We start from the raw sequence: 67,878 nt of genomic DNA, 5'->3' as shown, positions 1-67,878 counted from the left end.
TGCAACCTCGTGGACCGCAGCACGCCAGGCCTCCTTATCCATCCCAGAGCTTGCTCATAAAACACGGTGTCTATTGAGAAGTCAACTCCAGGCCCAGCACTGAGTACACAGCCCGGCAGAGTGCAGGGGGTGGAAGCACTAATAATGGAGATAAAACCCCCGTTCACGGGACTTCCTTGGTTGTCCAGTGGTTGGGAATCCACCCTCTGGTGCAGGGGATGCAGGTTTGATCCCTGGTTGGGGAACTAGATCCCAAATGCCATGGGGCAACTAAGCCCATACACCACAACAAAAGATCCTGCAAGCCAAAACTAAGACCCAATGCAGCCAAAAAATAAACATATGATGCTAAAAAAATTGCCTATCTGCATATAAATAAAAAACTTTACAAAATAATTCACTAAACTCCTTTGAACCACTGAGCAGTAAACAGCAGGTGATACTCAAGTAGAGGTAAACAAATAAAGTTTCTCAGTAGTATCCGACTCTTTGCCACCCCAAGAACTATACAGTCCATGGAATTCTGGAGTGAGTAGGCCAGAGTACTGGAGTGAGTAGCCTTTCCCTTCTCCAGGGGTTCTTCCCAACCCAGGGCTCAAACCCAGGCCTCCCACATTGCAGGCAGATTCTTTACCAGCTGAGCCACAAGTAGAGGTAGGAATGAAAAAATAAGAAAATAGGGAGTTGCCTGGTGGCCTAGTGGTGAGAGTTCTGTGTCTTCACTCTTGTGGCCTGGGTTCAGTCCCTGGTTGAGGAAGTGAGATCTCAAGAGCCGTCCAATGTGGCAAGAAAAAGAAAAAAAAGAAAATATCTGTGCTTCTCATTTTTCATCCATGTATTTGTTTCACCTTCATTCACGTCTTGCACTTGCTAAGATCTTTTTCCTTCCTGCGTGTTTGCACTGTAGACGTCACCTCGTGGAGCACAAAAGAATGATGACGACCCCCTTCTCCCTGGCCACTCCTCACACGACGCTTGTCCAGGTGCAGCATTTCCTGATGGAACCGCCACTTCTAATCACCTTGACCATGAGCAAAGTTCTCCACCCAATGGACAGCCTGCATGTTCTCGCCGCCCATGCGTGCACACTGTGAACGACACTCTCTGCCGCCTTCTCAAGGTTCTTATGCCAACAGCAGCATCTCTGTCTTGCTGTCAACTTCAGTTCTTCCCAGGACTGCGGTTTATCCGATCCAAGCCCAAACATCCAAACATTTCTTCTTCTTTTTTTTTTTTTTGACCATGCTGCATGGCTTGCGGGATCTTAATTCCCTGACCAGAGCCTTAACCTGTGCCCTCGACAGTGAAAGCATAGAGTCCTAACCACTGGACCACCAGGGAATTCCCCAAACCCAAACACTTCCTTGTAACTTTCATCTTAAAAATAACTACCCACAGCAGAATGATTTTTTTTTCAGTGTTCATGTCCAATTGGATGATTTTCTGATGGCTGCCTGACACCCACAGGCTAACGGCCAGACGCTTGCCCATCAAGTCCCCACAAGCTGGCCCCTGCTCACCTTTCCCGCCTCAGCCTGCACTATGCCCCCTCTTTGCGCTCTAGCTGCCTGCCTTTGTATGTCCCCGGCCACCACAGGGCCTTTGCATCTGCTGGTCCCGTTGTCTTGCTCTGTTTGCCTTGTTAATGCCTACCCATACTTTAGATCTCAGTCCCAGTGATTACATCCTCCAAGAAGCCTTCCCTGGAGACCAGGTCAACGCTAGTCTAAGCTCCCAAAACACCTATAATCAAGAAGCTCTTCTTCCTGTCATTGTGATTGACACTGATTTGTGTGATCCTTTGGTTGACTGGACTGGAGGATCCAGGAAGTCAAGGACCACCTGATTTTACTCACCACTGTCTCCCTGGAGCCTGGCACCTGGTGCATGCGTGTTAAGTCGCTTCAGTCATGTCTGACTCTTTACACCCCTATGGACTTTAGCCTGCCAGGCTCTTCTGTCCATGGGATTCTCCCGGCGAGAATATTGGAATGGGCTGCCACGCCCTCCTCCAGGGGACCTTCCCGACTCAGGGACTGACCCTGTGTCTCTTATGTCTCCTGCATTGGCAGGCGGGTTCTTTACCACTAGTGCCACCTGGGAAGCCCTTGGCACTGGTAGGTGTCCCATAAATATTTGCCTAATGAAGGAATACATGCAAGCGCCATGGTGGGCACAGCCAGAAGGACATCTAACCTACTGGGGCAGTGGGCCCAAGAAAGCCTATGACCCGAAGCACAATTAGGAATTAGCAAGATAAACTGTGGAGTGGGGAAGGGCATGCAGAGCAGAGGAAACAGCATGTGCAAAGGCCCAGAGACCTCGAAAAAAGGCTCGACAAGAGCTGACGTTACCAGCAGCCTGACAGGCGTAGGCAAAGACGATGATGTCGTCGAAGGGCCAGGTATAGTTGGGGTGAGGTGGGTCGAAGGCCAGCTGGGCCGTCTCTTCAGCCCGCAGGGATACCAGGAAGGTGGAGTGGACCATGGGGACGCGGAAGCAGCCCCGGCGCTGGCGGTTCTTGGTAGGAAAGTAGTCGGCGGTGCGGCGGTAGTAGCCCTGGGGAAGGGGTGGCCCTGGGCTGTGAGAGGACACCCCTCCATCCCCAGCACACCACTCCCCAGCCAGGGCTTGCTGCCCTCCACGTCCCTCCTCCCAGACCTCAAGCCTCCCGAGGCCTGTGTCCCCAGCCATACCTGGGGGGTGATTCCACACCAGAAATTGGAGTAGTAGGTCTGAGAGTCCAGCATCGGGGCCACCACGGGCAGCCCCTGCTCGATCAGAAGCTGCAGCGTCTGGTTGTTCGTCAGAATGTTGTCTGTGTCTGCAAACTGTGGGGAGGCGGATGTCACAGGCCCTAGCCTTGTCTGTGCCTCCCAGCAGCCTCCCAAGGATTCACTGAGTGGGATCCCTCCAGATATCCAGGGACCCAGGATATCTTCCACAATCCAATGTTCCCTCAGAGAGATCTAAGCTATAAACCAGGAGATCTGTTTCTGGACCAAGGATCTAGTCTGGAGCACTGGCTCAGAGACCTGGTCCAGAGATTTTACGCCTGAGTTGCTGATCTAAGAACTTTATCTGAAGCCTTAGGAAGGAAATTCAAAGACCTACTCTGATCTCCTCTGGACAGGGGAAGCCTGGCGTGCTGCAGTCCATGGGGTCGCAAAGAGTCAGGCATGACTTAGCCTGAGCAGACTGAACAGCAACAACCCTGCTCTCTGGTCCAGGGAACTAGGCTCAGATTATACTCTGGGCTCTATACTCTGAGACTGAGTTACACTCTATATTCTGGGACTGAGTCTCAGTGTACACCTTGAGCTCTGTCTCAGGGATCCAGGCTTAGTACAGAGTCTGAGCTCAAGCAAAGGGATCCCAGCTCAATACTTGATCTGGGTTCTGATCCAGGTTGCTAGCTGAAGGGTCCAGCCTACAGATGGTTAAATTGCACCCAGATTTCTGTCAAAGACAGGTGCCATCACCTGTGGGGAGCCCGATCGTAGGCCAGGCTTTCTTACCAGGATATAGTCTGCCCCCCAGTCCCTGGCAAAGGTCAGGGCTTCCTGTTTCAGCTCCATCAGGAACTGATGCCTTTCTTTGGTCCAGTGCTTAGGGCCTTCTTCATCTGGGTAGGACCTGAGGTGGTAAAGAGATGAAATGTTCCATGGGGTAGGCGCATGTGGTCAGAGCCCTGGCCTGCAGTCTGTGACTCAGAACTGTCCCTTTCCCTCTCTGGGCTGCACCTGTTGCCCATCTTCCCCAGGACCTTTGCCCTCAGGCCACACCTGGGCTCCCCCTCGGGCCTCCAGACCACAGCTGCATAGTCATCACCCACGGCAGCCAGCCACTCCTGTAGCATCGCTGTAGTGTTGTCCACATTGTGGTCCGTGGCACACCTGGGGACACAGGAGGAAGGAGGGCGGGGGAGGGGTGGCACAGCCACCAAAGGACCAAACCCTAAGGCAGTCTTGACCCCTGGAGCACCAACCCCTGCAGGACGGGTCTCTCCTGGAAGCAGAGGAGGTAGGTGTGCTACAGAGGAAGGCGGGCAGCCAGGTCCCAATCATAGGTCTGTGTTCCACTGTGTGACCCCAGGCAGGTCCAGACCCTCTCTGGGCTCACGTTCTCCCTCTGTAACTAAAAGCCATCCTGGCAAGCTCAGGGGCTGAGGTGACAGAACTCAAATGCAGCATTTTTTTTTTTTTGACAGGCAACTAGGATTTATTGGTGGGCATGAGTAAGGAGGGGACAGCGCCAAGGCTCTCATGAATGCAAGACCTGCCATTTGTCCAGAAGGAAGGATGTATTTGGCCCCAAAGCCATTGGGATGAGCTGTTTTTCTGCCACCATGCTTTCAAGTTCACTAGCCTTAAACTTAGTAAATCCCCACTTCTTAAAAGATGTGGATCGACTGGCAGCCAGGGAACTTGAACTTGGCCCTACAGAAGGCCTCAGTCACATGTTCCTTGTTCGGAAGCTTGGTACCGATGGGCATTACGACTTGGTCAGTGTGGACCCTGGCCACTGTGCCCTGGGGCTTTCTGCCACACTTACCAGTCTGAAGCCTAAATTTGGGGACAGCATGCCAGTCATGAATGTCCACTGGAAAGGGCTGTCTCCAGGGTTCCTTAGGGCAATCTGGATAGGCAACAGGCTGCATACGCTCCCCAGGAGGCTGTCTGCAGCCACTCAAATGCATTTTGAAAGATGAGAAGGCCCTCAACTTTGAGGAGCACACCTGCCATATTTCCTGGTTTTCTTCCTTCCCTGCTGTGTGACCTCAGGTTAGTCCCCTCCCCTCTCTGAGGCAGGACTGGACAGAGGAGCTGCTGCTTCCCTCCACCAGGAAGTTGTAATAAGGACCAAACCACACTCTGAGCATCCCTGAGAAGACCTGATGGGCCTGAGTTCCAAGGTCACCTCACACAGCCTCTCCGAAGGAGCTGTCATGACAGAGCGGGGCGAGGGGGCCTTAGCCAAGAGCCCAGGTTTTTGGTGATGCTGCCCCTTTAAGCCAAGTCTCCAGAACTGAAGACTAACTACGTGTCAAGTCTTTTGGGGGTGGGAACTAACTAAACTCCTGGACTGGTAATTGTGGGCAGCCTCCCCAGGCCACAGCTCCACCCCCAGCCCAACTCTGGTGAGTTGGGGAGGGTAGTTTGGTCACTTCTCTCAGTTTATCCCCAACCTCAGCTTGGGACTCCTCCCTGTTCTGGCTTCCACAGACTGTGGCCTCTAATTCCAGGGCCCTGGGGGGACACCTCGGGGGAGAGACACAGGAAGGGGCTTTGCCCTTGGCTGGCAGGACTCAGCCCCTCTTCTGAAAGAGGCTGGAACTAGCCTGGGGAAGGGGGAGCGGTTGTGACACCCCCATAGAGCAGCATGGAGCCCAGGGCTGACAGCACCCCTATGGGCTCCCCAGGAACTCCCAGGCCTGCTGAACTCTGCCACATCGGGCCCCAGGGGACGCCAGCTGCTCCTGTTGGCTCCACTCTGTCAGGCTGACCACAGGTCCCACGGCTTAAGTTTCAGCTCTGGTGGGCTGCAGCAAGAGCGGTTGGCCCCAACTTACACCTAGAGGAGGTCCCGAAGGAGGAGCAGGGGCCAGAATGAGGGATGGGTGTCCCTGTTCCAACCCAAGGCCTCCAAGGTCAGTCTGCAGGGCCAAGGGGACAAGGGGACCCGCCAGGAGGCTGGGGTTGCTGGAGGGCCTGTCTGCAAGGGGAGGGGCCTGTCTGGGTGGTGTCTGGGCAGGGAGCAGATGGGGCCAGCTGGAGCCCAGGCTGTTGGTGGTGGAGTTGTTGCGGGGGGGGGGGGGGGCGGTAGATGCCCAGTGGGTGCCAACGCCCGGGTCTATCTCACCAGAGGGCCAGCCTGGCCCTGGGGTAGTCCAGCCGCTCCAGCGCGCCCAGGTAGTGAGGCAGTGAGTGCTCGGCATTGCGGGCCAGGATGGCAAGGACCACGGTGGGCAGCGGCGGCTCCGCGACTCCCGCAGCCTCGGGCCGCGGCCCCAGCAGGAGCAGCAGCTGGAGCAGCGGGGCGGCGGGGGCGACGCGCATGGCGGGCGCTCGGGCGGAGGCAGCGGCGGCCCCCGGGGCTCCCGGGCGCGCCGAGGGGAGTGGGTGGTGCCGCCGGGCCCTGGGCGGGGACCAGGGCGGGGCCGAGGCGGGCCAGGAGTGGGGCAGGGGGATGTACTACTCCCTCCCAAGAATGGGCCCCCACTCCCCTCCGATCCCTATCCATAGATTCTCAGATGTCCTCTCCTCGGCCCAGGGCGTCGCAGGACCAGGGCCCGGACACCCGCTCCAGACGCGATCCGGGAGCAGCCTCTTCCCGGCTGGAGGCTCGTGGGGCGACGGCTTCCGAGCCCTCCGCGGCGTCTCAGAATACTCGACTACGACTCCCCTCCGGGGCGTGCAATCCCCGGAATCCGGCTTCACAGATTCCTTCAACGCCCCTGAATCCGTACTGCCTGGCCATCCGTCCGACCCTCGGACCCGAGCTGCGTGCGGACCGGGCGACACCGCCACGGCCCTTTCCTGGGTTCCGGGGCTCCCGGCCCCTCCGCCGCCCCGCCCCCGGGCGCCCTCTGGCGGGCCCAGACGGAACTTCGCAGAGCCAGACCCGAGAAGGGGTGCGGGGAGCGGGGGTAGTCCCCTGACCTGGACGCGCCATCCCGCCGCGGTCGGTCCGAGCCTGGCGTCTCCCGCGCGTCATCGTCGTCGCCTCCGTCGCCAGCACCAGCACCGCTCCGGGCCTTTAGGAGAGCAAAGCCTGCTCTTAGATTGAGTGTAGAACAAGGGCACCACACGGCCCCCTCACGGTGTCCCAGACCTCCCTCCAAAGCAGGGTGACTCCAGTGTCTGGTCAGAGTCGGGGTCCGGAGGCCCCTGCTGGGTCTCCAGCCTCTCTCAGGGAAAAGGAGGGCCCTGGAGGCACCAGTGGTGGGGTCTAGCTCCTATGCCACCGACCCGGTGGGCAGGTAGGTCACTTTTCTCCTGAGCCTCGGGGCCTCCTGGGTAGAATTGGGCTGTAACAGCGCCCATCTAGCAAGGATTCCTTGAGTGCGTGAATGCGCTTGAATTCTATGCATGGAGCCTGGCAAGGGAGAAGAATTCCTGGGGCTGGAAGACAGGACTGGAGAAGCCCGGCTCTCCTTCCATTCAGCCCCTCACTCAGGTGGCCCTACGATGGAAGGCCTGAGGTCCCTTTGCCAAAACATCATGGGGAAATGAGTCCCTCCCCTTGCATGGTTGCTTCTTTCTATCCCCCACCCCCAACTTGAGTGACTTCGAGGTGGCTTAGAAGTGAAGTGAAGTGGAAGTTGCTCAGTCGTGTCCGACTCTGCGACCCCATGGACTATACAGTCCATGGAATTCTGCAGGCCTTTCCCTTCTCCAGGGGATCTTCCCAACCCAGGGATCAAACCCAGGTCTCCCACATTGCCGGTGGATTCTTTACCAGCTGAGCCACAAGGGAAGCCCACTGCCAAACTGCGCTGCAAAGCATGTGGAATCTTAGTTCCCCAGCCAGGGACTGAACCCATACCGCCCCCTGCATTAGAAGCAAGGAGCCAACCACTGGAGTGTCAGGGGAAGTCCCTAGGATACTCTTCTAAAGCAAAGCAGCGTCCCCGGCTTCACCCATCCCAGGGTTATCCCAGAGCTTCTGCCCATGCTATTAGTCACGGGGGCTTCCAGATTCTTCCCTCACCTCGAGTCATCCGTCTTCTCCCAATGCAGTGACCCCTCCAACCTTCACCTCTCTCCCTCCTCAGTCTACAGTGGTCCAGCCAGTTGCTAACTCCCTTGTCCCAGGTTTCCCCCATCACTCCTGCCTGGAAAAACCCTATAGCCATCTTCCTTTGGGGGCACACTCCGGATCTCCACTCCCCACTGGCCTTGCACTGAGCCCAACAATTCAGTTTCCCTGGGCTCCTGCCCACCCTGCCCCTGCCGCCCCAGTGGTATTTCACCAGCTTGATCTTCTGACACCCTCACTCTCCTCTCCCTACCCCAGTGAAAATCTCCCTGCCCTTCTTGGAGAAAAGAGAAGCCATCACCTTGGACTTCCCTGGTGGTCCAATGGTTACCAGTCCGCCTTCCAATGCAGGGGACCTGGGCTTGATTCCTGGTGGGGGGACTAGGATCCCACGTGCCTCCAGGCAAAACTAGGTCTACAAAGAAAACTAACCACAACAAAGAGCCTGCGTGGCTGTTGCAGCTAAGGCCCCAGGCAGCCAAATAAATATTGTTCAGAGAGTGAGGCGAGGGCCTCCCTGGTGGCTCAGTGGTAAAGAATCCTCTTGCCTATGCAGGAGATACAGGTTCGATCCCTGATCTGGGAAGATCCCACATGTGGCAGAGCAACTAAGCCCTTACGCCACATCTGTGGAGTCTGTGCTCCAGAGCCTGGGAGCTACAACTACGGAGCCTACAAGCTGCAACTACCGAAGCCCGCATGTCCTAGAGCCCGTGCTCCGCAACGAGAGAAGCCACCGCAATGAGAAGCCCGTACACTGCAGCTCGAGAGGAGCCCCTGCTCACTGCAGTGAGAGAAAAAGCCCGCGCAGCAACAGTGATCCAAAAAAAAAAAATAATTGTTTTTAAATAAAAGAGAGAGAGAAGACATCACCTGTGAACTCTCACTTCCAGCTTCCAAACCTTCCACCCCTGCCGCCAAACCAGTCTCTTCTCTCAACACCTGTTATCACGGAAGAGCACCCCTTTCTCAGAACCATCCTTGGACTCCAAAAAAAAAAAAAAAAGCCATCCCTTTGCCCTTCCTGGATTACCAACACTCCTCTCTTCTGGATACTTCCTTCAACATTCCAAAGGACTTAAAACTCCCCCAACTTAAAATATGAATACAGTCAGCTGCCTGCTGGCCCCCAGCGGCAGCCCCATCTCTCTCCTTCCCTCCAAACCTCTGGAAAAGGGGATGTGACCTCTGCTTTGCTTCTGGTCTCACTTCCCCACCTTCATTCCTTGCTTGACACACACCAGGGCTTCTCCAGCCAAACTGCTGCTGCCAAGACCTGCATCCTCCTGGCCCCTCCCCCAGTGGAATTCCTCTTCATTCAAGCGGGTTCCCTGACACCTGACCTCATACACAACTCCTACTTTCTGCAAAACTGACACGTATCTCCGCTTCCTACCCAGACCCATCTGTCTAAAATAGAACCTCAGTCTTTCCTCCAAACCAGCTCCCACTCCAGTGGCCTCCCTCCAACTTGGGGACCTGATGATAAGTGCCTCTCTCTCTCCGCCCACTCCACACTCTCATCGTGGCCAGACCACTTCAGTGTCTCCTGCACGTGGTCACTCCTGTGGCTCGGAGCATCAGCACCACTCCCCAAGGCCACTGCACCTCCCAGTACTCACACCCCTACCCCAGGCCTTCTCCCTGGAAACCGTTCTGCATTGAGTGGTCCTTTCTTTTTCTTTTTTTTAAAATTTGGCCACACCGCACTGCATGAGAGGCTTCCCTGGTGGCTCATACAGTAAAGAATCTGCCTGCAATGCAGGAGAGCCAGGTTCAATCCCTGGGTTGGGAAGATCCCCTGGAGAAGGGAATGGCAACCCACTCCAGTATAATTGTCCAGTATAATTCAGACTCAAATTGAAGAAAGTAGGGAAAACCACTAGACCATTCAGGTATGACTTAAATCAAATCCCTTATGATTATACAGTGGAAGTGAGAAATAGATTTAAGGACCTAGATCTGATAGATAGAGTGCCTGATGAACTATGGAATGAGGTTCGTGACATTGTACAGGAGACAGGGATCAAGACCATCCCCATGGAAAAGAAATGCAAAAAAGCAAAATGGCTGTCTGGGGAGGCCTTACAAATAGCTGTGGAAAGAAGAGAGGCGAAAAGCAAAGGAGAAAAGGAAAGATATAAGCATCTGAATGCAAAGTTCCAAAGAATAGCAAGAAGAGATAAGAAAGACTTCTTCAGCGATCAATGCAAAGAAATAGAGGAAAACAATAGAATGGGAAAGACTAGAGATCTCTTCAAGTAAATTAGAGATACCAAGGAAACATTTCATGCAAAGATGGGCTCGATTTATGGACAAAAATGGTATGGACCTAACAGAAGCAGAAGATATTAAGAAGAGGTGGCAAGAATACACGGAAGAACTGTACAAGAAAGATCTTCACGACCCAGATAATCATGATGATGTGATCACTAATCTAGAGCCAGACATCTTGGAATGTGAAGTCAAGTGGGCCTTAGGAAGCATCACTACGAACAAAGCTAGTGGAGGTGATGGAATTCCAGTGGAGCTATTTCAAATCCTGAAAGATGATGCTGTGAAAGTGCTGCACTCAATATGCCAGCAAATTTGGAAAACTCAGCAGTGGCCACAGGACTGGAAAATGTCAGTTTTCATTCCAATTCCAAAGAAAAGGCAATACAAAAAATGCTCAAACTACTGCACAATTGCAGTCATCTCACATGCTAGTAAAGTAATGCTCAAAATTCTCCAAGCCAGGCTTCAGCAATACGTGAACTGTGAACTCCCTGATGTTCAAGCTGGTTTTAGAAAAGGCAGAGAAATCAGAGATCAAATTGCCAACATCTGCTGGATCATGGAAAAAGCAAGAGAGTTCCAGAAAAACATCTATTTCTGCTTTCTTGACTATGCCAAAGCCTTTGACTGTGTGGATCACAATAAACTGTGGAAGATTCTGAAAGAGATGGGAATACCAGACCACCTGACCTGCCTCTTGAGAAATCTGTATGCAGGTCAGGAAGCAACAGTTAGAACTGGACATGGAACAGCAGACTGGTTCCAAATAGGAAAAGGAGTACGTCCAGGCTGTATATTGTCACCCTGCTTATTTAACTTATAAGCAGAGTACATCATGAGAAACGCTGGACTGGAAGAAACACAAGCTGGAATCAAGATTGCTGGGAGAAATATCAATAACCTCAGATATGCAGATGATACCACCCTTATGGCAGAAAGTGAAGAGGAACTAAAAAGCCTCTTGATGAAAGTAAAAGAGGAGAGTAAAAAAGTTGGCTTAAAGCTCAACATTCAGAAAATGAAGATCATGGCATCCGGTCCCATCACTTCATGGGAAATAGATGGGGAAACAGTAGAAACAGTGTCAGACTTTATTTTTTTGGGCTCCAAAATCACTGCAGATGGTGACTGCAGCCATGAAATTAAAAGATGCTTACTCCTTGGAAGAAAAGTTATGACCAACCTAGATAGTATATTCAAAAGCAGAGACTGCCAACAAAGGTCCGTCTAGTCAAGGCTATGGTTTTTCCTGTGGTCATGTATGGATGTGAGAGTTGGACTGTGAAGAAGGCTGAGTGCCAAAGAATTGATGCTTTTGAACTGTGGTGTTTGAGAAGACTCTTGAGGGTCCCTTGGACTGCAAGGAGATCCAACCAGTCCATTCTGAAGGACATCAGCCCTGGGATTTCTTTGGAAGGAATGATGCTGAAGCTCAAGCTCCAGTACTTTGGCCACCTCATGGGAAGAGCTGACTCACTGGAAAAGACTCTGATGCTGCGAGGGATTGGGGGCAGGAGGAGAAGGGGACGACCGAGGATGAGATGGCTGGATGGAATCACGGCCTCGATGGACGTGAGTCTGAGTGAACTCCGGGAGATGGTAATGGACAGGGAGGCCTGGCGTGCTGTGATTCATGGGATCGCAAAGAGTCGGACACGACTGAGCGACTGAAATGAACTGAACTGAACTGAACTGAACTGAATCCCATAGACAGAGGAGCCTGGTGGGCACAGTCCGTGGGGTCACAAAGAGTCAGACACGACTGAGTGGCTTCACATGAGGGATCTTAGTTCCCCAACCAAGGATGGAACCTGGGCCCCTCGCTCTGCAGTGAAAGAGCCAAGTCCTAACCATTGGACCACCAAGGAATTCCCTCAGTGGTCCTTTCTAAACGGCATGATGTTACACCCATTGGGGATGCCAATGCCCTCAGCATAGAGCTCAGATTCCTCCAGGAACAAGGAGACCCTTCATGGACTGCCTAACGCTTCTCCATCTTCTCTGACTTCCTCTCTCCTATCTCCTGCCCCAGCCAAACTGGACTATGTACAGTTTCCAGAACACTCCATGCTTTAAGACCTTCCCATACTCTCTCTGTCTCTTTTTTTGATTCTCTGCTTGGACTGCTCTCTCACTTCCTGGTCGCCTCTTCCACGCCCTCTGGAAAGCCTTCCCCGATGTCATCTTGGGGGACCTACCCCTGAATTGCATCCTAAACAGACCCACTCGCTCAGCAAATATTGACCGAGTACAAGTCATATGCAGGTGGAATTCTAGGTCCTGGGGATACAGAGGTTCGGTCTCTGTTCCTAGGGATGGTCCCTCTGTCCCAGAGGATCCGTCTCTGTTCTGATGAGGGAAGACAGACAGGAAACAAGCAAACTGACAAATGAATAAATAACTTCAGAGAACAGTAAATGCTATGAACGAAGTAAGACAAGTTAACGAGAACAGAGAGTATCTGAGGGTGGAGGCAACACTGAACAGAGAGTTCGGTGAAGACGTTCCGGAGCATAAGGGGAGCCAGCCCCGAGGAAATCTTGGAGAAGTTGTTGCATATGGACATGGGGCCAAGGCCCTGTGGTGGGAACAAGCAAGGAGGCCAGGGCAGTCGGCGCAAAGTGAGCAGGGGAGTGTGGTAAGAGGTGAGGACCACTTAGGGTCCTAAAGCTATGGTGGGATTTTGGATTTTTTTTAGTGCAATAGGAAGACATTGGAGAGTGTAAGCAGAGGAGTAACATGGTTTGTCTTAAAAAGATCGCTTTGGCTGCAGCTCAGACGGTGGACTCTGGGGGCAAAGATGGAAGCCCGGGAAAGCATGTAACCAGGAGAGCAGATGATGGGCAAGGCTGAGATGTATAAGTGATTAGATGTGAGAAGTGGAGGGAGGAGTCAGGTGACTCACAGGGTGTGATGTGGTCTGGGACTGAATGAGGAAGATCTATGCAGGGGCAGTAGAATGTGAAACCAGGTTCTGCACCGGACCTTGTTGTGAGCTGCCTTTTATCAGACCTGCAGGTGGAAAGATCATATGCCAGACCTGCCTGGCTGGCTGTGAGTTCTGAAGCAAGGACCCATCTGCCTTCTTCACTTATCCCAGCCCTACGGCAGGGCTACCCAGCCACTGGGTGGGCTCTCAATAGAAATATGATGTTACTGACTAGGGTGGGCTGATCAAGCACCTGTACTCTTACGATACTCATATATATATATATATATGGCCTCATAATATAAAAATAAGACATACTCTGCAAAGGTAATATGACATCAAACTCAGAAACTCTAAAACAGTGATTCTCCAAGCATGGTCCTTGGACCAGCCAGCATCAGCTTCGCCTGGAAGTTGTTAGAAATGCAAATTTCTAGGCCCCTCCCCATACCTGTGGAGAAGGAAATGGCACCCCACTCCAGTACTCTTGCCTGGAAAATTCCATGGACAGAGGAGCCTGGTAGGCTACAGCCCATGGGGTCGCAAAGAGTCGGACACGACTGAGCGACTTCACTTCACTCACTTCATACTTCATCACTGGAGAAGGAAATGGCAACCCACTCGAGTATTCTTGCCTGGAGAATCCCATGGACAGAGGAGCCTGGTGGGCCATGGTCCATGGGGTTGCAGAGAGTCGGACACGACTGAAGTGATTGAACAGGTATGCACGCCCCATACCTGGGCTTCCCTGGTGGCTCAGCAGTAGAGAATGCAGGAGACTGGGGAGATGCCGGTGCCATCCTTGGGTCAGGAAGATCCCCTGGAGGAGGAAATGGCAACCCACTCCAGTATTCTTGCCAGGAAAATCTCATGAACAAAGGAGCCTGGCGGGCTACTACAGTCCGAGGGGTCTCAGAGTTGGACACGGCTGAGCAGCTGAGCAGCAGCCGCACCTCTCCATACCCGCTGAATCAGAGCCTCTGGGAGTGGAAGTTAAACCAACAAGCCTTTCAGGTGATTTTGGTACTGACTCAAGACTGAAGCTGCTATTCCATGGGGCCTAAGGTCTCATTCTTGGGGTAATGCCTAGAAAAAAATGTTTGGGTCCATCTGGCTGAATAGGACCCAGACCACGCTGGACCAACATCTAGCTGGGCTCTACATTCCTCCCCCACCAGCACCTTCACCCCCATCCCTCAGCCATGGTAGTTCTGGCCAAAGCCAGGCGGTGGCGCCAGTGCCTCAGGCTCCACTCTGGCTTCCAGAAATAGAGACCCTGGAAGGACTGTCCCCCTCCCCAGCACCCTCTTCTTCCCTCTGGGAGCCTCAGCTCCAAGGTCTGCCCACTGGCAAAGGCTCTGCAGAATGGCCTTCATCAGAGAGGGGGCCCTGAGGTTGGCACACCCAAGGTGAGGGCCAACCCCCTCTTCCTGGAGGTTAGGAGGGTGGGTGAGAGGAGACCCTTAGGTCAGAGAGAAATTAGGGGTCTCTGGCCTATGGGACTTGGGGGTCAGGAGCCCTGGCAGGTGGCTGTGGTCTGGTGGACCCTGGCCACACCTCCATTAACCCTCTGCCTTCCTCGCCCAACCTACCGCGAGGTCTCAGGTGCCGTTTCCCTTCCAAAGGGTGGGGGCAGCCTAGAGGTACCCCAAAACCTGGACAGGGCCCCAGGGCTGGGGGTCTTCACAGCCTGGCAGCCAAGTAGATGGGGAGGGGAAGCCCATGGCAGAGTGGGTGCACAGATGGAGCTCTTACCAGCTGCTAGCTTCACGTCTCCTGGGTTGGGGGCTCTCTGGGCCCCTGTCCTGCTTTGTGGCCAAGGAAGCCCAGGTTCCAAGCCGGAGGAGGGGCCCACACACAGCTCCTCGTCCTGGTATGCCGCTCGGCAGGTGGGGGTCCAGGAGCCCCCACCGGGCTCCCTCCCACCTCCAGTTCCAAGCTGGGTTTCAAGATGACCCAGGGCCGAGTGCAGTCTTGCCCCCCATCTGCTGCTGCCCCGCATCCTTCCTGTTTGAGGGGAGACTGTTTGAGACCCCTCAAATCCCAGCTGGAGTCACCACTCTGCTTAGACCTAGCATAGCTCCAGCCTTCGCTCCGGGAATCTACCCCTCATCTCCAAGGGTCCCACCCAACGCCCACCCCACCCCAAAGGACCACCCTCTTGCTCTTGGCCAGCCCTCCTCTCCCAGGAGCCCAGATGTGGAGCTGTCCTCTGAGGCTCTGCCCCGGTCTTCAGGAGGCTGGGCCCCAGCCAGCTGTTTTCCCCAGGCAGCCAGCTGTTTTGCCCATCACGAAGCCGCCTGGCTCCTCTGCTAAGATCGTTGCCTGCTGCGTTGCTGCGGCTGGACTGCAGCGTGGCAGCCCTGCTGGGCCAGGGCCTGGGAGCTGTTAACTCCTCTGGGCCCAGGCAGCCCCTGCCCCTCCCAGCCTGATCCCTCTGGCCTTCCTCCGACCTGCGACCTGCAGCAGTAGCCAGTTGCCACATTTCTAGAGACACCCAAGCAGGCCAAGCATTACTGTCCCCAGCCCCACTCAACAACTGCGAACCCAACCCGCAGCCCCTCCCCTCAACAGGGTCTTGTCCTCAGGTGACCCCAGGTGAGAGGAAGGTGCATTCAGAATAATAAGAGGAATAGCTCTCATTAACTGTGTGCTGTGTGTGCGAGGCATGCTTGAAATGCATCATCAAACTGAATTTTCACAACAACCCTGTAAAGTAGGGAATACCTTCATTTTATAGATGAGAACACCAGGGCATGGTGAAGCTAAGTCACTAGCTCAAGCCCACAACAGAACCGGGCTTTGAAACTCCAACCAGGCTGACTGCCTCTCTGGCTGGCCCCGGTGGGTTGCTGTTTAAGCTTCCCTGAGTGTCTCACCCCAGGCTTTCTTTCTCTGGTCTAAACCTCAGTTGCGCCGTCTGTGAAATGGGAAGCTGACGGGTGGAATCACACCACCACTGGCTCCGTGGGCTGTCGGGAGCAATGCCAGGCTCTGTGCTGAGCACCTTCCAAGTATTATTAGCAGATCATTCCTCTCGGTGGCAGCGGTCAGCCTGGGCTGAGATCCCAGCTTTCCTGCTTCCCGGCAGCCTGGGTTTGGGCAAGGGAGTTTACCTCTCAGAATCTCCGTATCCAAAGCTGGGAAATAAGAACAGTATCTACTGTTGATTTTTTGTGAAAAGGATGAGATAAAGTAGGTAAAGTGGTTTACAGACACAGACAGAGTGGGTGGGAAATGTTACTTCTTCCTATTATGACTATAAACCACAACCCGGGGACTTCCCTGGTGGTTCAGTGGCTAAGGTTCCACTTTCTCAATGCAGGGGGCACAGGTTTGATCCCTGGGCAGAGGACTAGATCCCACATGCTGCAGCTAAGACCCAGAGCAGCCAAATAAACAAGTAAATAAGGCCTTTCCTGGTGGCTCAGTGGTAAAGGATCTGCCCTGCCAATACAGGAGACATGAGTTCAGTCTCTGATTCGGGAAGATCCCACATGTCTTGGAGTAAACAATGAAGCCCCTGCAGCACAACCACTGAGCCTGAGCACCCTGGAGCCTGAGCTCCGCAATGAGAAAAACCACTGCAACGAGAAGTCCGCGCACCACAGCTGGAGAGCAGCCCCTGCTTTCTGCAACTAGTCAAAAGCTTGCACAGCAATGGAGACCCAGCGCAGCCAAAAATAGATTAATTTTTTTTAAGTCAATAAATAAATATTTTAAAAAATAAGATAGGGAACTTCCCTGGTGGTCCAGTGGCAAGGACTCCATGTTCCCAATGCAGGGGACCCAGGTTTGATCCCTGGTCAGGGAACTAGATCCCACATACTGCAACTAAAACCCAACACAGTCAAATAAATAAAAAAAAAAATATTAAAAAACAAATAAACAAACACAATCTGGAAGGATCTGAATGGTCCCCCCACCGTAGTGCACCCCCATGCCCAGCACGGAGCTGGCATGTTGAGGGCTCTGTTGGTGTGAATGCGTGCACCCTGGTCCAGTGATACTCATACCCACCCGGGCACAGCAGGCTTTGAAGGGGGCACCGTTGTCCCCATCACAGAGTTACGGGGGTAGAGCAGTGGGAATCCCCAGGTGCCCGGCTTTGAACTCATCCTGAGGCCGGAAACTGGCCTGTCGGGAAAGGCAGGAGAGACCAGGGAACAGGGACAATCCCAGGGCAGAGACAGCCCAGAAGGTGACTGGGCCATGGCTGGGTGGGATCCCAGGGTCTGGGAACGACCCCTCAGGATGCAGTGACCCGTGCTCTTCCCCTTTGTCCCCTCCCCCCTGCCCACCATGGGTCAGCTCCCTGGTCCCAGCCTAGACATCTGGAACTGGGACAGACAAAGGGCCGCGAGGAGGGACAATAACCTTCTGTCCATTTTCAGATGCCGGGCCAGGCCTGGCCAGGGCTGGGGGCCGGAGCCCCGGCAAGGCGGTGCCAGGCCCCCCGCGGGCAGCGGACAATGTTGGCAGTGATGGAGAGGAGGCATTTCAAAGCGTTTTGTTCCCGATGACCCCCTCCCCCCAACATCTCGCCCCAGCTCAGGGTGAGGCCCCAGCCCCACCCCCAGCCACCCAGGCCCCTGCTCCAGGCGGCTTGGGGACCGGCCACATTCTTGACCTCAGGGGAAAAGTTTAGACTCTCTGCGCCCTGGGCAACAATAACAGTGTCACAGACCTGATTTAGGAGCAGCGCTTACCATCACAAAGCGGCAGACAAAGAGCCTGGTCTGAGAACGCGCCGGGCCTCTGTGCCTACTTCTCCAACCTCTGTTCACTCCTCTCCCGGGCTCTGCCTGGGCAGGACTGGGTACCAGGGCCTGACCCTGGGCATAGAAAGCCAGAGCAGGACTCAGGAGTGAAGGAAAAGGGATGGGGGATCCAACTGGGAATGAGGGAGCCTGAGAGCTTTCCTGAGAGTACCTCTCCTCTCTGGGCCTCAGTTTCTCTCTCTGTAACCAGGTGGCTAAACTATAAGGCTCAAAGTAAGAGGCTCTGATCCTGCAGACAGGGAAGGTCTCTTTGATGATGATCATGAAAAGGATTTCTCACTTCATTCTGGGCGCTTCACAGAAGCCAGGCACTGAGATCACTGACTGACCCCTTGCTACCTTTAAGCCACCACTTCTTTTTCTTTTTTAAATGATGGAGACCACGCAGCAGCATCCTCTGCCTCTTACTCTCCCAAAGGAAGAGGAGAATTATCAACAGCCAATGGCAGTTGCAGAAACAACCCTCAGAGCAGGTTGCACACTCGAGAGAGAACGGTGAGCCTCTTCCTTGGGGTTTCTGGTGTTCGACAGGGTCAGAGAAACTTCTCTAGTAATGAACTGTAGACGGGATTCCTGAAAGGAGAGTTTTTTGTCTCCTTTGATCATTTAATCTTCACCAACCTCACAAAGCAGGTGTACCGTTAACCCTAGTTTGCAGTTGATAACTGCAATTGATAACTGAGGCTCAGAGAAGCTGAGTTGCTTGTCCCAGGCCACACAGCTTGGAGGTTACGGAGCCGACACACAAGGGAAGACTGGTTCCCATCTGATTATAGATTCTACTGTGGAGGGAAGGAGAGGACAACGAGGCAGCTGGACCCTGCTGAGTCCTGGGTGGGAGGGCCTCTCCTCCCAGCCAGAAGGCTATGAATAAATAAATGTCTGATTACCCCCAGGGGGAATTCCACCCTTGGAGCAGGTGCCTTTAAAAACTAGATTGATTCTTGTCTGTGAGCAGAGGTTGGCTTGGCCAAACACCCAGATGCAGGGGATTGGACCCAATGACCTCTAGTGGAGACTTCCTAGTAATTAGAGGTAGGATAGGGGGACATTTAAAGGCTTAGGATGCTGGAGCCAGCCTGTGAGTTTGAATCCCAGCTCTGACTTTTCCTAGCAGTGTGTCCATAGACAAGTGACTTCCACTTTCTGCGCCTCGGTTTTCCAGTCTGCAAAACTGCACCCACCTTCTAGGAGACCATTCAGCAAAGTACACACAAGGCCTTGGAATGGCACCTGACTCAGTGAGGGCTGTCTGCTACACAGGGCAGGACACCTGAAGGTGGGCACTTTGGGGACCCTGTGGCAGGCAGGCAGCTGTTGGCCTCACTTTCCAGGGAGTGGTTGGGCTTTGATTACAGCATGAGGCACTATGGTTACACCCTGAGCTCTAAGGGGGCCCTGTATTCTGGGATCTGAAAAGCCGAGGCCAACCATGGCTTCCGAGGGGCCATCAGAAGAGACTGTGACTTCTCTGACGCCTGGGCAGGGGCTCTTGGGCCCTGGGCATGGTGCCTGGAGAGAGGACAGAAAGCGAAGGATGCCCTGGGAGGTGCTGTCTGCAGTCTGCCCTCCCACTGCTGTCCCTGAAAAATCCAGAGGGACCAAACCGTATGTGGAGGGGTACGGCCAGGGACCTGTGCACGGTTGGCATCCACAGCATAAACGGTACTGCCCCTGGCATCCTCAGGGGGCCTGGTGGGCTTGAGTCCCAACTCCGCCACCAGGATGAGTTGCTACCCCTCTCTGAGCTCATCCCAAAGGTCGTTTAGGATCCAGAGTGTTCAGAGGAGGCCATCCCAGGAGATTCCACAGGTCTAATCAAAAAGTTGGCTTGGGATCCAAGAGTCCTGCTTGCCAGACTCCAGCCCCTTCTGCCTCCCTTCATCCGCAGACTTCAGCTCCAGCTCCTCTAATCACCCTTTGGCTCCTCTCACCAAACTACCAGTGCCACGCGCACCGCAGACAGAGGGCGAGACAGCCCGACAGAAACTGGTGCAGATTTCTGGGGATGCGTGGGGCTCCCGGGAGCCCCAACGAGGACAGCCTCCCACTCCCTCACTGCCTGCTTGTGAGGCCAGAGGAACACTCACCTGTGGGGCAGAGCATCTGTCTTGGGGTCCCCTCGGCCCTGGAGGTGGGTGGCACTGCTGGAGCCGCCATCTCTGGCACAGGTGACTTCCCTACCCAGTTCCTGCTGCTGAGAAGGGCCGGTCAGGCAGGCCTTCAGGTGCCAGCCCACCCTTCCTGGGCAAAGATTTTCCTGGCATCTGCCGGGCAGGGAGGGCACTGGCTGAGGGCGGGGCCATGGGGCTGGGCAGGATTGGGGCGAAGGTGTCTCCTAGGGGGCTTGTCTGCGGTCCCTGAACCCACTCCTTCTCTGGACACTGTGGCCCGGGGGTCCAGGAAGCCATGGGCCCTTGGGAACCCAGAGAGGGTGGATGGAGCAAGGCTGAGAGGAGCCCCAGGCCCCTGCCCCATCCTGCCCCCCCGCACCCGTCCACACCCCCCGCCCCAGCAGGCCAGCACGGGCTCAGGCTGAGGTGTTTGTTTTTCCTGTCTTCACACTGACTCCATTCAGAGCGGCCTTTCTCCACCCCCGGCCAGTGGCCAGGGAGCCAGGGCACCAGGGAGAGAGATCACTGCCCCCACCCTCCTCTGTTTGCAACCTCCTCCTGGCATCTTCCCCTTGGGAATGTCAGCCTCCTTGAGGGCTTCCTGGTTTGGGGGGGTACTGCAGAATTTGGGGGGAACTGAACTGTGGCTGGGGGGGGCCCACCCCAGAGAAGAGTAAAAGAGGGGTGGGGAGCCGAGGCGGTGGGGAAGAGGGGTGTGAGGGCAGGAAAGAAGAGAAGCGGGGCAGGGCTGTACGAGGGCCTGGCAGGGAGCAGGGCTCCTCACGCAGGAGGCCGGCGCTGAGGTGGGTAGGGCAGGGGGCGCACAGAGCTGGAGCGATGGAGCAGGGGATGGGCACTGGAGGCTGGGAGCACCTTGACAGGCTGACGCAGGGCCGCACACCTGGCTCTGGGCCCTCAAGGCTTGGGAGCTCCTGACTCCCACCTGAAGAGTAGCCTCTTCCTCATCCCTGGGCCCAGGGCCCCAGGCAGGGGTGGGCTGTGACCTGGTCTGGGGCCCCGGGGGAGGGAGGAGGGTGAAAAGTTTCCCCAAGTCAGAAGGCCACGGGGGAGGCTTCTCAGGGGGGTCCCGCTCTTTGCTCCCTCTGACTGTCAGGTTGGTACATAAAGGGGGTAGAAAGGTCAGATGCGGCCTTTCAGGCCCGTGGGAAAAACTCTGCCCATTTCCCTAATCCATATTTATTGGTGTGAGACACTGGGGTGGGAGGAAGCCCCCGCCCCCACCCGGCGCCCCGGCCAGGCCAGGTTAGCACTAAGAACAGGCTCCATGTCACCCAAATGCTACTCTTTGTCTCCAGATTGGCTCCAGAGTCCTCCCCCTTCCCTCCTCCCCTTTGCTACCCCCCCCACCCCCTTGGGGTTGCCAAGCAACCGTGGAAGGGTAGCTGAGATATTTTCTTTATTACAAGCAAAGGCAAGACAGCATCATGGCCCCAGGAGGGGAGTGGGCTGAGGGCTGTGCTCTGGGGGCACCTCTCTACCTCAGTCTGCTCCTGGGCGTGGGCAGTGGGGAGATGGAGCCTCAGAGCCCAAGAGAAAGGGGAAGGCGGAAGCGAGTGGTGGTGACTAGGTGGACAGGTGCACAAATGGGGACTCAGTCCACAGAACGCTGGAGGAAGCCTCGGAGCCGGGTGACCCAGGCCTGAGCCCTCACCTGTCACCCACCGGCTCTGCGTCCTGGGCCAAGTCACTTCCCTTCTCTGGGCCTAATTCTACCCCTTGATAAAATGAGAATAATAATGTGTATTATCTCATTTAATGCTCACATTAACCCCTTGAGACATTCATTCCCCACCCCCTTTTAACGGCTTAGGAACCTGAGGCTCAGAGAGAATGTGATGTGTTTCCCAGGGAAGTGGCAGAAAGTGAAGATTCTTGAGCCCCAGCTGTTTCCTTAACACCAGCTTTATTGTGATGTAACCCACATACCATACAATTTGCCCATTTAAAAATGTACAATTTGGGGACTTCCCTGGTGGTCCAGTGATTAAGAATCCATCTTCCAATGCGGGGGATGTAGGTTCAGTCCCTGGTCGGGGAAATAAGATCCCGCATGTCATGGGGCAACTAAGCCTGCACCCCAACTAGAGAGAAGCGCACACACCACAAATGAGGAAGCCTGGGCGTGCTCTGATGAGAGACGCTGCACGCCACGACTAAGACCCGATGCGGCCGAACAAATACGTATTTTTAAAACATGAAATGTGCAGTTTAATGGCTTTTTGTGTATTCAGAGTTGTGTGACCATCACCACAATCAACTTTCAAACCTTTACTTCACCCCAAGAAAGAAACCCCGCACCCATTAGTTTTCACTCCCTATTCCCCCCAAACTTCTCTTCTCTCCATCCCTAGGCAACTACTTTTTGCTTTCTGTCTCTATGGATCTGCCGATTCTGAATATTTCCTTAAATGTCCTCAGACAGTATGTCTGAGTCCCAACTTTTAACTTCCAGTGGCTCCAACATCACCAGGTGCTGGGCAAATAGGGGTGTCAGATGGTGGCTTGGCCAAGAACATGGCCTATGCTGACAGGCAGACTTGGTTCTAAACCTGGGCTCTGCACCTGGGGGCAGTCAGTTCCTTTGTCTGGACCTCGGGTTCCTGGTGTGTACAGTGGGAACACTAACAGTGTTCCTCACAAAGCCGTGAGCCTTGAGAAGTGCTTGGCCCAGGGGACTTCCTTGGTGGGCCAGTGGCTAAGAGTGCACTCCCAATGCAGGGCGCCTAGGTTCTATCCTTGGTCAGGGAACTAGATCCCGCAGGTGGCGACTAAGACCTGAAGCACCCAAATAAATAAATAAAAATAAATATTTTTTTAAAGTGTTTAGCCCAGCACCTGGAACTTAATATATGGTTGTTTTGAACTAGATTACAATAACCCATATATCTGCCGTTCTATTAATATTTATCCCTTTACCCCTGTAATTAATAAAAGTTAGCACCTTCTAAGAGTCAGGCATTCTTCTAGGAGTTGGAGACACAGCAATGAACAGGACATGATCCCTGTCCACATAGGGTTTACTTTCTAGGGGAGAGACAAATTCGACAGTGGGTAAACAGCAGGCTTTCGGGGAGGGCTACGTGTAATAAAGGGCTTCCCCTGGTGGCTCAGGGGTAAAGAATCCACCTGCCAACGCAGGAGATGTGGGTTCGATCCCTGATCCGGGAAGGCCCCTTGGAGAAGGAAATGGCGACCCACTCGAGTATTCTTGCCTGAGAAATCCCATGGGCAGAGGAGCCTGGTGGGCTGCAGCCCATGGGGTCGCCAAAGAGGCGACTGAGTGACTGAACGACAACGACAACGTGTAATAAAGACAGCAGCACAGCATGAGGGGATGAAGCAGGTGGGGGAGGTAGCTAAGTCAGTTTGAAAGGTTTCTCTCTGCTGCCTTTGCTCGTTTCATGGGGAAGAACGTCTTTCGTAAACTGCAATCTATTGAGCAGGGGCGAGGGGCCCTGAGGATGCCCTCTGCGTGGGCCCGTGGCCGGCCTGCGTCAGCTGCTGAGGCTAGGGATGTGTCAGGTTGCCCGTTCATTCCCAGGGCAGGCCGCTCAGCCTGTCGCCACTAAGAACACTGGCGGCTCTTAGAGAATTCTGCACGGATAGGGCAGTGGGAGCCCCCAGCCGACAAGGGCCTGGCCTGGGGAGACTCACTGAGTCATCGCTGGGCTCTTTCCTCTCTCCCAGACCACAGTGAAACCCGGACTGATGGGAGCATTCGGGGACAGGACTCGGGGGTGGACATATCTGGAACAGGGATGCAGCCTGACCTGTGGACCTGCCTGCCAAGCTCTGGTCTTGAGCCTGCCTCTGAAGCACAGAAGCGCGGCTGCAGCGTGAAGGAAGCCCCCTTAACTGAGCCCCCCACGGCAGTGCCTCCAGCTCCACACTTAAAACCTCAGCTGAGTGGCTATATTATGCACCCACAGTCAACTCCTTATTCACTTTATCTTCCATTCAGCTGTCCCAATGTCTGTTTTCTCATCCATCTATCTGTCGGTCCATCCACCCATTCACTGAAGTATGACTCATTCAACAATTCGATTACTTGAGCATATCCTTTGTGCTTGGGCAGTGTCTGGTCTAGTCCTTGGTCAGATGCCAGTCCTGGTAGGAAGGGCATGCCTAGCTGTCAGTGTGGGTGACTCTGCCACCTTCTTCCTGAGAGTTGGTCTTTCTTAATAAGGGAGTAGGGAGAGAGCAGAGACAGAAGATTTGCGTGCACATTTGAGCCTGAATGTGACTGTGCGTGTGTGTGTGTCGGAAGATAACGATAAAACCTGACTGCAAGCAAATGCAAGGTGTATACGGACTTTCTCAACACCGTGACCATCTAACCATCTCTAGGGAAGCAGAACAGGTATGATGGCCCCATTTCACAGAGGCAACAAGTAAGGTTCAGTTTGTCGGAATTCACTTGCCTGGAGGCACAAGGCGATGCTGCCTCTCCCAGACATTGGCTCACCTCCTCCCTATTGGGAGAATCAGTTAGTCCTGTACGGTCGCAGAGGATTTTGCTAAAACTCATCCTTTCACTGGGGCTGGTTCCTTTCTGTGTGCCTGTCTGTCTGTCCGTCCACTGGATGGAGATACTTCTGGACAGGTAATGTCAAACTCTGTTCATCTTCCCCTTCCCCCTCCTCCCAGGCACCAGCATAAACATAGTACAGGTGTTCCCTAAATGTGACTCATTGCCAAGTAACCTGAGGTCAACCGGACTGTTAGGAACTGGGGCGGGGGGGGGGGCGCGGGTGCTCTGCTCTGCCATTACCTAAGCTCAACCCCCCACCAGCTCTCACCTGCAAATCATCAGTAGCCTAACTGGTCTCTGTTGTAGGCCAGCTTGCCTCTATCTTCTGCCCCTCTCCCCCTTACTTGCTACACTCCAGCGCCAGCAAGCCTTTAAATATGTAAATCTGAACTTCTCAGACCTTCCAGGATCCCCACTGCGTTTAGGGTAAAATCACAGATCCTCCCAGCATCCTTGGGACCCTGCGGGGGTCAATCTGGGCTCTAACGCCACTTCCCCTTTGCACTCCAGCCATGCCAGAGCTCTTTCCCTCCCAGAACTCCCCAAGTTCTTTTTTTGCCTGTTGGCTTTGGAGGTGCCCTGCCCTCCTCCTCGGCGCCCGCCCACCTTCACTTTGCCAGCCCCTCCTCTCCTCCGGACGGCTCTCCTTTCCTGGCACTCTCCTCCGCTGGGCATCTTCTCTGGGGACATCTGCCCACGGCCGAGTCCCTGCCTAGCACACAGTAGGCAGGCTATAAATATCTCTTCAGTGACTGGCGGGAGGACCCTTCAAGGCGCCTTCGTTTCCCTGAGGATGAGGGGAACTGACCCTCCTCTGTCTGGGACTGACAGCTTTAAGTAGCTCTGACAGACACCCATGCAGAGACTCCTCTCGCTCTCTCCGTCAAGGTTGTGTTTCTGCCAGGCTGGTCTGGGGCTGGGCCTGGATTATAATTTATAAACAGACACAGGGTGCCTCCTGGGTTTCTGTTCTGAGTGTGCACTTCCGCAAGTCCTCTCCAAGTCTTCTGAGGTATCCATATTTTACATCAAGGGTGGGAACCTAGGGTGGGAGTTGGCTTCCAGCTCTGGCTCTGTCACCTGCTATGAGGGACTAGGAACTTAGCTACCAACCTCAGTTTCTTCATCTGTAAAATGGGGCTGACAACAGTGCCTACTTCCCAGGGTCGTTGTGAGGAGTCAACAGGCTCCTACCTTTAAGGCGCTTAATGCTTGGTACTTAAGGCACTTGTCACAGTTATTATTATCAGAGCATTCCCAGGGAATTAGGACCTGGTGAGCAGGGCTCCCTCTCTATAAAACCTCACCTACAAGTATTACTCATCAGAAGCCTTTTTTCTCAACTTCCGTAAGAAATTCCAAGAAATTCATGGGGTTCGTGTTGAAGTCAGCGATGGCTATTCAGTGATTGTCTGGGGACAGGGCACTGTACTAGGCTCTCAACGCAAAAAGATCAGGAAGACCTACTTCCTGATCCAGTGAGGAACACAGACCGACGGAGACTCTCAGTTGAGTGGTGGCTCACGGAGTGTGGGCAGAGGAGAGGATTTCAGCGGCAGGAGCGAGGCTGCTTTGGTGCCTGGGGAACACTGGGGTACATGGAGAGCGGAAAGGGAAAAATGGCTAGGCGTGAGCTCTGCGGGTCAGGAACTGGGTCTATGTCCCCCTGTAGACTGAGAGCCTTCTCTGCATCAGACCTGGCTGGGCTGGGCTGGGGTAGGCGCATATCAGACCTAGACGGAGCCCCTGCCCTCCTGGACCAGAGTGGCTGTCCAGTGGAAGAAACAATGACCAGACAAGAATGAATAGATTCCACGCCCCTCTCACACCCTCCTGCTCTCCCACCCCACCCCCACATCCCTGGCAGAGCTGAGATATCCAGGAGTCTGCCAGGAGGTATCCTGGGAGTAAGCCCTTGTCCTTGGCTGGGGAGGGCAGTCTCCAGACCCCTAGTGGGGGTGTGGTCTCTGGAGATGGTATCTTTGGCCAGGGGGGCTTGGGACTGCATCTCCCCTCCCTTATCCGGCAGCACAGCCTTTTAAGGGGGTGACCCTCTGACCTCTATACTGTTTCCCCTCACCCTCCAGCTCCAAGCCCCTGGGGCAGGAGCTTAAGGCAGGAGGGCTCCTGAGGGCTCCCGAGGCCTCAGGTTTAATGCAGATGTGTTTGTGGGGGAGGGGGGTGGCGCAGGATTGAGCCTTCAAAGATTCTGGGGTCCCCTGGGCACTCTTGGGGAGCTCAGTCAAGGTCAGGGGCCTAAGTTAGGTCCATGGGAGTGCAGGGCCGAGATGCGGGTGCCCGGAGGCGGCGGAGGGAGGGGGCGATGGGCAAAGGGTTCAGGCGAGGGAGCAGGCGGGGCACTGGAGTCTAGGATGCAGGATGGGGGTGGGAGGGCGAGGGGTCCTGCCGGTGCAGAGGCGGGGTGGCCCCCGGGGAGGGGCACGCTATGTCTTTAAGAGCTGCCTGAGCGCAGGTTGCAGCTGCCTGGCCAGCCCGAGAGACAGCGGAGATTCATTACCCGCCGACACAATGACCATTGATGGCCCCGTGGCGTTATTCAAATCCAGTACCAATTGCAGCCGAGCCCCTTTCTCCGCGCCAGGCCCGTATTGTTGGAGCGGCCCACTAAAAGCCCGCCCCGGCCCCGAGCCGCCAGAGGCGCCCGCTCGGGCTCAGCCCTGCGCCTCGCCAGCCCGCCGGCTCCCAGCCCGGCTCCCCGGGCGCTGCAGGTGACCCGGCGGCGCATTCCAGCGCTCCCCGCCGTCCCAGCCACCGCCGCCGCTGCCACCGCCAGCGCCCCGGCCGCGACTCAGCCACAGGGAGGGAGAGCGCCCGAGCCGGTGCGTGCGCGGGGCTGGGCGGGGGCGGGAGACCCACCGGTGCAGCAGCCCGGACCCCGGGTTCTGAAACGCGACCCCGCCTCGGGCCCCCGTTTTCCGGATTCCCAGCGAACCCGGGGAGCCCAGGCTGGGGGCGGGGAGAGGGGAGTCGGGGTTCCCCAGGCCTGACACAGGAGACTCCCCCAACCTGGGCGGCGCAGATACCCAGCGCGGGCTACTCTAGGGACCCCGGGCCGCGATCGAAGGAGACTCACGCCGGGGGCGACGGGGATCCCCACGCAGGGTCGGGATCCGCGTGCTTGCTAGTCCACCTTACCGCGGGATGGGCCGCGACCGCCGAGCGTCTGCGAGGTCCGCGCAGCTCCGGAGATCTGGTCCGGTGCTTTACAGGAGCGAAGCGGAACCCCGCAGGAGACCGGGGCCCTGAACTCAGGGGCTTCGCCACTGATTGTCCAAACGCAATTCTTGTACGAGTCTGCGGCCAACCGAGAATTGTGGCTGGACATCTGTGGCTGAGCTCTGGGAGCGACAGGGGTGGGAGCCGCAGGGAACCGAGCTCGGCGCGGGCAAGACCCCTCGTGTGGCGGCTGGCTGGCCCCAGCGCGAGCATCGCGGCCCCGGCTGGGCGCGCAAAGGAGGGACGCTGGTCCCTGTCACCAGCGCCGCCATCCTCCTCTCTTCGTCGTCGTCCTCATCCTCGTCCTCCTCCTCCTCTGCGGGTGACCAGTCCTGGCTGGCGGGGTCCTCCAGCCGACAGCGTCGTTTCCCCCTTTTTCAAATTTCGGCCGGGAACGAAGCTGGCATGCCACGGCGGGGCCCAATTGTGGTCCGGAGAGCTCGTCTTCGGCCGGAGCCGCAGGAAGTCGGGGGCGAAAGGAGATGCCGGCGGACTGCGCTTGCTAACTCGTTTTGAATTGATTCTAACCTAGCCTCCCCTGCCAATACCCCCAAAACAAGCCTAAATCGACCCCTAAATCTCCAATAAACCGACCCCTCCCGCCATCTCCTCCAGACCGACCGATGGGCTGAGCTTTCTCCAGCTGCTGCTGGAGTCGGAGAAGCGTCCAGAACGATGCGCTCCAGCCGGGCAATCGCCTCGGCTTGGGAAACAGAACTTGGAAAACGAATCCTTTTCATTAAAGACAAATCTTCTGAGATAGTGAGGTTTATTTGTTTATTTCCTCAAAAGTGGGTTCAGGAGTTGCCTTGGCAGGGGGGGGGCAGCTGGGTGGTGTTGGGTCTGAGCCCGGGTCATCCATCCCTGACCCTTAACGTGCTCAAGCTAGAAAATGACCCCAAATGCTGTGGAGTGTGGCCCTGGCGAGTTTCAGGGCACCTCTCCTTGCGTGGAGAACCTGCTTTTCCCAGCAGTATGTCTTCCTGCCCTATTCCTCAGCAGTAATGCACTAATTGGGGTACTGGGGAGGAAGGGGTAGCCCGTTTCTGCCCTACCTCTCCCCAGTGCAAGCAGGAAAGGAATCCTCTCACCCAGTTTCCAGGACTTGGAATGCTGTGGGGGGTGGGGTAGGGAGTGAATAATGGGGGCACCGCAAAGCGCAGCGGGGCTGAATCCTCCCTTCCAGGTTATAAGAAGTCGGACAGGCTGATCCTTAAAGTGAAGCTGTCCCTTGCCCTGCTGCCTAACATGGAGACCTTGACCTCAGCACCTAGAACAGCTGGTCACACAGCCTCTCTCTCGACAGGCACCTGCATGCACGCTGGCCTTCCCTTGCACCCATAACCTCAACATGGCTACCCCCCAACCCACACACACACCCAGAGGGCCTTCCCCCACCTGCAGCAGCGCAGGAGAGCAGCTCACCAGCCAGGATTATCTGTCCCCAAGGCCTTGAGAAGGAGCACAGCCCCCAGCACGGCTAGGACAACTGTTCTGCACTTCTGTCTCACTGCAGAATGAGGGCAGTTCCACCTTAAATTATTAACATTTAATGAAAAGCAATGTTTGGGGCGGGATGATGTTAATGACCTTTTTTTTTTTTTTTTTTTTTTGAGGTCTCCCTCCAGCAAACAAAGCTTTTTCTCCAGGTCATGGGAAGTGGGGCTCAGCAGTCTTAACTATTCCTCCCTTCTGTTCCGTTCGAGGCTGCTGGCTGCGGCTTGTGGGACAAAGCCTGGCCTCGGACAGACGGGTAGGGAAGTGTCCTGGGACCCAGACTGGTCAGCACAGACTGGCCCTGCCACCCCTTCTCCAGATGGCCCAACCACATCATCCCTTCTCAGTGTCTGGATAGGCTGGGTTTCAACTCCTGCTCTTTTTTGGGTGAAGGGCAGTTCTGAAAGCCCTGGGGTGAGGACAGGGAGGGTGGGACCAGAGAAGTGACTGCCAGCTGGGGGAACGTGGGGTCCCACTGGTTTCGGTTTCTAAGGATGAAGTTCCAGGCAAGGCCAGTAAACAACTTAGTCTTTTATTTGCCCAAGGCCAGCTGTTGCAGGCACTGAGGCCCCAAGACTTCCAGAAGGGATGAGGGTGGGGGGAGTCACCCTGCCTCCCAGGTGCTGCCTGCCCCATCGTGCTTCCTGCAGGAGATGGGAGTAGATAAAGTGTGCCCTTGCACCATCAAGTATCTCAATTTTGTGTGTCTGTCAATCGCTCAGTCGTATCCGACTCTTGAGACCCCATGGACTATAGACCACCAGGTTTCTCTGTCCAAGGGATTCTCCAGGCAAGAGTACTGGAGAGGGTTGCCATTTCCTTCTCCAGGGGATCTTCCCGACCCAAGGATCGAACCCACATTTCCTGCATTGCAGGTGGATTCTTTACTGTCTGAGCCACCAGGGAAGTCCCCTCAGTTTTCAGATATTATAAAAATTCCATTGTCATTAGGGAGGAAACTGAGGCACATTGATCCCCCACCCCAGGCCTCTATTTGCCAGTGCAAGGTCTAGCATACACCCTCCTGCTCTCCACCCCCAGTGGAATGAGCTGTACGTAGGCAGCCTTTTGCCTTGAGTAGGGGGGAGGGTCTCAGGAGCCCATCTGGTGGCCTGTGTTGGGGGAGGCTGGCCAGGGTCAAGGGCTGTGGGTGGGGGAGCAGGAGGAGGAGCAGGTTGGAGGAGCAGCTGCTGTGTGTGTGCGTAGGGGGCGGTCGGTGCTGAATAGGGGACCCCAGCTGGGGTTCCATAATGATATCAATGGGGGACAGGCAGAGCCCTCTGCTGTCCAGATGGGGAAACTGAGGCGAAGGCTCCTCCTGTCTTTGAGAGGGGAGGGGCCTGCCATCAGCTAGTGAGGTTCATTCCTCTTCCCCAGGAAGGCACTGCAGCCCAGGAGCAGCAGTGCCTTGTCAGCGGTCACTCAGGGAGACACAGGAGGGACAGCAGCTGGGTCACCTGGCCACACAGACCCCCTCCACTCCAGCCACGTGGAGGGGTACCCTCCCCCACCTCAGCTGCTGGGAGGAGGAGTGCCCGGCTCCGGCGCCTGCCTTCCCCTGCTCACGTGCCTGAGAAAGGCTCATTTTTAGCACCTGGCCTCTTTTCCCTGCCTGGAGGGAGCTCAAGGGACAGAGTAGGGAAGAAAGCAGCCAAGGGGGACAGAAGATCTGGAAGTAGGGCCCCAGGGGACTGTCTGATTCTTCTGCTCTCCCGACCCCAAGGGGGCCCAGGCACGGAGAGGGGCCCTTAGCCGCCATGCAGCGTGGAGATGAAGAGGACGCTGTCTTGGTCCTGAAGCTGGTAGTCCAGCTCACCCTGGTCCAGGAGAGAAAGAAGACGACCGTCAAGGGCACTTTTCCAGTTTTTCCCCGGGGTGTTGAGAGGGGAAGTGGGGTACGGGGGCTAGCTGCATTGAGAGGGGAAGACAAAATCTACCAGAAAGAAGTGGGTACCCTATCCGCTAACTAGCAAACCTCCAGGATGGAGGGCAGCTCGCCACTTCCCCAGCAACCCATGCCTTCCTCACTCAGGGTGGGAGGCTTGAGAAGCTGCCGTCTGGACGCCAGGTTTGGACAGAGGGTGACCCCACCACTCTGGGCCTGGTGAGAGGTCCAAGGCTTTCCTACCACAGTGGTGGGTTGGGGAGAGGTCGAGGGAGGGCTGCTCCCTGAGGTACTGACCAGCAGTTCCCAGTCGGCATCGTTAACCAGCACCAGAATCCCTGGCCGCCTGTGGGAAAGACGGTGGTGAGTAGCAGGGTGTGAATGGCAGGAGCTGGCGAGAGCAGGGGCAGAAGCTTAGATGTTTGGGCTGCAGAGTCTGTGGGGTGGAGGGGTGCCTTTGCTCTAGGGAGTTCCGTCAGAGAACACCCAGGGAGAGGAGGTGACAGGCAAGTCTGAGGGCCAGATAGAACACACGTGCAAACTCCATTGCCACCTCCCAGATCTGGGGCATTGTTTCCCTGAGCATCAGTTTCTTCATCTGAAAATAGGGTAAATCATAAGTGTCTTCCTCATAAGCTCCCCGGGGAGGATGAAGTGGGATGTCAAGTGGGAGCTGCCAGGGAACCACTGGCAGCAGCCTATCCTTCCAGGGGTCTAACCTCACTGTCCCAGGCCTCCCGCATGTGCGTCTTGGGGAGGAGGCCATCTTGGCTGCTTTGAATCAGGGAAGTCTGCCAGTGGCCCCCGAGCCCCTGACAGCCTGAGAGCTGCCCTGCCTGGAGTAGGGCAGGGTAGGCCGACATCTGGACAAGCACCTTACTTAACCTGGTTCCTGCTGGCAATGACCCAAAGAGCACTGCTGTCCTTGGGGGTGGCCGCCACAGCTGCTGGACCACGACCTGGGCTCCAGGCCGGATGGCAGCCTGAGCCCCCAGGGCCTGCTGTTGAACCTCTGCTTCCAGGCAGAGGAACAAGTGCCACAGGTGCCCTGCCCACTTCTGTGACATATGAGAATAGCCTTGTTGTAGGGGTAAAATGACTTCTTGGCATACGGAACCTGGATCTTTTCCCAGGAGGCTGAGCTGGGCCTGAGACAGACACAGAAGCTTTGGGCCAGGCGAGGAGTGTCCTCAAGTGAGCACAAACATGCATGTGTGTGCACATGCGTGCAGTGACCCCCTGTAACCTGAGACCTGCATCGTACAGCCCGGTATCTATGAGGCACACTTCAATTTAAATTCCATTCAAGTGAAACTGAACACTTGGTTCCTCAGTCACACTACCAACATTTCGAGGTTTCAATATCCTCAACGCCTAGCAGCTACCACACTGGATAGCACAAAGAGAGAACATTTCCATCACTGGGAGGGCGCTGTCTGTCCCAGGCTGTCAAAGGAAGAGAGAGACCTTGGGGAGCATCTTTTCTCAGTGCTGCCTGTGCAGAGAGAACAGTTGAGCCCAGAGAAGGGAAGTCATTTGAGCAAGGTTCTTTGGCAAGTTTGTGGCATCCAGAAGGAAGGATCTAAGTTTTTTGTGGTTTTTTTTTTTTTTTGGTAAATTTACTAATCTCCTGACCTGGACTTTTGGGGGAAAAAAAAAAAAAAAACCCACAGTCCAATGTAGTAACAAGAAATCTGAAACAAACTTCCACAGAGTTGGGCAGCAGCAACCCTTCCTTGGAGGGCAAAGAAGAGGATCCGAGGGGAGAGGGCCTGGAGGAGGCGGAGTCTGAAGCAAGGCCAGGGCTTCAGGCCTCCTTCCCGCAGCCCGCCCTCCTTGGGGAAGGGAGAAAGGGACTCACACGCTGTCTCCTTGGATGAACAGCTCTGGCCGCTCTTTCAGCAAATTCTTCTTGATCCAGACAAGGAGGCTGCGGATGTCCCCTGGAGAGGAAGGCACAGAACAAAACTAACATCAAATTCAACGCTTCTGGCCCTGAGGGCCCTGCCCGGAGCAGGAAGATGTGCACTTCGGGCTCAGAGGGCCTCTTTTAGACCTGGCTGTCATGGCGCCTGGACTTGTGGTTTCCAAGGTGAGGAAATGGGACTTGGAGAGACCAGAGAGATCTTCTCAGAGGCAGTGGCACCTGGCCTTGCTGAGAGCTGGAAGAAGAGGTAAAGGGGACTTCCGAAAGGGCAGACACAGACCTCCACTCACAAGGCCTAAGAGATGGTCTGACACTGCCAGGGGCAGGCTTCTCAGAGAGCCCCCTCCACCTCTATCTCCCCAGCCAGTCCCAGATGGGGAGCATTCGGCTTTGCTCTTGGAAAGTCTGCATATATTTCCCTTTGTGAGGGAAGAAAAACAATTGCTGAGCCGATAACATCAGTTAATTTCCTCTGGCAGAAGGAGAGAAGGATCCTTCACCAGCCAGAGATGCTGACAAATCACAGTCCCTCCGCTCCCCTTTGCAGAGCCCTCCAGGCCGGGGAAGCTGCCATGAGGAAGCCAGAAGCTGAGGGTCGACAGGGCCTCTCCCGCTCAGCTGGACACTGAGACCTGCCTCTGTGTGGTTCTGGGGCAGCCACCAAGCTCTGCACCTCACCTGGAGACTAGAGGCCACATGTCCCCAGGGCCACCTCTCCTTTTCTGGGGGTCAGGTCCCAGGCCACGCACACTATCACCCCCTCGAAGGCTATGGCTCTCAGTGATCCACTCCTCAAGCAGAGCATCCCGAGGCTGCAGGGCTTTTCTCTCCCTGAGAGGACAGCTAGTCTCTGGGAAGCCAGCAGGGGGCTGGAGGTTAGCCATGCCCCTCCTGAGTCAAGAGTCTCAGAGGGGGCTGCTGTCCTGGGCCTGTGCCAAGACAAAGCTCAGGGGCTAAGCTGGAGAAGGGCCCACGCACTGCCTTGGTTTCCCTGGCTGGAGGCGGACTCCTAGCATGCAGGCCAGGAAAAGGCTGCGGGTCAGGAAGGGGCTCAGCGCGTGTCACCCACAGCACCAGCCTTGGGCAGGGTTTTAAGGCACTCTTACGGGCCTGCATGCCACCCCCTCAGGAGGCAGGCAGGCTACACCCTGGATGGCCTGGCTCACTATGCTCTGTGCCAGCTCCCCTGGATCGTCTGCCAGCAGAGCACAGGGCCACGAGCAGTGGCCACAGGCTGAGACTGCGCCTTTCCATTTTAATTCCTGCTTTTAAACAAAGCTGACTGGAGTCCTCAGGGTCCCTGGAGCAGGCAGGGATGGGGCGTGTTGCCTCCAAGTAGCTGTTGTCCATTTCGACTCCTGGCTGGGTTCCTCCCCAAGGCCTGGGTTTCAGAGGTTTCCCTGTGGCCTCCATCTTGGCACTGTCTGGTGGGCCGCCAGCCCATACATCTTGTGGCCGCTCGATAGAGCCGCCGGGGTCTGACACATCCGTCAGCCAGCCCCGCGGGCGGGGCTCCGACTGTGTGCGTGGCGCTCGGAGGGCCTGAGCAGGGCCTGGCCTGAGGGCCACCAGCTGCACCTCCACAGCCCCCACCGGCCTGTTCCGAACCAGGACTCCCTGGGTCACCGCTCCGGCTCCCTCTAAGGAAGGCTGTGATCCGCTCTCGTAGGCTGGGGCGGTGGGGAGGACTAATGGTCATGTCGAGGTCATCCCAGTGACGGCAGCGTCATGGCGTCCCCGAGGGCTGGGCCGGGGGGCGTCTGCTGCGGGTGCTGGCTCATTTATCATGATGCTCCTCTTTGCTGAGGTCATTCCCTCCCTCCTCTGCACCCCCCAGGCCTGCTCACATTCTTGATAGCCTGTTACCATGGTGAGGCCACAGCATCACCACCCGTATTGTTTCCCCATGCCTGGATTTGGGGGTGGGGAGAGGTGGAACTCCCGACTCCCTTCATAGGCTGCAAGGGCCACTTGGCCTGGCCTGAAACACACCCCCAGGGACATCTTGCTAGGCTTGCTGAGGCCCAGACAATATGCAAATAGCCTCCAAGCCAGATGGTCAGCTTCCAAAGGCGCCTAGGGGAGGAGGAAGGGTTAAGCAGAGTCAGGGGCTGGTGGTGGCTTGGGGATGGCTCCGGGAACCTCACTGTCACCTTCCCTCTGCATCCTCCTGCCTTCCGTGGCTTCCCATGGTGGCTGCCCTCCGGCAATCTCAGGAAATCGCTCGGGAGACAAATATTTACTGAGCAGCTACTATGTGCCAGGTGCCACAGAGACGGCGGAGAACAAGCGGACACAGAGCCTGACCGTGTGGAGCCACAGGCCTGCAGGGGAGGCGGACGGCACTTCGTTAGTCGTGACAAATGTGCTCTCCTTTGTGTGGGAGCAGTACGAGTTTTTCTGAGGGTGTTCACATTGAAGCTGAGGCCCCAAGGATGAGTCGGGTGGGATGGGGGGAGCAAGCTGGGCAGAAGGAAGAACATATGGGAAGACCTGAGGCAGGCTGAAATTGGCAGGTTCAAGGTGGTAGAGCTGAGAAGGCCAGAAGGTCAGCACGAGATGCAGCCAGGGAGGCAGCCTTGGCTGGACTGCATAGGGCATACGGGGGCCTTGAAAAGGGGCTGCTGGCGAAGAGGGCCCCCTCCTCGGGAGCCTGAGCCCTAGCACACAGCACAGAACCTCGCACACAAAATGCCCTGGACACGTTTACTGAGCATATGGGTCTGAGTTCGACTGTGTCATTTCCTAGTTAAACGACCTTGGGTAAGGAACTCTCTTCAGCTTCCTTCTTTGTAAAATGGGAATGGTAAAAATGCCTCTGGGGGTGTTGTGAGGCTCAAATAAGATGATCCATGGAAAGCTCTTGGCACTGTGCCTGGCATAGCGATGCTGTAACTCTTCCGTCAGTCAGAGGAAGAACCCTTCGGTTTCTCTTGCTGCCCCCTTTAGACGTTTAGACTCCTCAGAGGCTCCCTGGACAGCTCCAGTGGAAGGACTCATACGCTGAGGCCATGCGGCACTAGGACAGGGAGATGAGCACCCAATCCCATGTCAGGTTTCCCGTGCAGGAGGCCTCGGGACCTGGCCTGCCCATTGCGGGAAGAGCAAGCTCTTGTGGCGGACTGCTTATGAGTCTGGGTTCTGGAGCTGGAAGGCCCTGGGGTGTGTGCTAGATGGCCCTGGGTAGAAGTCACTTCGCCTAAGTCTCAGCGCCATCCTTGGACAAGGGAGGGATAATAACCCAGCTCTTGATGCCAGCGGCGGGCCTAGCATGGTGTCAAACAGACAAGACGAACGTCCCTGTTCCTGCAGTAATTCAGGATTCCTTATCCCGGGGGCTGCCAGAACCTTCCCCTAAAGGCCGCTGGGAAAGGGCACCGTGCACACCCCTCTTAGACCTACAGAGGCTCCCACCAGAATCCCATGCCCCAGTGGACTTGTCCTTGTCTAGGGACAACGACCACCCACTGTGGCGCCCCCCACTCCCAGTGGTGTCAATCGAACTTCCGGTCTCATCTGATGTTGCACAGCTGACCCTCATCCAACCTCTTCTTGCAGGCTTCCAAGGGGAGATTTTCTCCCAGCCTGAAATCTGGCTTCCAGTCCCTCCCACCCACAGAGCCTAGCTGGGCCTGGGGACCACCACGCCAACGATGCAGACTCGGGAGAGCCGGTCCCCTACGCCTTCTCTCCTACACATTAAGTGGCTCTGGTCCCCACCAAGTCCACCAGGCTCCAGGACAGGAGTCCTCTGGGAGTCCACCCCAGGCCTCAGCTGAAAGGGGAGAAGAAAGAGCTGGGATGGGGGGAGAAGAGAAGAGAGGGTAGAGGGAACATCAGAGGGTCCATTTACAAGTGAATGGAGGTAAGAATGGAGCAGTTTGTGGGCTAAACTGGCCTCAGAAGAAGGTTTACAGATGTGCGAGGGGACGCTCCTCATTGTTTAATTAAGCAGAAAGTGGATCTTTTCAAAAGCAATTTTGCACAGGGACTGGGAGGGGTGAGGGGGAGAGGAGGGTTGTGGGGAGGGGATCAGCAAACAGGCCCCAGAGCGGAGAAAGGAACAGCTGGCCCCAGAGAGGCTGTGAAATGCATGCTAAGCAGTTTAAAGCGCCTGGGAGCTCCCAAGCCACCCCTGCCTCCCGCGCCAGCCTCCCTTTAATACAAAGGCAGGGCTGAGGAGCAGGGAAAGGTGAGGCAGTCTCTTCCTGGGACCAGGGCAGGTAAGGCCCAGACCAGGACCATCGAGTTTCGGGATTTGCTCCAGGCCCCTGACCAACCCTGGTCTGCGAGTCTTGAGTTGAAAGGATCCTTGATGCATTAAAAACCAGCTACCAGTGGCCAGGCCCCAAAGCTGGTGGGTGCCTCCCAAACTCAGCCACTCAAGGCCTCTTCCGTGGAGGTGGCTGTTAAGAATCCTCAGCTCCCTGCACAGGCAGCCGCTCACTGGATCAATGCACCTTGCTTCCAGAACCATGTGCCCAGATCTGGAAGCAACTTTTCCAAACTGCAGGTGTCAAACTGATAACTGACTCGTGCGCGCTTGCACTCGGTCATGTCCGACTCTGTGACCCAGTGGACGGCAGCCCGCCAGGCTCCTCTGTGCATGGGATTTCCCGGTAAGAATACTGGAGTGGGGTGCCATTTCCTTCTCCAGGGGATCTTCCTAAGCCAGGGACTGAACCCACGTCTCCTGCACTGGCAGGCAGATTTTTTATCAATGAGCCACCTGGGAAGCCCAATAATGAGCTCAAGACAGACTAAATCAAGTCCAACCTCCCGCCTTTACAGGTGGGATAAGAGGCCTGCAGAAATAACTAATTTGCCAGCACATACTGCCAGGGTGCCTCTCTCGCCATCTCAACCTCTTTGGCCTTTCCCAGCCTCTCATTCCAATTGGCCGGGTTGGAAGCTCTCCACTGGCCCAGGACCCAGGGCCTTGGAGTCCCCTTGTTTGTGAGACTTGTCACAATCCATAATCTTATGGCCGCTGTTTTCTCTGCTGGAGTCTCCAAGACCTGCTTGGCCAAGTGGCAGGCCCAGGGCTGGGAAGGCTGCCAGACGGCAGATCTGGGCATGGGCTTGGGAGGAGTGAGGCTCTCCCCGTGGCACCAGGCCCCTGCCCTCCTGTTGGGCTCTGTGTGCCAGGGTAAGGCCTGGCAGCTGCCAACCAGCTCTGCCGCTGTGATGTGACCCATGCCTCTGGGCACAGCAGGGCACAAGTGGGAGCCAGAGGTAGAGACCCATGGCCAAGGGCCCAGAACTAAGCACATGGGCCACTTCCGCTAGCCTCCCCTGCTTCCTTTTATTTCATCCCAGAGAGGGGAGGAGAGCCCCCTACCTGCCCCCGAGGCAGTAGATGAGGTATCCAAAATCTGAGTCTTAGGGACTTCCCTCGTGGTCCGTTGGTTTAAGACTCCATGTTTCCAATGGAGGGAGCTTGGGTTTGATCCTTGGTTGAGGAACTAGGATTCCACATGCAATGCACTATGGCCAAAAGATAAAAATAAAAACAAACCTAGGTCTTAGCCAGCTTCCCTGCTTGAGTAACTCTGGACAGGTCACTCTCTCTCTCTGTGAAATTTGGTTTCCTTGTCGACAGATAATATCTACTAGGGTCATTATGAAAACTGGTATCAGTAGCTGTTGGAGGCATGAGAGTGTGAAAACTGGAGAATATCCTGCAGGTCTGAGACGTGATGTGATTCGGGGAAGCTCTTGGGATAAATGGTAATGGGACAGTGGCACCCTGCAGGATGGGGTGACCCTGGCATTGGCTTCAACCCCAGCTCTGCCAATGACATAAGCGCATGGTCGAGGGTAAGACCTTGGACATCTCTGAGTTTGGGTTTCCACTATTTTTTTGGGGGGCGGGGAGGGTTACACTTTTTAAAGCGGAAGTAGTGATAGTTACCACCTAAGAATCTGTGACAATTACTTGTACCACCCACTGGGGTTTTGCCTACCCTGTCAAACTCAGCTTGTGCCCGAGGACACTGGCCTTCCCTTGGGTCCTTGACCACCACAAGGCCTTCTGCCTGGGGGCTTCACAAGTGCCGTCCTCTCTTCTTGCAATGGGCCCCATGCACCTCTGCTCTCCCTCCAATTTGTTAGGTTGCCTTCCATCCGTTCTTCAGGGCTTTCGCCTCACAGTCGTCTGTCTCTCTCTCTCTTTTTTAGTGCCGTGCAGCATGCGGGATCTCAGTTCCTGGACCAGGGACTGAACCTGGGCCATGGCACTGAACGTTTGGATTCCTAACCACTAGGGCACCAGGGAATTCCCTCAAAGACACTTCTCTAAAGAGGCCTTCCCTTGCCACCCTGTTGTCTCATTCAAAGCACCCTTTTGTTCTGGTGCCAGTGAGGACCACTCATGCTGTTATACATCCGCGCGTTTACTTCTTCACTGCCTGGCTCCATGTCCCTTACTCTGTTAGCTCCAATAGGGTAAGAACCATATCAGTTTTGCTTAAGATCAAATTGGCACAAAGGAAAACACATATGTGTGTGTGTGCGCGTGCGCGTGTGTGTGTGTGTGAGAGAGAGAGAGAGTGCGTGCACGAGATCAGTTGTGTCCAACTCTTTGCGAACCCCTGGACTGTCCAGGCTCCTCTGTCTACAGAATTTTCCAGGCAAGAATACTGGAGTAGGTTGTCATTTCCTACTCCAGGGTATCCCCGACCCAGGCATCAAACCCACATATCTTGCATCTTTACCACTGCGCCACCTGGGAAGCCTGGCACAAAGGAAAACACGTGTGCATATTCAAAAACACGGGTGCCAACCACAGGAAAGAATAAAGTACTTTCTTCTACGACTGGCACTTGGTGAGCGTTCGGTCAATGAATGAATGAGAAGGACTGGAATTATTAAACTTGGGCACCTTCACGCGGAGCAAAAGCAGGGGGAAACAAACCCTAACTTGTGATGTTTTAATAACGTCCTGGGTAAGTCTTTAAGGCTGCATCTTTGAGAGGCTTCTGACAGCCCCTCGTTTCCTCCCAAGGCTGCAGAGCCATCTGTCAACTAAGAAACCATCACCTATATCATCTTGGATCTTCCTCCACCAGGGACACAATCCCACAGTCCTGACATTTAACCTCAGCCTCATGCCCACAGCCAGCTCCAGGGGGCAGCACCCTGTACCCTGGCCTCTGAATGTGGCACAGAGACCTGCCCTATGCCACTGCCCTTCAACCCCAAGGGAGGGTCAGAGACAGTCTTGGTAGTAGGTGAATCTGGGCAATAACTGATACCTGGCAGATGCATGTCCCGTTCCAGAAGAATCATGTCAAACCTCACTTGACTTTCTCTACTGCCCACCTCCAGGAACCTCATTCCCCTGGCTCCCCATACAATGGACTTCCTCTTCTTCCCAGAAGTATCTCAGCCCAAGGTGAGATGGGCTCCCACTCCTGAATGTTCTGCTCTTGCTAAGCTCCACTGCTAGGGCTGCAAAGCCCCTCCACAGTGGCAGCGTCCAGCCCCTGCCTCTAGGCTACGCTGCTATTTACCCAGCTGGACCTCTGGAAATCCTCCTCCCCACCTCCCCCAATCTGAAGGTAGGGTCAGTCTCCCAGTGCCTGGTACATAGTCTGCGGCATGGGAGGTGCTCAGGGTGTGTTTGCTAAAGAAAAGACGAACAGGTATTTGAATGAACCTCCCCCCTCCAACCTCCTTGGCTGGACACTTTTCTTCTCATTGAAATTCATTTAAGTCCATCTGCATTGTTCCATTCTTGACAAAGGTTATCTCCTTTGTGAAGACATCCCTCTGCGGCCATCCAGTGATGGCAGAGATGCCTGGTACAGCTGGCTGACACCTTTTAGCAACCCTGAGAGATAGGGATTACCATCTCCCCCTCACAGATAAGAATGCGAAAGCTCAGAAAGATGAGGTGACCGGCCTAAGGTGCTAAGGGGATTCAAACTCAAGTCTGAATACAGAACCTGTGCTTAGAAGGACGCAGCGATGCCATCTCCTCCCTACAAAGCTGGCTGACTCTGGAGAGGATGGAGACAACCGGTGATCTCTCTCCCTTCCTCCCATGGCCCGGGAAATCCTACCCACTCTCACTTGACCCTGTGGAGGAGCTGCTGCTCAACGGCACTCAGAGAGCCCATACTCACAGGGTTCCTCCTGTCCAGGCAAGGTGACCTGATGCTTCTTCACACCGTCGAACAGGAGCTCCGCACCGCCTCTGCAAAGGAGGGCCAGAGAAAGAGCCTCAGAGACCAAAAACTGAGGAGGCTGGCACCAGATGCCCAAGAGATTCAGAGACCAAGGTTCGGGAACACCTTGGCTATCAGCCATCAGTTCTCAAATGTGGCTTCTTGCTGTGGTAAAGCAGCACAGAAATAATGTTTATTAACATTTAAGTACCCAAATTTTCAGACTCTGGCTTTGACTCCTCTGAATCAAGAGGTAGCTTAGCATACGGGGGCAGAGCACGGGCCCTGAGGTGGAGACCAGGCCCCACCCGGGCCTGACTGGCGAGACCCTAGGCACGGGACGGCATCTTCTCAAGCCTCAAGCTTTCTGTCTGCAAAAATGTTGAGGAGCTACCCCAAGGCACACTGCAGACCCCAGGCATAAAGGCTTCCTAGGGCCAGGTGACACTTTGAAATTCCCCTGCCTGTGCCTTGTCCCCACCCCTGCTGCCGGCCTGGTGGGCAAACCAAAGTGCTAGAGAGTGGGAGACCCCCACTGGACTTAGCAGTAAGCTTGCCCTTTACAAGAACATTCGTCGTCTCATTTCACCTTCATGGAATCCCGGGGAAGGAAGGAGGGAGGGAGGCAGATATTATTAACTCCAACCAACAGAGAAGCAAGTTGGGGCCAGAAGAAGTTAAGTGACTTGTCCAAGGCCAGATAGGCAGTAGCTGAACTAGGATTTGAATTCTAATTGGTTTCTGGCAGAAACAACTAAGGCTGCCCAGAAGGTCAGGAAGCCCCTTGAGGGCAGAATCTGGCTCACTTCTGGGTGCCAACACCTGGCTAAGGGAAGCCTGGGCCAGCAGAGAGGCTCCGCCAAGTGCAGATGCCAGGACTCATGGGGCAGACACTCAGGCTCTCAGCGCCACACTGCTCCTCCCTGAGTCTCGTCGCAGACCTCACGTGGCTCTTAACTGGGAAGCCTTAACAGCCTTGGGACGGGTGCGATGACTCCCACCCCACCACCCTTACCCAGAGTCAGAGAACAGAGGTGTCCTGAGACGGCCCACTGGGAGGCAAAGGCAAGGCACGCATTGTCATGGGGGAAACATGGGGCGACTGTCATCCAAACAAGGTCACGCTTTGTTGATGCAGAAATGTGGAGGGGGAGAGGAGGCCCATCTGTGGCTGCGCGCAGCGCCATTTCAGCTGCAAGCCCATACAGAGCCTCCATTTATCCCCTTCCAAGAGCCCCACTCTCTCTTGGGTAGGGGCTGGCACATGCAGCAGCTGGGGTGGGGGAGGGCAACAAGCAAGGGGCAACAGGAGTTGGGGGGTCAGAGGAGTGGGAACTGGAAGCGCTGGCACCCAAGCAAACAACCCAGATTGGCCAAACCTGGTGGTGCCAGGCGCAGAGGCCAGCGCTGTTTCCCCTTCACAGGCAGAGAAAGAACCAGAGTCCGGCTCAGCGACTGACCTGTCACTGCTGGGTTTACCAGTACCCGAGGGAAGGGTTGGCACTTTTGTGGTGAGAACATCTGGAGGGTAGGAAGGTGCACTCCCAGCCTCTGAAGTGATTCAGGGAGGCAAGAAGGGGCCCAACTTGGTCCCAGAAGAAAACCAAAGTCAAACTCTCGTAGGTCCTACAGGATTTGCGACTCAAACTCAATTAAGGCATCACACCCCAAGATACCTTGTCTTTCCTCCACTTCCCAGCTCTTGGTGGGAGGTGTCTGTTGGTACCAGTGACTGGTACAGACACTCTTCAAATGGTCTTCACTTTTTCAAGTTTACCTTCATCTTTTTATCTGATATATTTTACTTTTGTTCATTTCCCCTCTACCTGCGGGGATGCAAGTTCTGCCTAAAACAGGGCCTGGTACACAGCAGACACTCAAAAAATATTTGCTGAAATGAGTGAACATGCCCATTTCCCCACTTCTTCTCTGACCCTAATGGCATTCCCTTCCTCTGCCAATACCTCCTGGACTCAGGAGGAGGAAAAGGGAGAAGGGAAAGGGAGGTGGGACTCTCCCGTCTGGGCTGCAGTGACACAACACACATCTGTACTACCTGCACTGCATCCCCTGTGACTGCAGAAACTGCTCTGGCAGGACGAGGATGGCAGACCCGGCCAGTGATAGGCGGGAGAAAGCAAAGAGCAGCCTTCCAGAGTGTCTACGAGAACTGGTGGGGCTGCGGGGACACAGCTGCTCACGGGAAAGAGGCCAAGTCCCAACCCTTGGAATCTTCAAGGATCAGGGTGGCACTTGGGGACAAAAGGGAGAGCCTGATGGGCAAACTGGTTTCTCTGCAAATATACCTAAGTTCAGAGTAAAGGGTGAAGGAAGTGGGCTAAGAGACACAGAAAATGAAAGAAAGGCCAAGGGGAGAAACAGGCACTGACAGAGACAAAGAGAGAAGGACTCTAGGTTTAGCCTACATATTGGGCATTCCTGCTTCCCAAGAAGCTGCAGTTCTCACGGGACCCTGTGGCAGTGGGTGGTGGGAACACTGTCTTGCCTTGCTGGTGTTCACTATTGCTCTTGGGATAAGGGAGACCGAGATGGTGGAGCCAGAAAACAGGAACTCCAGCAAGTCTGTAAGCCCTGGAGGGCAAGGACCACATCTTCCTCATATGACTTCCCCACTGCCGCCAGCACAGGACCTGGCAGACAGAAGACATTTCTGAAGACAAATGCCACGTGTGACTCAGTGAACATGAAAGGTAAATCGGCTGTGGGTGGTGGTGGTGGTTTAGTCACTAAGTCGTGTCCTACACTTTTCGACACCATAGACCATAGCCCGCCAGGCTCCTCTGTCCATGGGATTTCCCAGGCAAGAAATACTGGAGTGGGTTGCCATTTCCTTCTCCAAGGGATCTTCCTGACCCAGGGATCGAAACTTCGCAGGTGGATTCTTTACCACTGAGCCACCTGGGAAGCCCAAGCCAAGCTGACTGGAGATAAGCCTCAGCACTGGTAATCTGTAGTTTCTCTGTCTTCAGCTCTGCTGAGGCCTGTCAAAACAGCAGGGACCTCCTGGAACCTGCAGGTTATGGGGGACATAGCTGGGCAAAGGGTCAGTAAAGCAAAATAATCAGGTGGCCAGACTAGCATAGTTCTAACTGGATCCATGGTGCCAGACAATATCATCAATTAAAAGGCAGTTAACATTCATGAGACTAGCCCCTCGTAAGGGACAGCAACGCTAACACTGGAGGGCATGGACAAAGTTCTATTTATCTTTGTATCCTCTGTGCCTGGCTCGCTGCCTGGCACATGGTAAGCACTCAATAAATGACTGGTGAATGGACTGTGCAATGAAGGGAATCCATGAAAGAAACTGGGGGTATCCAATAGAAGGAAAGGCATTTATAGGCAGAGGTTTCCGATTCCCATCCCAGACTTTCCCTTTCACATAAGCCTTGGTTTGTTTATCTTCACACACACAGACAAATCTAGTCCCAGCTTTTCCACCTGAGTCTAGAAATTATACTGTCCATCTCTTAAGACCTGTTTCTCTGCCTTCTCTCTAGGCTTTGCACTTTTTCCCAGCTCTGAAATCACATGAAAAACCTTCTGTCTGTAAGAGGTAGAAGAGAATGCCTTCAGATTTCCTCCCTGGTCTGTGTTTCTTTGGTAATTAGCGTGTGGCCCCATCCTGCACTTTTTATCTTGAGCATACTGTAGTGGCAGAGAGGTAAAAGAATCTACCTGCCAAGGCAGGAGACCCAAGAGTCAGGTTCGATCCCTGGGTCAGGAAGATCGCCTTGAGAAGGACATGGCAACCCAGTCCAGTATTCTTGCCTGGAAAATACCATGGACAGACGAGCCTGGCGGGCTGCAGTCTACGTGGTCCCAAAGGGTCGGACATGACTGAGTGACTAAGTTACACGCACATGTACACGCACTAACCCTGTTTTGTCAGGGTTAGTCTCCACTATTGTGCTACCTAGCCCCATGTCCCCACCTGACTTAAGACCTGCAGAAGGCACTCAGGAAGTTTACTAAATGTACCGGAAAGGGTTCAGGTTTGTTTAACACCCTCAAATCTTCGGAAAGGTTGGTCCGTCTCGGTCCTAGAAGCTCAGATGCCAGACACACGGGCCTGCTCCAAAATGGAGCTGGCAAACAAGGCCGGGAGGCCTGCTAACCAGTCACACCTTTTGAGTCCCGTAGGGCGCAGGGCGTGGAGGAGTGCCAGAAGCATACCTCCAACTCCCGGGTATGCGCATCTATTCCCGGACATACGGCCTCGTCGCCCAGGGAGACCGAACCTCAAGCTCTCCCAGGCGGGTGGCGTAGCTCAGGGAAGTTGCCGGGGCCCTCGGCGATTCGGTGGTGACAGGCCCCAAGGCAGAGGGAGGGGAGTTCCGGGCCCGACGACTTCAATCCATCCCCACGGCGCCCCAGCTCTGTGACTCACCCGAACTCCACCTCCACGGACAAGGGCGCTGCCATGTTGAGGAAGCCAAGCTCACAGGAAACGCCCCTCAACTTCCGGCTCTACTGGGCCCCGCCCCGTTTCCGGTTGCCGTGGACGGAAGAGGCGGGGCTGGGGAAACTCTCCTCCTCAGCTATTGGATTAAGGTTTGGAGCAGAAAGTTGAGGCCGAAGGACCGTGGGCCTTGTTAAGGGGCGTTTTGGTTGGTCGTCCTGTTTCTTTTCGGGACGGCGCTCAAAGAGCTAGGGCCGGAAGCGACTGGCATCAGCCGCAACTCGGCGGAGGAGAGACCTGGCGTCTTTGCACTGTGACCGTGAGCCACGTTACGGTTTATCTTGCATTAGTTACCAGATTACCTTCTGTGTCAGCACACTGCTTGGACGAACCCGTCCACTTGTCTTGAATTATCAGTGGCATCCAAATATTTACTTCCAGCCCAGAAAGCTCTCTCTTGAGCCATCGACTCGCAATCCAACCCCCCTTTCGCCGTCGATTTAGATTTCATTCATTCAGCAGATGTTTATCTCACGTCCTCCGTGTACCTGGCATTTTGGTCGGTGCTAAGAGATGCCGATGGTGAATCGGATAGGCAAGGTTCCTGTCTTTAGGGCACTCACAGTCTCGTGGGGGAAACCAATCAAATAAACATACGAGTCATGCTGATAAGTGTAAAATCTCAAACTGAAAAATGATCTGGCATCGTAAGAACTTCAGAAAGAAAATGGGCTGCACTGGACTTGGGCTGAGCTCTAAAGCCTGAGTCGAGCTAAGTAGGTGGATATGAGGAGAGAAAAGCCGCTGGGAGCATTCCAGCGATAACGGAAAGTGCAAAGACTCTGGGTAGGAGGACATGCTGGAACATCAAGAGAAGGTAGAAATTGGGGAGCAGAGGGCCTGATAAGACATGAGGCTAGATATGTAGGCAGGGGCCAAATCATGACTTGTGAGCCAGGTAAGAATTTCAGTCTCTTATCCTAAGAGCAGTGGTAGGCCTTGGAAGGATTTGGCGGGGGTGGGTGGGGCGGGGGGTGAGTGGGGTGGGGGGGTGACATTATTAGAACTGTGTTTTAAAATATCCTTCCTGGGACTTTCGTGGCAGTCCAGTGGTTAAGATTCTGTGCTACCACTGCAGGGGGCGCAGGTTTCTTCCTTGTTCAGAGAACAAAAATCCCCCATGCTACGTGGGGTAGCCTAAATAAATAAGTAAAACATTCTTCCTGGCTGCAGTGAGAACTGGAAGGAATTGGGAAAGAGATAGGGAGACTACTGGAACCTGTTACAAAAGCCCAGGGCAGCTAAACCACATTGGTAAACTCATCGTTGGTAGCTTAAGGTAGTGTACCCTTGTGGTTAAGCGTGGATGTAAGAATGTGGTCACCACTAAGGGCTCAGAGTTCAACTGCCAGCTTTACATCCATGTCCCACCACTTCCCATGTGCATCTTTGGTTAAGTCCTTTAACATCTGTGCCTCAGTTTCCTCCACTGTGCAAATTAAGATAATAGCAGCCCCATAGGGTTGTCCTCACAACTAAATGAGTTCTTGGCACAGTGCCTCGTTTCCTAAAATAGGCCCCCCTGTGTTCTGCATCTCAAGGATACCACTGCTATCCACAGAAACACCTAAGCAAGAAACCTTGGACATTGTTTTTAATTCTCTCCCATATCCAGACAGTTAGCACGTTTGGGTTCGTCTCCATGCTAAGCTGATTTTGCAGCCACGTGTTCTTCTAACACCACCATCACCTCTCACCTGCTTCTCTGGCCTGCCTGCCTCCCACCTCCCTGCCTCTGACCTAACTTTCTTATACAGTTCAACTCCACAGGCAGCTGCGAGTGCCTTCAGTGTATCAGGCACTGTCCCAAGGCACTGGCAAAATGAGGAAAGCATTAGAAGAAGAAAACCCTGTGGCCAATGGGACGAACCCACCTTCACTGGGCTGTGTGAAACTCAAGTTTCCTCAGTCTGTAAAGAAGGCTTTGGGACCAAACTATCTCTTAAAGGCCCTTTAAGTAAAAATGTTCTAGGGAATTCACTGATGGTCCAGTTGTTAGGCCTCAGTACTTTTGCTGCCAAGGGCCTGGGGTTCAGTTCCTGTTTGGGGAACTAAGGTCATACAAATATATATGTATAGTAAGTGTTAGTAGCTCAGTTGTGTCTCAGTTGTGACCCTATGGAATGTAGCCCACCAGGCTCCTCTGTCCATGGAATTCTCCAGGCAAGAATACTGTAGTGGGTTGCCATTTCCTCCTCCAGGGTATCTTCCCTACCCAGGGGTTGAACCCTGGTCTCCTACATTGCAGGCAGATTCTTTACCACTGAGCCACCTCACACACACACACACATTTATATATTCTAAGATATTTTCACTGGCTCCTCCAAGGGCTGAGGTCTAGAAACCTTGCCTGATTCACGTTAGAGCCTTAGCTCATAGTAAGGAGCTTTATACATTGTAGGGGTTTGGTAAGTGCTTGCTGAATTAATGAAGGAATAAGAGAACACATATCAATTCCCTTCTCAGTCATTCACTGGCTTCTCTTTCCCAACAAGGTAAAGACCTCTGATTTGAGGCCACCTTTAGTGAGGCCACCTTTAGTTAGGCCACGTAGAGGTGAATATTCTCTAACTCTGCAGACTGCTGCCTGCTGAGCTGGCATGGGAGAGCTAAGGAGCTTTTGAAAAGCTTCATTCATTTGACAAACATTCATTGAGCACCTATTAAGTGCCAGGCCCAGGGCTGGTGCTGGGAACACAAGGGCAGACTTAAAAAAAAAAAACAAACAAGGGGTCCCTGCTTTCCTGGCGCTGATATTTTGGAAAAGACACATGTGAAAATAGACCACACAGTGCAATCAGTTGTTATGAAGGGGGAACGTGGGGACCTGTGGGAGATGAAAAGATCTAGTCAGGCAATGTTTCCCAAAGGAAGTCACATCTAAGCCCGAGTCCCGGGAAGTTATGAGAGGTGGAGGTGGCAGGAGAGGACAGGTAGGGAGGCCAGAGGTGTTCCTTCTTCCCACAGAATTGGAAACCCTTCCCACATCACTTTTAGGTAAGTCAGCCCACTCTGAATGCCTGGCTCTCACACTTAGAAAGCGCTTTCTCCAACTCCAGCCCACCTAACTCAGCCTCCTGTTGTGTGCACTCTTTGGGGCCCCAGAGACCCCTGCCAGGCTCCTCCATCCATGGGATTTCCTAGGCAAGAATACTGGAATGGGTTGCCATTTCTTCCTTCAGGGGATCTTCCCGACCCAGAGATTGAACCCCCATCTCTTGGGTCTCCTAAATTGGCAGGGGGACTCTTCACCACCTGGGAGGTAAATTCTTGTGCCCCCTGGGAAGCCCTCAGCCTCCTGTGCTTAGTCACCTCAGGCCTGGCCAACGCTTTCTGACCCTGTGGACTACCCTGCCAGGCTCCTTTGTCCATGGGATTTTACTGGAGTGGGGTGCCATTTCCTTCTCCAGGGAATCTTCCCAACCCAGGGCTCAAACCTGCATCTCCCACTTTGTAGGCGGATTCTTTACCGCTGAGCTACTGGGGAAGCCTCGACCTCCTGAAGATAAGTGAAGTGAAAGTCGCTCAGTCGTGTCTTTGAAACCCCATGGATTGTAGCCCACCAGGCCCCTCCTCTGTCCATGGGGACTCTCCAGGTAAGAATACTGGAGAATTCTTCTACACAGGGTCTTCCCGACCCAGGAATCGAACCGGGGTCTCCTGCACTGCAGGCGGATTCTTCACCACCTGAGGTACCAGGGAAGCCCCTGTCAGCCTAATCAATAGCAACAACCATTTCTTAACGTGTTCATTCAATGAGTAATGACCCCCGACCCTGCACCTGCCAGGTGCTTCACATCCATGACCTGCTTGACTCCTCGCAGGGGCCATTAGCCTCCGTTTTCAAATGTAAAAACTGAGGCTCAGAACCGGTGACTTGTTCACGGACCCCCACATGTCAGGCCTTAACTCCAGGCTGTTGTGCCTTTGGGACCCCTGACCCTCACTGTGTCCTGTTGGGCTGAGTTCACCCAAATGCCTTCCTCTGGGACCCAGGCAGAAGAGGAGCATGGACCCAACTCCTGTCCCTCCAGCAGACCGGCCAGCCGGGCATTGGGCTCTATCCATGCCGAAGTTCCAAAGGGAGACAAAGGCGGGGTCTGCGGGGGAGATGAGGGCGCGGGTGCCCCCCTGCCTGCTGCCCTTTGTCTCCCCGCCTGCTCCCCTCGTGCGCCCCGGAGGCTGGGAGGCGCCTCTCGCAGGCTTCCTCCTCCCATTCTTGTGCTAATTGGGTGTCAAGCTGAGATCAGTGAGAAAGGAATCCGCCCCGGCTCGGGTTAAACTGCCGCCAAAGACGAGGGCTGAGCCCAGAATATCATTAGGCTGGGAGGAAGCGGGGGCCCCCCTCCTCCAGCAGAGGGGCTGGCCATGCATTCAGGCTCCTTTGAAAGTCGCTTGGTCGCCCCTTCCCTTACCGCCAGCGCCTCAATAGGCCCCTTGGCGGTATTTAACCTTCTTCCCAGGAATTGAAAGTGATATGCCAAGCACTGGCCTCGGCAGCCACTTGCCTGTCCAAGGGCGGTAGGACCTCCGGGGATGCTCAAGGCAGGCCTCTGGCAGCCTCCCTGGGCTCAGATTGTAGATGGGAATACTGAGACTGGGCAGGGCGGTGCCTCCCAGCGCTGTTATTCACAGGCCATGTGGTCTCTGAGCCTCAGATTCCTCGTCTGTGGAATGGGGATAAAATATCTGCTTTGTGTTACGGATTTAATGATGATGATCAAGTGCCTGGTGTCGCATCCAGCACATAAGAAGCGCTCCACTCCTGGTGGCTGTTAGCAGGTCAAAGGAGTGTGTCCGGGCTTATGTAAGGATTTCCTAGCAGAGCTCCCAGTCCTCCAGGCGTGCAAGGGGTGCCCCCAATGGGTTCACTTTGCATACCCTGCCTGGACTGTTCCCCAGCCCCACCCGTGCAGCCCTATAGGCCCTTCTTTCACCTGCGCTGCTCACCCTTCACCTCCAGACCTTTCGCTGCCCCTTCTGTCTGGGCCATTCTTCCCCCTCCTTTTCTTGAATGACTCTTCCTTGAAAAGCCTGTGGCCATGAAACACAACTTCCTCACCTCCTACCCTGGCAGGGACATGGGGTTCAGTTCAGTTCAGTCGCTCAGCCGTGTCTAACTCTGCGACCCCATGAATCGCAGCATGCCAGGCCTCCCTGAGTGGGGTTAGGGTGCAGCTTAGCACATGCCCTTTGCTTCCTGACTGACTGCCCCTTCTCCCTGGCCCCCAGACAGTGGGGTCCCCGAGGGCCAATCTCATTGTGTACCCCCAACCCCGCCCCCCACACAGAGGCCTTTTGAATCTGCTCCGCAGATGGACATAGTACTTTGTAAACTGTGTAGCCCACCAGGCTCCTCTGTCCATGGGATTCTCCAGGAAAGAAGACGCGTGTGCGTTGCCATTTCCTTCTCCAGGGGATCTTCCCAACCCAGGGATTGAGCCTGTGTCTCGGGGGTCTCCTGCATGAGCAAGTGGGATTCTTTACCAACTGTCGCCAACCGGGAAGTCGAAGCACTATGTAAATGTCAGGAAATGCCCAGTAAACAGTGGCTCTTGTGAATTAACCTCACAGACATGTATTGGGCACCTGCTGCCGGCCCGGGCGATGACTTAGCCACGGTCTGGAAGGCAGCTGGCTCACCACTCTACCACCAAGTGGCACAGCCTTGGTTTGGGGTGAGCAGAGGCAGACGGGAGTGGCGAGGCCCAGGGGCCCCCCAGCCCCACCCCTTCTTGGAGGGGCTTGGGAGAGGGGGCTGGTGTGAAAGTGGGAAACTTAGGCCTAGGCTGGGATCTTAACACCGGAAACACAGTGTTAAGATCCTCATCACTACCATGTACCTCACAGGTGACAGCACCAGTTCCTGGGCTAGACTTCCAAGCACAATCTCATTACATGTCCACAGCTGTCCTGGGGCAGGGATTCCTGTTGTGTTTAGTCACTCAGTCATGTCCAACTGTTTGCAGCTTCATGGACTGTAGCCTGCCAGGCTCCTCCATCCATGGGATTTCCCAGGCAAGAATACTGGAGTGGGTTGCCATTTCTTTCTCCAGGGGCTCTTCCTGACCCAGGGGTCGCACCCATGTCTCCTGCATTGGCAGGTGGGTTCTTACCTAGACCACCATTTATAGGGGCAACACTGAGACTCAGTCTGGCAAATGGACTTGAGAGCAGGCCTCAGCAGGAGCTTTTGACCACCATTCCTCTATATTGGGTCTTAGTGACTGTGCTCAACCCAAGGGAAGGAACAGGCACCCCTGGGGGCTCCTTCCCATCAGAGAGCCCTCCCATTGCTGAAGGTTAAAGACACAAAGCTTCACCATCAGTCAAATCCAGCCCCTTGGAAGCCCGATTAAGGGCCCACCACGGAGTCCTCTGGGCTGGGTCCCTTGCCTGGGGGTCAACTGGGGACTCTGTCCCTCCTTCCCGTTGTCCTTGCCCGAGCGCAAAGGGCTGGATCTGATTCTGCAGGACCCACATGCCCTCTGCTGGTCATACTTGGGCACTGCACCCTTGCCTGCCACTCCCAAATCCCACCAGGTATTGCCTTCCAAGGGCCAACTCCAGCTCTACCATCCCCTCACTTGCCCCAAGAGTGGCACCAGAACTCCACTGTCTTTCAAAGGTCACCCCGCAACCCCAGGAGGTACCCCAGACGTATCCTGGTCACCTATCACCCACTCAGCTGCTGGCCTGGGGTGTGGCTCCCAGTTGGCTCTACAAGCATGCATGGCATGGGAGCTGCCTTCTGCACCAAGGAGGCGGCAGTTGAGTGGCGGGAAGGGCACGGGGCTGGCACTGCAGTCCCCAGTACTCACTCTGTGACCCCAGTCAAGTGACGGACGGTGGTGAGGGTCCACCCCCCCACCCCCACTTCCCGCTGGGCTGAGCACTTCTAGCCTGGGTGTGACTCCAGGGATGGGCTCCAGGGGACAGCTGGCCCTCCAGCAGCACTGCAGACTCACCAGCTCTGGGAAGATGGTTCCAGGAAGCCTTCCCACACTCCACCCGGCTGGCCAGGCCACCCTGCTCTGTGTCCCGAGAGCCCCCAACCCCCTGGGAAAGTACAGCCCTGACAGAAGGAACAACATGAGCAGGAGTGTGGAGCTGGGACCCTGTGCTGGCCTAGGGCTTCCTCCTGTGGCTCTGAACAGCCCGTTCCTCAGCCTGGCTCCCCTTCGGCTCTCTGAATCCTCCTGATTCACAGAAGAGATAGTTACTTGCCCAAGGCCACAAGCTCCTGAGTGACACCTTGCAGGGCTCAGGTGGGAACTGCCCCTCACCTGAGATGTGGGGACTGTAGCGTCTTACCTGCCACATCCCTTGGTCTAAATGAACGAAGGAACAAGGGAACAACGAATGGGGCACAAGCTGGGGGCCCAGCAGGCCGGGGCGAGTGTGCACACAGGCTCGAGGAGGCAAGGCAGAGTTTATTGACCCCTGAGTGCCCCACACCCCTTCTCCCCCCACAGCCAGGCCAGGAGGAGATGTGGACAGACTGGCAAAGACAGAGAGGCTCTGCCTGAGGGACAGCCAGGCAGCCACCCAGAGGATGAGAGGGGTGCCCTGTCCAGGCTGCCTGCTGCAGGGTGGTTCCCTTCTGCCCGGTAGGGCTGAGGGGCACTTGTGTGGTCCCAGGACCTGGATCCTCTTCAGATGCCCAATCGCCGGCCCTCCTTGCCCACTGTGCTGGCTTCCTGAGTCTGAGGGCTTCTGCCCTGGTCCCATTTACAAGCTGCCTGTTCTCTGTGAAGTGCTTGGAGACACTCTATTTCCCCTCGTCCTGACCTGAGACATCACCCTGCGGGCCCAGTCTCAGTCTCAGCCTGAGGCCCAGAGACCCCCACATGGCCTCGAAGACATAAAGTGGATCTGAAGCTTTCACAGAAAGCCTCAGGGTGGAGCGGGGAGGTGGCAGTGAGTCCCTTGGCAGTTTTGAGGAGTGGGGGTTGGCACCTCCGGGGGGGTGGTGCCAGGCTCTGCTTGCTTTGGTCTGGCTTCGCCCAGGACCTGTCCAGGGTGGGAGCTGGGGCTCTAGATCCAGTATCCGCTGGCCCTCAAGAGGGACTCGGGGTCAGTCACAGCTTCTCCTGGCCCGCCTGAATGCGAGTGTAGGCCTTTTGGTCCAGTGGGACATAGCGGCCCTTCCGGGCATCCAGGTAGAACAGCTGGTCTTTTACAACTGTTGGGTCAAAGCCCTCCTTCCGTAGTTCTGTCTTCTGTAGCTTGAAGGTCGCTGAGGGAGGGAGAAGACAAGTGGGAGAAGGGTCAGAGCTCGGGCAGGGGTCCGAGCTCCAGGAACCCACCCACCTGGGTTGAGGAGGGGCAGGGAGGAGGGCTGGAGGGAACTCCGGTGAGGGGAATCGTGGGAGGAGGGACACAGCCCTTTATAGTCTGCGAAGACTTCATCCATTACAGTATGCACTGCTCCTCAGCAGCCCTGGCCAAGGGGAGGGGGCGGAGTTACCCACCCCTCTTTGCAGACAAGGAAACTGAGGCCCAAAGAAGGGACGCTATTTGTCCAGGGCCACGTGCTGAGTGACAGCAGACTGAGGGCAGGACACAGGCCTTCCCTGAGGGCTCGTTTTAACCTGAGCACCTCCCAGGTACAGAAGTGATCTCAGGAAATTGCACCTCAACCCCTGGGGGAGGGACATAACCATATCCTATGGATTCTGAGATGCACAAGATTTCAGCATCTCTGAAATAGTTCAATTACCATATTCCCCCTTAATAAATTATGTATCTTTCCCTCAATGGTATTAGCCCCACTAGATAGATGAGAAGACTGAGGCTCAGAGAAGCACATCTCTGGGCCAACATTACACAGCTAGTAAGAATTTGAACTCAGGTATGATGGATACCAGAAATGCTTACAGCTTCCTGCCCTGGCTTCTCCTCTGTCCTGTCCATCAGCCAGTTCTCCCAGCAAGAGCTGGAGTCTTTCTCAACGCCTACTTGAATTTAGACTGGTTTTACAACTTACTCTGACTCAGAGAATGTGGCAGAAGCCACGCTGTGGGCGGTCTGGGTGAGCCTAGGCCTCAAGGGGTGTTGAAGCTTCCATCCTTATCCACTTGGGGGCACCCTGAGACCAGACTGACCTCTGAAGGATGGAAAGCCATGTGGAACAAAGGGGAACCATCCCAGCAAAGGCCACTTAGACAAGGTCTGTCTAGTCAAAGCTATGGTTTTTCCAGTAGTCATGTATGGATGTGAGAGTTGGACTATAAAGAAAGCTGAGCACCAGAGAACTGATGCTTTTGAACTGTGGTGTTGGAGAAGACTCTTGAGAGTCCCTTGGACTGCAAGGAGATCCAACCAGTCCATCCTAAAGGAAATCAGTCCTGAATATTCATTGGAAGGACTGATGCTGAAGCTGAAACTCCAATAAAAAGTTTGGCCACCTGATGCGAAGAACTGACACCTTAGAAAAGATCCTGATGCTGGGAAAGATTGAAGGCGGGAGGAGAAGGGGACAACAGAGGATGAGATGGTTGGATGGCATCACCGACTCAATGGACATGAGTTTGAATAAACTCTGGGAGTTGGTGATGGACAGGGAGGCCTGGCATGCTGCAGTCCATGGGGTTGCAGAGAGTCGGACACGACTGAGCCACTGAACTGAAGTGGGTAATCACTGGCCGCGTGTAGCTATGTAAATTAAATAAAATTTAAAATTCAGTTTCCCCATCATGCTAGTTGCACTTCAAGTGCTCAGTAGTTACTGGGGGCAGATGGCTGCTGTGTTGGAGAGAGCGGTCAGAGACCACCACCATCACCGCAGACAGGTATGTGGACACCGCTGCAGGGCCAACCAGCTGGGAGCCCCACGTGAGGGAGGCCACCTCACACCCAGTGGCACTATTTCTTTTAAAACTTAAAAAAAAAAAAAATTTATTTTTGGCCACACCCCAAGGCATGTGGGGCCTTAGTTCCCTGATCAGGGATCCAATCCTGTGTGCGAACCCACACAACCCCTGCACTGCAAGATGGAGTCTTAACCACTGGATAGCCAGGGAAGCTGTTGATGGCACTGTTTGACGCTAAGTGGGGCCAACAGAAGAACACTCAGCTGAACATCACCCCAAATTGCCGACCTACAAATAGTGAGCAAATAAGACACCTGTTTGGAGCCCTAAGTAAGCTCAGGGGCTGTTTGTTCTTCAGCAAAGCCTGTCTGAGGCCTAAGGTCCAACAGTCTGCCTGTCCCTCCGGGATGCAGAAGTCACAGCAGCCATCCAGTCCTCGAGGCGCTCACTGTCTGTCTGGACCCACCACTTACCCTGCCCTTCTCTCATCTCCCCGTCCCGCAGGGCCATCTGCAGCCCCTCGGACGCTGGCAGGCTTTGCAGGACATGAGTCTGACTGGGTCACTACCCTGCTCCAACCCTTCTGTGGCTCCCCCGTGCCCTCCCATCCCACTACATGCTGCTGTGCACCCCTCACTGGCCCCAGCTTCGGGGGCCTCCTTTCAGTCTCCTAGCAACCAAGCACCTCCCTGCCTCAGGGACTCCGCATGGGCTGTTCCCACAGCCCAGAGGACCTCCCGTCCCCAGAGTGCTCTCTCTCTCACTCAGGTCTCCGGCTGAACTGGAGCATCCTCAGGGGAGTCTTCCCAGTCATCCGCAAGTCATGTTCCCTTTCCTATCAGTTTGACCTGCATTCCACTCTTTTATCTTAGCAATTCCTTATCCTGTGGCTGCCTCCTGTTCTGGAAACTCCCAGGAAGCACACAGGTCCTGCTGGAATTTGTCACCTCTATCCCCAGGGCCCAAGCACAGTGCCTGGAGCAGACCACCACACTCAGTCAGCATTGGTTCCACTGACAATGGACACACCATCTCTCTCTGGAGGCGGTGTCAGCTCACAGCTAGGTCATGTTGCCGACCACCCAGAGAGGCTGCGGGGAAGGGCGAACAACGGTTTCCCTAGAAGGACCCGGGAAGGGGCCTCAGCCGGCACCCACCCATGATTTGGAGCTGGGGGTCAGGGGACAGACCTGTCTTGTGCAGCTCGGGCATGAAGCGCAGGAAGATGGGGTGGGCGTACTGCGGCAGCTCCTTCTGCAGGAGCTGGGCTAAGTGCTCCAGGTCACAGCTGCCGGAGGAGCTGGCCACGGCAGCCATGCCGGCCCGGCCCTCGGTCCCTGGGGAGGCGGCAGAGTGGACGGTGAGCAGCTGGCTGGCCACGACCCCGCTGGCTGCTCCACACAAACGCCTGGCCCCTCCCGCCTCTCAGGATACCTGGCACCTCGACGCCATACACGGCCACGTCGGCCATGTCCAGCAGACGGCTGAGCGTGCCCTCCACCTCGGTGGTGGACACGTTCTCGCCTTTCCAGCGGAACGTGTCCCCCGTGCGGTCGCGGAAATACACGTAGCCCAGCTCGTCCATCACCAGCACGTCACCTAGAGAGGAGTTGTGTGTGGGGGAGGGGGTGCCCCAGAGGCTTGGTTGGGGGGAGGTGTTCTCTGAGGGTGGGGCCCTTCAATCCCTTCCCCCCTCCCCAAGGGGTGGCAAAGGCCTCCGGAGGGGTGCCCACCCACCACTGAGGTAGGCCTGGTCCCCCTTCTTGAAGACATTCCGGGTGATCTTCTTATTGCTGGCGCTCTGGTTCAAGTAGCCGTCGAAGCGCCGCAAGGGGTCTTGCTGGATGATGATGCCCACCAGCTGGCCCGGCTCACCTGCGGCCAGGGGAGGCAGGGTCAGGTCCCCCGGGGGTCTCCTTCATACTAAAATGCCCCCAGCAATGCCCTCTTTCTCCCCCAGCCCGGGAGCCCCGAGGGCTGGGAGCTTCTCAGTAACACTTGGTCACTGAACAAGTGAAAGGGTGGTCAGGCTCAACGTGGACGGCCTAACTAAAGCCAGCACTCCCCAGGCCCCGCTCTGCTCAGAGGTTTGCATCCTGTACCACACCACCTCCTCAGGACAACCACGTGCAGGAGGGTACTCAGGCACAGAGCTGGGGAGCTGTGGCAGCCGGGGCCCAGGGTCCACAGCACGAACGTGCACGAATGGGCTGTTGGGTAGATGGGATGGTGACTGAACGGATGGTTGGATCAAGAAATAAATGCCATGCAGCCCTAAGAGAAGAGCTGACTTCAGGCCGCTGATCAGGACGGGGCTCCTCACCCACGCACCCACCCACCCATCCCTGCCCCGTCCCCTTCCTAAGCCAGTCCCTTCCACTCTGACCCCGAGTTGCAACCCTCGGGCAGACCTGGCTTGCAGGGAATGCAAAGGCCATCAGGGCCCCGGATCAGCTCCATGGTGTCCTCATTGACACGAACCAGCCGGATGGGGTACACGAAGGACAGGATGCGGCTGTTGAAGCCACAGGCTCCCACCTGCAAAGGCCAAGCCTTGGGCCCAGGCTCTCCCGCCACAGGCCTCAAACTGGACAGTCTGGGGGGCTGCGAGCCGGGCTCCAGCTCCCGCAACCGCCCTCCATGCCGGAAGCCCGCCCTCCCCTCCGCCATCTGTGTCTCCCGTGGGCCCGCTGCGTCCCCAGCCTGGGCCGCACCTGGCCATCGAAGTTGCCCAGGCTGCAGTTGCACTCCGTGGCCCCATAGAACTCAGCCACCTGGGGGATGTGGAAGCGGCTAGAGAAGTCGGTCCAGATGGACTGGCGGAGGCCGTTGCCAAGCGCCATGCGCACCCGGTGCTGACGCTCCGCCTCCCGGGGCGGCTGGTTCAGGAGGTAGCGGCACAGCTCACCGATGTACTGCACAATCTGGGGGAGGACCGGGCATGAGTCTGGGCCCTGGAGGCTGCCCCGCCTTCGCTGCCCTCCCAAGCCCCTACCTCTCCTATCCCCAGGGCCGGCTGTGCGATCCCTTCCCTCTCTGGGCCTCAGTCTCCCCATCTGAGCAACGGGAGTGCTGCCCCGAGTAAACGGCTGGCTGCCTTCAGCTCGAAGACGGGCGTCCCTGCGTAGAGCTGGTGTGGGGCACAGGGGCGCTCCACCCTTTTCCTTCTCACTCACCGTGCAGTTGTACTTGATACAGTCGTCCCAGAAGCGGGAAGCCGAGAACTTCTTCCGGATCACCACGGTCATGCCGTGGATCAGGCACTGCCCTATCCCCACGATGTTTCCTGAAGGCAGAGGGGGGACCCGGGGGTCAGGGAGACAGGAGCCCTTTCTTTCCAGAGTCTCGTCTTTTTGTTTATTTTGGCCACCAAAGATGTCATTTTATTTTTTTAACGGTTTATTTTGCACTGGGGTATAACTGATTAACCAACAATGTTATGGTTTCAGGTGAAGAGCGAAGGGACTCAGCCATACATATACAGGTAACCATTCTCCCCCAGACTCCCCTCCCATCCAGGCTGCCACATAACACTGAGCAGAGTTCCCTGGGGCTATATAGTACTGAGTGAAGTAAGTCAGACAAAGGAGAGAGATCGTATACTCCAGAGCCTCCTCTTGTACAGTCCAACCCCCTCAAAGACTCTCCCTTTCCCCTGTCCTGCCCTCCAACTCTAACTGATCACATCTCTCCCCAGTTGGACACCTTCCATGGCTCCCCAGTGCCTACGGGTTCAAGTGCACATTACTTAGACAGTCCCCTGAAGCCTCTGGAGCTGGCCCCAAGCTCCTTTTCCCAAAGCTGTAACACTGCCATTCAGCCAGCCAGAACTGAGCTAGCCTGCCTGGCTTCACACCTGCCTGTACTGGGGGGCACCTCCTCCAGGAAGACTTCCTGGAGTTGGGCTCCTCTTTGAGTTGAACTCCTTGCTCCCTGTACCTCCCCGCACTCAATGTCCTTTCTTGCCTGAGAGTTCAGGGTAGGGTTCCTGTCATTCAGCCTGCCCCCAACACACATACTCAAACTCTAAGCACCTTTAAGGGCAGGAACTATATTTAGTCATCTGTCTTTCTAGAAAGCCCCCAGACCAAGCAGCCAGGCTGTCCACACCCGTGGAAATGGACTGAATGGTCAGACCAGCCCAGGTGCCCTGTGGGGCACTGCCACACCCACCAATTATGCTGGTATGCCCACTCTCATCAAGGTCAATGTCCATATCTGGATTTGAAACCAGATTTGACTCCAAAGCTTGTTATGTTTCTACTACAACACATAGCCTGTCAGGAGGGGTAGGGTTCTGAAGGCTCAGGGATGGCTGGGCACCGAGGGGGCAGGCCCAGGCTACCTGCAGAGTGGTAGAGGGGGAGGCAGTCATAGACGATGTCGTCAGGCCGCATGCGGAAGCCATAGTACACCAGGGCAGCCATCCGGTAATACCTGGGAAGGAAGAGGGCTGAGGGCTCCGTGGGTCCTTGGAAGGGCAGGAGGAGAGGAGCCCCAGGCCCCATCTCCCCAGGTCTCCCCGCTAGGGCACCGTCCCCTTACCTGCTATGCACCACGATGGCAGCTTTGGGTAGCCCGGTGGTGCCTGACGTGTAGATGTAGAAGAGCTTATCTGAGGAAAACAGGCAGGAGCAGCTGTGAGAGGGGCCAGTGCAAGGCTGGGCACAGAGTCAGACTGTGGTAGGTGTGTATCACTTAACACCCATTCCTGGCACACCTATTCCAGGAAGCCTACCCTGATGACCCCAGACATTACTACCTGCTCTAATACCTGCACTGGCTCCTTCAACACACTCTTCTGAGCCCTCATTCTGTGCCAGAGCCAGGGTGACATCAGCGACTAATATGAGCACAGGCCTTGCCTAGGAGGGAGGTGCCCGCCCAGTGGGACAGGAAGATGAGAAGGCGGGCATTTCCAATAGCAAGCACTGCGTGTTGGCAAGCACAGGGCCTGCCAAAGCCAGGCGGCAGCACTGGACCCAAACTCCAAGGAGGGGAGGTAGCTCCAGGGAGGGCTTTCTCAGAGGAGCTGATGCCTACTACATGGGAGGTATCAGCTGCAGACAGCAGGGCTCAGAGGCAGCTTTTGTACCAGCAACGCTGTCTTTATCCCCCCAGATCTGAGGACCAGGGACAGTCACGTCATGGTCTCTGTGTGAGGCTCAGTCCCACCAGGCTGGAGGTTCCAGGAGGTCCGGCATGCCACGGGGTGATGCCACGTTATACAGTAACTCGTGTTACAGGGTGCCCACGGCATGTCAGCCCAAGGCTGGGCACCAGACTCAACCAGCCAGAGGCCCTGCCCTCAAGGAGCTTACAAAAGCACCCAGCACGCAAGAGCCACAGATGGCAGAGGTCAGACAGTAATGACGCCAGCTCTCCATGAGACCTTTTCCAGCCCTCAAGCATAGGTTCGGTTGCCATCCCCGATTTCACGGCTCTGGGAACCAAGGCTCAGAGAGCAGCTCAGGTGTTCAGGGTCACACAAGGGAAGCAGTAGAGCTGGGACATGAAGTTGGCCCAGGCTCTGAACCCCCCCGCCCCAGGCCACACGGCAAGCAGTGGGGTCCACAAGGCAGGCTTGTGGAGCAGAGAAGAAGAGAGGCGAGAGGGTCTGGAAGGCTGCCTGGAGGAGGGGTCAGGGGGCAGGCAGCCCAGAGCAGGGAGAGGATCTCAACAGGGGCCTGCCCTGGACGGGTGCTGGGTGACTATGGAAGGGGCTCGCCGAGGGCCTGAGCCCAGCCCACACTCGGACGAGGCAGGCTCCCGGGCTCCACCTGCTCCTGCCTGCATAGGGCGTCAGCGAAGGCTGTTCAAGAACTGCATGTCCAAGAAGTGCCTGCCACTTTCATACACGCCAGCTCACCCAGTCTTCGCAGTAAAAGCTGGGGACTGTGGCTCATTTTCCCCGAATGGAAAAGGGATATGACATGACTCATTCCAGGTCACATGGCAAGTTTACAGAAGAACCCAGGCCCCAAGGGCCCTGCTCTGTCTCTTGGCCATCTTTGAACCCTTCTGTGGGGGTGAGGGGCTCACCTACGAAGCCCTTGTTGGGACGGCTGGGCTGGTGCTTGGGGGCATCTTCCAGTAGTGGGTCCAGGTGCTTCGTGCTGGCGGGCCCTGCGCTGGGCTCCCAGGGACCGGAGCAGAAGAGGTTTAGTGAGGGGTCCAGGTTGGCATGGATCTCAAGGACAGCTGTGGGGGAAACCAGACAGATCCATAGGCAGGCCAGGGCACCCCTCCTCCCCCCTGCCTCGTGTTCCAGGGACCTCTACTCATGTCGGGGCTGAGCATGGTGTTAGAGAACACTGGCTGGGGGTGGCAGAGAGGTGAACGAAGTGCCTGGGACTTGTTATAAGGAAGATGCTGAGAGAAGCAAGGGCTCCCACGAGCTGCTGGCTGATCACGTGGCAGGCTCTTTACATTCAGGTTCCTGTTCACATACCTCAGGAAACAGGTACCAGTAACAGCCCATCTTACAGATGGGAACACTGAGGCCCCAAGCACAGGAGGGAGTCACAGCTAGAATCTGCCAGATCTGGGGCTCAAAGCCAGCTCTACCTCACCTCAAGGTTTATGCTTCTATCCACTGTATGATGCTAGTCTGTGGGGGACTGGTTAGGAGAGAGGAGTCGGGGGGTGGTCAGAGGCTGGCAGGCCTCCAGCCTCTTCAGAGGGTGGCGGCCTTCTCTCAGGCTCCCCTGTGCACTACAGATGCCCAGACGCTCAGCGCCCAGAGCACAGGCCAGTCCTGGCCCACTCAGCCATAATTCCTCTTAACTTCTTCCAACCCTCTCACTCTCTCCCTGCCGCCTCCTTCTTCTCCTCGTTTCAGCATCTCCGTAGCCTTCTGCCCATCAGCCCACAATATTAGCCCATTAGTCACAACAGTGTGGGGAGAGAGAACAGGCACACTGGGGTCAAGCCCAAGGTCAAACCTCGGTTCTGTCACCCACTTAACAGCTGTGTGGCTCTGGGTGAGTGTCTCGCACCACTCTCAACCTCGGTCTCGTTCTCTGTAAAGCCAAGATGACACTCTCTGCTTTCACCAGGCTTTGTGAAGATTAGAGCTGCTTCTGTGAAGCACCGAGCTCAGCATGTGGTCAGCGCCAGTGTGGTGGCCGATAAACATAAGCTCTGCGGCACAGCAGGGAGCAGCTTCTTGTTCCCATTTTACAGGTCAGGTAGATGAGGCTATGTATGGATGTGAGAGCTGGACTATAAAGAAGCGGAGCACCAGAGAACTGATGCTTTTGAACTGTGGTGTTGGAGAAGACTCTTGAGAGCCCCTTGGACTGCAAGGAGATCCAACCAGTCCATCCTAAAGGAAATCAGTCCTGAATATTCATTGGAAGGACTGATGCTGAAGCTGAAGCTCCAATACTTTGGCCACCTGATGAGAAGAACTGACTCACTGGAAAAGACCCTGATGCTGGGAAAGATGGAAGGCGGGAGGAGAAGGGGATGACAGAGGATAAGATGGTTGGATGGCATCACTGTCTCAATAGACATTGAGTCTGAGTAAGCTCTGGGAGTTGGTGATGGACAGGGAGGCCTGGCGTGCTGCGGTCCATGGGGTCGCAAAGAATTGGACACGATTGACTGAGTGACTGAACTGATTGAGATGAGGGCAAGTAAGTCACAAGAATGGTTACCATCATATCTGAGGGCTCACTTAGCATCAGCCGCTTTGTTAATGCTTCACTCTGTTAAGCACCTCCCTGAAAACGGTGCTGTGGTGAGGAGACTGCGGCAGAGGACTGCCATCTCCCTGGGTCTCCCGGCTCCTGGGGGTTGGGGGGGAAGAGCCCACACCGTCTGACTCCAGGGCTCATGCCCTTAACCTCTGGGCCACACACAGCCTCCCCCAGGGGCTGTAGGTGGGTTGCGGCAGTCCCGTGGGACTCCCTGCCTGTCCCTTGTCACCTCAGGGCTCACCTGGGGCCATCTCGCTGCCAAAGATGAGGGCCCGGGCCTGGGAGGAGGTCAGGCAGTGGAGCAGCGCGTCCCGCCGGAGGTTGGTGTTGATGAGTGCCGCCTCCACGCCCAGCTTGGCCATGCCCAGCCACAGACCCACAAACTCATTGCGGTTCTCCATGAAGAGGGCGGCCACGTCGCCCGAGGCCAGGCCCTGAGCCTGCAGGAAGTTGGCCACGCTGTTTGAGTACTCGTCCAGCTGCCGGAAGGTCCACTGCGTGTCTGTGCCCTCAAAGATCAGGGCCGTCTTGTCCGGGTGGCGCTGGACTGTGGCAGCAAACAGGATGGGCACTGTGCGCCGCTCCCGTAGGTACCGTCGGACCTTGGCCTTCACCCTCAGGAGCACGGTGCCGCCACTGGGGGAGGGGAGGAAGAGCAAGGGAGCTGTGACTGCCAGGCTTAGGAGTAGGGGGTCCCGAGACCCTGGCTTGATCGCTTGTGACACCCCCTTCCCAGCACCTGTGTGCAGGACAGCGTCACCTGAAGTGGCTCCCTGATGCTGCCTGATAACACCGTGCTCCAGGTGATGACTTCCTCCCCACCCGGTACAGAGGAAGACACTGGTGCCCAGCACTTGCCCTGGGCTTCAAGGTGGGACGACGTGGCAGTGCTGACATTTGAACTTCAGTCCCCTCCGACTCCAGAGTTCAACCCCTGTTGCCCTCTCTCTGCTCGGAGTCTGTGGCTCTGTCAGGGCCTTCCACGTCTCCAGGGACCAAGCCAAAGTCCAAACTCCTCGTCCTGGACCTGGCACACCCCCGATCATCCCTCTCCCCCTCACCACTCCAGTAAAAAAGGACAAGTTTGCAAATTTGTGTGGTCTCCCTCCCTGTGGGCCCAGCAAGGGTGGGGCTCTGTCCTGCCTCACCATCTTGCTCCTGGGCCCTGCTCAGTGCCAGGCAGGGCACTGAGGTTCAACAAATGTTTGTACAGCAAGCTTTTGGCAACATCCCCCTACCTTGCCCTGCCACCTTGGATCCCTGAACTCTCCTGGCTCCCCAGCCTCTCCGCCTTTGCTGCTGCCATGCCCTCCGACTGGCACCCCCTGCTTCCACCTCCTGGAGGTGACTCTCAAGCACACCTACTTCTCCTCTGGGAGGCCTCTTCTGATTTCCCAGGGCCCAGGCCTGAAGCCGTCTCTCTGTTTCACGCCCCCACACCTCTGGGCTGCTACCATCCTTCCTTCGGTGGCCACTCAACACTTCCTTTTGCAATCAGCTCAGATTGACAAACGCCGAGCTGCCTGTTCCAGGTGCAGGTCACGCTGCTGGGACACGGCCATGACTGCTAGGGGCTCTGCTGGCAGGGCCCTGGTAGCCTGCGGATTTTCTGTGTCCCCTGCCAGTCTCCCTGACCAGTCTGAGCCTGCCCCAGGTCCTGGACTGCCCTGTCCACTCAACCCCACACCCAGAGTCAGCCCAAGGTCTGGCGCAGAGCAGGTGGCAGCCAGGCTTTCTGGTATAGGATATCCTCCTTGTGGACCATACCTGCCCTTCTTTGTGGAACAGGTTCTTTGTGGGCATGATTCAGGTGCCTCCAGAACCCGTGCCAGCTGGAGGACAGAGACTTCACAGGGTTCCTCTTCACCCTCTTACAAGCTACAGCATCTTCTCAGGACCCCTTACTGAGGTCTCCTCAGTATGCATGGTGTTCAGTGTATGGACCAGGCCCCCAAGTCTGCTCCAGGCCAAGGGGCACCAGGTTAGGGAGATTTCCTGGGAAGGGACTTTGACCGTGGCAATGGAGGTACCATGTACTATTGCAAGGGGAAGGATGAGGAGCAAAGACTGCTCCTTTGGGGCCCAGGTACTCTGTGCTGGTAGAGGCCATGCGGTCTGGTTTGGGGAGATTAAACCCAGAAGAGTGTAGGAGACCCAGGAAGGGCTGTTCCAGGTACTCACAAGATATCACGTCTGACAGTCTTGATAAAGATTCGGATGAAGCGCCAGCCGCCAGACCCCAGGTAGAGGAAGAACAGGGAGAACCCCACTTGAGTCCAGGGCAGTTTCAGCACCAGCCGGGAGAACAGCAGCACCCCCAACAGAGACGCCCCAAGCAGCATTGTGGCCTGTGGGGACAGGGCAGTCAGTGGACCCAAGTGCCTGGGTCCCCTACCTCCTGGCCCGGGCAGCCAGGCCTCTATCATCTCAGATGGTCAATGTGTAGTGAGGTCAGATGGAGTAGGGTAGCTGAGGACTGGGTCCCATCCCAGGACAGTCTGGAAGGGTCAGGCTAAAGGCCTGGACTTGAGGTAAGGAGCTGGGTTGCGGGTCAGAGGCTGGTTCTAGACTCCCAGTCCCATCTCTGCCTAGGACTCTCTGAATGATCTTGGACAAGTCCCTTTCCCACTTTAGTCCTTAGTCTTCCCCTCTGTGCAATGGGTGTAATGACCATTGGTCTCAGAGGACAGTCTACTCGCCTGACATCTAGGATCCCAACCAAAATGGCTTGGTATTGACTTAAGTGCCTCTGGCTCGACTTCCCACTCGAAGATCTAGGGAGTTTCTGTGGATGATAAGGCCAAGCCACAACACCCAGAGAGGCAGCTTCTTGGGAAAGGGCCTTGCTCAGTCCCTGCCCTTAGGCCTGGGAGCACCATGCCTCTGCTGACCCACAGGGGGCGATGGAGAAAACAGGTAAGAGCCTGGAGGTGCCAGAGAGGTGATTGCCCAGAGGAGAAAAGTATTGAGAGAAAGAAGACCTTGAAGGCACCCCCACAAACACACTCAGCAAGCCGCTCTGATGACTCTTCGGGAACTGGGGCTTAAGGGAAGAGGAACAGCTGGCAGGGCTGAGATTAGGGCTCTCGGACTCTATTCCTAGCACTTTTCAGACTTGCTCAAGGGACAGCAGACTGGGCTGTTTGCCTTCAGGCTCTCCTAATCCTGGGGAGGGGCGGAAGGTCACGGCTATGGGGTAGCCTGAGATTCTCCAAGCCAGGATGAAGACATGGTCCGGACCCTTAGACCATCTCCCTCCTCCGCCACACGAAAAGCAACAGCCAGGAGGAGGACTGCACCAGCGCCTCCAACTCCAATGCCAAAGGTCTCCAAGGTCCCTAGAACTGTGGTCTCCCAGAGTCCGTCAGGGCAGAAGGCAAGAACCCGTCCCGAAAGGCTGAGGGTTGTGTTCGAGGAAGGAATGGGATGCCCAGATCGCCCGGGGCCGCGATCCCAGGTCATTACGGATCGCACCGGCCCCTAAAAAGCCAGGGTAACAGAGCGCCCGGCAAGGAGACAGAGCAGTAGGGCGCGCCCCGTTTCCCCTTCCCCCCGCCCCCAGCCCAAGCCGGTACTGCCACCTCCCCCGGACTCGACCGGGCGCATTCTCTCGCCCGGAGACCCATTGTTCTGGCCTGTGCTCACCTGGCGTCAGCCCCCGCCGCGGGGCACCCTGTCCAGATGCGGCCCGCCGGCTGTAGCAGAGTAGGGAACGCGGCGCGCATCAGCCGCTCCCGGGCGCGCGGAGCAGGTTCTCAGCAGCGTTTTGCCGGCTTTGTGCCTCGGCTGGCCCGGGCCATTTGGCCAGCCCCGCCCGCCGCCCGGCCCCGCCCGCCCGCGGCGCTCCTCCCCCGCCCGCCTCTCGCCATCCAAACCGGCTACGCCGGCCGGCGAGACCTCCTCCGGCGCCTTGCCCACGGGCGAGCGAGCCGCAGAGCCGGCCGGTGCCGCGCAGCCTCTGAGCGCCCGGCTCCGCCGGACTCAGCCCGCCCCCTACGCGCGCGACGGCCTCGGGCGGGGCGCCGCGCCGCACGCTGGGGATTGTAGTTCGCGCGCCGCGCGCCCCCGCCAGGCCGGGAGGAGACAGGCGGGCTCTTCCTGGACCCCCACTCCCCCCAACTCGTGGGCGCCCGGACGTGGGGGAGAGCACCCCTCCCCACCCCACCGCACCACTGGCGGGGATTCCGGGAATCCGCGCCCAGACACTGACAAAGAGTTCGGCAAAGGCCCCTAGCAGGGCGCTAAAAGGGCGGGTTTTCAGGCAGAGGTATGCCGGCGCGGGGGAGGATAAGCAACCGGCTCTGTGGCGCAATGGATAGCGCATTGGACTTCTAGCCGGCCTGGGTGTGGCTATTCAAAGGTTGTGGGTTCGAGTCCCACCAGAGTCGAATTTTGACGGCCCCTTTCTCACTTCCAGTGGGATATTTTGTGGCCTCCAGTGCCATAAGAAGGAAGGACTGATGCTGAAGCTGAAAAACTACAATACTTTGGCCACCTGATGCGAAGAAATGACTCATTTGAAAAGACCTTGATCCTTCCTGGGAAAGGTTGAAGGCGGGAGGAGAAGGGGACGACAGAGGATGAGATGGTTGGATGGCATCACCAACTCGATGGACATGAGTTTGAGTAAGGGAGGTGGTGATGGACAGGGAGGCCTGGCATGCTGCCGTCCATGGGGTCGCAAAGAGTCGGACACGACTGAGTGACTGAAGTGGACTGACTTGAGTGCCATAAGGTTCAGAACCC

The 67,878-nt window shown here is 55.8% G+C and overlaps 3 protein-coding genes, 2 non-coding genes and 1 pseudogene across 12 annotated transcripts in view; 1 reads left to right on the top strand and 5 right to left on the bottom strand.

Moving 5' to 3' along the window:
- CERCAM (cerebral endothelial cell adhesion molecule) overlaps positions 1–6,060 on the bottom strand; it is an 11,850-nt gene extending 5,790 nt beyond the window's left edge. The window contains exons 1-5 of one of the 6 annotated variants that reach the window (XM_040225268.1): positions 5,863–6,060; positions 3,744–3,896; positions 3,519–3,636; positions 2,697–2,831; positions 2,355–2,559 (exon numbers count right to left, since the gene is read on the bottom strand). In XM_040225268.1, the coding sequence (XP_040081202.1) occupies positions 2,355–2,559; positions 2,697–2,831; positions 3,519–3,636; positions 3,744–3,896; positions 5,863–6,059 (808 nt within the window). In that variant the 5' untranslated portion in view covers position 6,060. Of the gene's footprint in view, positions 1–2,354; positions 2,560–2,696; positions 2,832–3,518; positions 3,637–3,743; positions 3,897–4,554; positions 5,831–5,862 lie in introns of those variants that run through there. The other 5 variants (XM_040225269.1, XM_040225271.1, XM_040225270.1 and 2 more) reach the window with 5 other exon arrangements.
- On the bottom strand, positions 4,611–4,705 carry LOC120852349 (annotated as a pseudogene).
- A 12,067-nt stretch (positions 6,061–18,127) lies between the features above and the next one.
- LOC120852373 lies at positions 18,128–18,337 on the bottom strand. The gene has a single exon (XR_005718549.1). It is a non-coding gene; the product is annotated as a small nucleolar RNA U3 (small nucleolar RNA).
- Positions 18,338–29,659: 11,322 nt separating this feature from the next.
- URM1 (ubiquitin related modifier 1) lies at positions 29,660–45,645 on the bottom strand. 2 transcript variants are annotated; one of them, XM_040225267.1, is made up of 5 exons: positions 45,543–45,645; positions 41,090–41,160; positions 32,895–32,976; positions 31,331–31,379; positions 29,660–30,965 (listed from the first exon to the last, which is right to left on the bottom strand). In XM_040225267.1, the coding sequence occupies exons 1-5, from the start codon at positions 45,575–45,577 to the stop codon at positions 30,897–30,899; spliced, it is 306 nt and encodes a 101-aa protein (XP_040081201.1). In that variant the 5' UTR covers positions 45,578–45,645; the 3' UTR covers positions 29,660–30,896. The 2 variants fall into 2 exon arrangements, with proteins under 2 accessions (XP_040081201.1, XP_040081200.1); XM_040225266.1 differs by having other exon boundaries at positions 31,331–31,424; positions 45,543–45,634.
- Positions 45,646–53,027: 7,382 nt separating this feature from the next.
- SLC27A4 (solute carrier family 27 member 4) lies at positions 53,028–66,949 on the bottom strand. Of its 2 annotated transcripts, XM_040225263.1 has the most exons (13): positions 66,778–66,949; positions 65,314–65,480; positions 63,374–63,768; positions 61,472–61,630; positions 59,975–60,044; positions 59,775–59,866; positions 58,606–58,715; positions 58,144–58,353; positions 57,841–57,967; positions 57,167–57,304; positions 56,864–57,028; positions 56,620–56,766; positions 53,028–53,853 (listed from the first exon to the last, which is right to left on the bottom strand). In XM_040225263.1, exons 2-13 carry the CDS (start codon positions 65,472–65,474, stop codon positions 53,696–53,698), a joined length of 1,932 nt encoding a protein of 643 aa, XP_040081197.1. In that variant the 5' UTR covers positions 65,475–65,480; positions 66,778–66,949; the 3' UTR covers positions 53,028–53,695. The 2 variants fall into 2 exon arrangements, with proteins under 2 accessions (XP_040081197.1, XP_040081199.1); XM_040225265.1 differs by lacking the exons at positions 65,314–65,480; positions 66,778–66,949 and adding an exon at positions 63,893–65,307.
- A 480-nt stretch (positions 66,950–67,429) lies between these two features.
- Positions 67,430–67,520, top strand: TRNAR-UCU. Its single transcript is given in 2 exon segments — positions 67,430–67,466; positions 67,485–67,520. It is a non-coding gene; the product is annotated as a tRNA-Arg (tRNA).
- Positions 67,521–67,878: the final 358 nt, after the last annotated feature.

Source organism: Oryx dammah, unplaced genomic scaffold (genome assembly GCF_014754425.2).
Source record: "Oryx dammah isolate SB20612 unplaced genomic scaffold, SCBI_Odam_1.1 HiC_scaffold_25, whole genome shotgun sequence".
In the NCBI taxonomy this organism is placed as follows: domain Eukaryota; kingdom Metazoa; phylum Chordata; class Mammalia; order Artiodactyla; family Bovidae; genus Oryx; species Oryx dammah.
This window is presented reverse-complemented; position numbering and strand designations above follow the sequence as displayed.

Bases quoted from the DNA above. Each gene is read 5' to 3' on its own strand.
- URM1 (XM_040225266.1), bottom strand. From the start codon at position 45,577: ATGGCAGCGCCCTTGTCCGTGGAGGTGGAGTTCGG. The intron at 41,161-45,542 runs GTGAGTCACAGA...CCTCCTTTGCAG, and splicing joins TCCGTGGAGGTGGAGTTCGG to AGGCGGTGCGGAGCTCCTGT. The intron at 32,977-41,089 runs GTGAGTATGGGC...CTTCCTCTCCAG, and splicing joins GCCTGGACAGGAGGAACCCT to GGGACATCCGCAGCCTCCTT.
- SLC27A4 (XM_040225263.1), bottom strand. From the start codon at position 65,474: ATGCTGCTTGGGGCGTCTCTGTTGGGGGTGCTGCTGTTCTCCCGGCTG. The intron at 56,767-56,863 runs GTATCCTGAGAG...CCGCCTCCCCAG, and splicing joins GTATGGCGTCGAGGTGCCAG to GGACCGAGGGCCGGGCCGGC. The intron at 53,854-56,619 runs GTCTGTCCCCTG...TCCCTCCCTCAG, and splicing joins GCCCGAGCTGCACAAGACAG to CGACCTTCAAGCTACAGAAG.